The sequence below is a fragment of the Schistosoma haematobium genome, chromosome ZW (genome assembly GCF_000699445.3).
Source record: "Schistosoma haematobium chromosome ZW, whole genome shotgun sequence".
Lineage (NCBI taxonomy): Eukaryota > Metazoa > Platyhelminthes > Trematoda > Strigeidida > Schistosomatidae > Schistosoma > Schistosoma haematobium.
The window spans coordinates 63,539,734-63,597,078 of NC_067195.1; the positions used below are offsets into that span (position 1 = coordinate 63,539,734).

Consider the following 57,345-nt stretch of genomic DNA (forward strand, 5'->3'; position numbering starts at 1 on the left):
GCATCGATAGTGTGTCCCAGAAAGTCTAACGAGTCGGTTCCGAATTGGCATTTCTGAACGTTTACAGTAATGCCATGTTTTTGAAGTCGTTCGAAAACAAGATCCAGATGCTTGAGATGTGTTTCTCTGTCCGGACTTGCGATTAGACAGTCATCAACATACGCGTGTACGAAGTTGAGACCTCGAAAAACGTCGTCTATGAATCTTTGGAATGTTTGAGCAGCATTACTTAGACCGAAAGGCATTCGCAAAAATTCATAGAGTCCGAAAGGAGTTATGATAGCTGTTTTCGGTATGTCGTCAGTAGCCATAGGGATTTGGTTATACGCTTTAACCAAGTCGATTTTCGAAAAGACAGTTGTACCTTTCAAGGTAGCTGTCAAATCGTGAATATGAGGCAACGGGTAACGATCGGGAATGGTTTTCGCGTTCAATCACCGATAGTCACCAGTTGGACGCCAATCGTTGCTGTCCTTTTTAGGGACCATGTGCAACGGAGATGCATATGGGCTACTTGACGGTCGTATGATTCCTAAGTCCATCATGTGATCGAATTCGTTTTTCGCTAACCTTAGCTTTTCAGGAGCTAGTCGTCGTGCTTTAGAGAATACAGGTGGTCCTGTAGTCGTGATGTGATGTGTAACGTTGCTGGTTACACACGGTAGTTTCGGTTGAGTTTGTTGTATCCCAGGGTACTTATCGAGTAGTGGTTGATAGAGTGGGTCTATCATATGTTTAACTGTGACTGGGGATACTCTACAACCAGTAAAAGAAGTTACGCAAACGGACAAATTAGTGTTCCCGTCTACTAGCCTCCGTTTGCGCGTATCGATGATCAGATTGTGGTGTTGTAGAAGGTCCATACCAATGATTGGTATAGAAACATCTGCGACAACGAAAATCCAGTGTATGGGTTTGCGTAAACCCACGTTAAGGTAAACGTACCTTTTGCCATATGTAGCGATCGGTTTTCCGTTTGCCGCCTGTAAGTTTAGGGTCGATTCGTGTAGTCGGTCGTTAGGATTTGCTGGGAGAACGCTAACTTCTGCGCCAGTGTCGACGAGGTAGCGAACTCTCGTTGTCACATCTGTGACGAATAACAGACGGCTTTGTTCGCCGGCTACGGTTGCCGTTAACGCGTGCCGGCTTGGAAGTTTCCCGAATTGTTTTTCGAATCAGTCGGTTTCGTGTTGGGAAAATTGCAGGGTTTTCTGCAATTTCTGGAAAGCTTTCCATACTGGTTATGATACCAGCACCAGTCGGGGTTATCTGTCTCTCGTGGTCTAGGGACAGATCGCTTACGAGAAATGCTTCTACGTGGTGTGCGCGATCTCTTACGGTCGGTACGAAGACTAAGATAACGCGTGAGTGTGTGACATAAGTCGGTTATATCATTCTGAGTCGTGTGAGGCTTTTCTTTGACTGAAAACACCTCGGTAGTAGAAGGTTTCGTAATTTCTAGAATGCGGTCGGCAGATGCAGCTAGCTCGTCTAAGCCGTTGTTCTGGAACGAGACCAGAACTGCTTGCACCTGTTGGGGAAGTTTTGACGAGAAGAGTTGTTTGAATAGACCTTCGTCGAAAGTTCTTGGGCCTATAACCTCTCTCATCCGTTGCAACATGTCCGTCGCAGAACCGTGTTGCAGGTCGATGTTATTGAAGAGTTGATCTAACCTTTGTCGATCGGTTAGATCTCCTCGTTTAAGAATCGAGCGTTTTAAGATTTCGTAAGGATCGGAAACATCACTAGTAAACATACTAGGTGTTACGTACCTGTTGAATTCGCGCGGTAGTGCCTTGACTACTGCGAGGAATTGTGCACGTGTGTCGATCACGCCGTGCTCGGAGAAGTCGGCTTCTGCGTAGCAAAACCAGGCTTCGATGTTGTCGGGCCAGAAAGGCATCAGTTGAAACGAAGGTGGGGACAAAGTCTTAAGCTTGAGTACTTTAGGTGTCTGTTCAGTCATGATGAAGTATGAAGTACGATAATGAACGAGGGGAAAATATATATATATCCAAGAAAAAACACGAAAAAAAAATCACAATGTTAAAAAAAGTAAAAAATAAGGCAATGATATATAAAAATCCCAAAAAAGAACAGACTCACAGTTGCAATTAGGTGTACCAGATCACGATGGGTTCACCAATGATGATGTCACAGGTATTCAGTGTTTGACAACGCTTCTACCAGTAACACCTTCTAATATATTTCGTTCCCACCCAGAGAAATCAAAAGACAGAGTCGAGGAGACCGGAAGAGTATATTTGGCGATGACCAATATATCGGAATTCTCTGATCTAATCTGGCTAGCGATTGCGGTTGATGTTGAGCACGGCGTTACCACACGTGATCTGGTACGGATGCCTGACCGAGCGCCTTCAGCTAGATGAGTCCACTAAAACATATGGTCAGCATCCAATGTCGAAAACTTAGTGCTATTTATTTTGGGGATTTATTTACCGCTACAACATTAACTTTCAAATCAGTAATTGCGGACGATATGTTGTTCATCGTTTTAGTCAAGTCAGTGATAGCTGACGACATGTTCAGCACCAGTGTATACAACCTATCACAGCTGAAAAAGGTCACTAGATGACGCAGGTATCTTACTGGTCCACTATAGCGCGACCAACATGCTTACATTCCGATGTGGATAGTGATGTCTGTAATTGTGTCGAACTAATTCGTGAATATCTAAATAGTAATTAAACCTACTTGGCGATTGGCGATATGAATTTGTCGAAAACACGGAATTTGGGATATTGTACGCGGCTATTCCCAGCCTGCATCTCAGCCACATCCATGTCGACTGAATTGCAAAGAAAATCTCCTTTACGCTTCACTACACCTCTAGGAAATGTAAGTAAGATTATTGTACAGACCTCTTTGGCTTCTCAGTGTTAAGTGGCAAAGTGTTTTCATCCGTTGAGGTGTTTTTCCGTTGAGATTCCAGTATCTGTAGGGCAACTAACAGATCTTTTGCCGACTGCAGAGAATCTACAGTGAATTATACTTTCTGTGTATGTAACCTACCTAATTCGTGAATAACTTTACATTTAATAAGTGACCAATTTTCATTCAGTTGGTCGCACTTCTGCAGGTGTATATCGACCAGCTCGTTCGGAAGAAGGCAAAGGTCATTGCCAACTATTCAGTCCTTCGATGCTACCATAAGTTGTTTTTTTTAGGACGTCAACAATAACGTATTTCTTGTTAGTGGGCTGAAAATAACATAAGACGTAAGTAAATGGTTTATCATCATTAATTAAACACTAATGAAACAAAATGCATTTACAATAAAGTATGCAACAATGGGATTACAACTATATAATTGATACAATTGATGGCTATACATTTACAATCAATGTCCTGAACCGATACCCAGGTGTATTCGTGGCTAACTACGGAGCACATAAAGATTCCAATATCACTAGATGGGAAAGGATCTTCAAAGTAATTGCGTGGGTCGGTGAAAGTCCTAAATTTTAGTAGTCCATCCTCCTTTGTATCAGTAATTAAACCTGGCTGGCCGTTTACTACTAAAACATTATCAGGCTTACATGAAGTTATTTTACTGTTGTTAAACGTAATTACTTGTTTAGTGGAGACATCAACTGCGCCTATTGGGGTAGTATTTGTTAAACCACTAATTTGAAGCCTATAGTTGAAGGGCATTCTCTCAGCATAACGCTGTGCTGCTTACTTAGCTACTGCAAACCCACCACGCACGGAATTCTTAATTTGTCTCATATAAGACTCGAATGGAAAGACTGAAAAACTATCCAAAGGTCCATGTGCACGAACGTCGTCAGGGATGTGCTGTAACGAATGCTTATTGTAAACTAAGTTTTCACACACATAACACCATTCGTATTCATTCAGGAAGTTTAGTAAGTCTATTTTGGCGGTTTCTACAACAGTTTTATGTAATTTGGGATGTGCAAGCAGATACATGGATAACGCTAAACGCCGGAAATTAAGATAAAAAAGTTGTGGCAATGTTTTTTCAAGAATCACCGGGCCTAAATACAGAAGGAACAACCTACGTTCAGAAGCTTTCCATGCCCATACAAAGTCTAGTGTACGGCATTTACGGGGAAAATCAGGAATACTTGCCACACAACCGGATATTAAATTATTTATGTCTCTAATTGCACTGAGTTAAAGTTCCGCAGTCTTCGGCGTGCTAAATCTATCCATAAATTGGCTATTTTTTTTGGTAACACCAAGGTACACCATGTGCATGGGATCTAGAGGAAATGTTATAATCATATTAATAGAAAGCGTTTCCATTATAGAATGTCCTTGATGGTGAATTGATTGAGTCTGACGACGGAAGGTGTCGTCTGTTCTTAAAGTATATACTCCATTCGGAAAAGTCGTTTTCCCGTCCAGCCGTCTCCCAACTACAATACACCTATCGCAACCTGCCTTGCCGTTGTGGTTTACCGTGTACCTAACAGAAGAACGAGCAGGTGCGTCACATATAACAGCCGCCAACCTAATAGCTATACATTTATTAAACTTAACACTAAAAAGACCCACGTCAGTCATTTCTTTTATTTCAGAAATTGTGTCCGCAGAAAATTCGTTGAATTCTGCCGGTTTACTATTCCCTCCGTAGATCCCTATCACGAACACGTCACTTAACCTAGGGGCGATGATCTGTCCTAGTATAGGCCATAACTGTTGATTGGAGCTTCTAGACATAGAAAGTCCATCTATATTGAGATATAAATTTAAAGAGTCAAAATCAGTAGTACACAACCAAAGCTCAACGTATATTAGCAGATTGGTTTTCAATCCTAGATAGTAGTAAACCCCATTGCCGATAAACTTTGGTTGAACACTTGGACACGTCTTTAGGACAACTCTTATGCTTTTCGGTATGTCTGGGATAAGAAATCGTAAACCATACAAAACCCGATCAGCATCTCTTATGCTGAGAGTTGTATTTGACATTATATACATCATAAAGTCGTTCATCAGTTCTTTGCGATTTACAAACTTGTGAGAGCATGGAAGTGTCATGATACTTCCATGGTCGAAAATAATGGCCAGTTGCCATACGTTCATGCTGTAAGCGGAAAGAAAGATTCTTGCTCAAGAAAGGTATCGCACACAGATAATCAGCCTTCATCTCAATGTTGGTCTTGTGGTGGTTGGCATATAAAGAACATTGTTGTAGCAGGTGTCATCGCAAGGGACATAAACAAAACTGCTTCAGAAAAAGAACCTATAAACGACATTCCTTGAAACCCTACTCGAAGAAATACAGATTTAGTGCTCGAACTAACAAAATATTGGTATCACATAATCGAGCACGAAGTTGCCGCCAAAGAAAGTATGTAAACTTAGATATAAATAAAAAGCGTGCCCGCCTGCAGCTCGACACCGCTTCGGACATCACACTTTATTAGTCGAAGAACTTGGAATCTTATCGGAAAACCACAGGTGCTTCCAACAACCCAGTTAGCTCACAGCGCTTCTGGAGGAAAACTAAATATTGTTGGAGAGGTTTGTTGTATAGTTTCGAAAGGAAACGCGAAAACGAATGCAACTTTATATCTCACAGAGAACCCAGGACTAGATTTGCCAAGTCTAGACTTGAAAGAAACACTACAATTAGCAAATCACCCCATTAACCACATATGCAGCGCAGTGAGAACCAGTAAACCGGTGGAAAAGGATCTGAAGAGTGTTGTATTGGAAAGACATAGTCAAGTGTTTACGGAAGAGTTGGGGGAATGCAAAAAGGTAAAAGCACTATTGATTCTTAAACCGGGAGTCACCCCCGTCTTCAGACCAAAACGTCCGGTACCCTATGCAGCGCTATCTATTGTTGAACAAGAATTAAAGCGTCTGCAAAGAAGTGGAATAATAGAGCCAGTAAACTCTTCTGATTGTGCAGCTCCAATAGTGATTGTCAAAAAGCCAAATGGGAGTATCCGGCTATGTGCAGATTATTCGACTGGATTAAATGAAGTGCTTGAAGCCCATCAATACTCATTACCGGTACCAGAGGATTTATTTGCGAAACTGAATGGGGGTAAGTATTTTGCGAAATTAGACCTACCAGACGCTTATCTACAGATTCCGGTAGCGGATGAGTGTAAGCATTACTTGACAGTAAACACTCACAAGGGATTGTTCCGCTATAGCAGACTTCCTTTCGGAGTAAAGACCGCTCCTTCAATCTTCCAACAAGTTATGGACACTATGTTACAAGACATTCCTGGTACCGCGGCCTATCTTGATGATATATTGATCATGGGCACAGACTATGCTGATTTAGAGAATAAGGTGGATACGGTTCTCAGACGCATAGCAGATTATGGGTTCAGACTGCGTGCCGAAAAATGTGATTTTTCCATGAAGCAAGTCCGCTACTTGGGATTTATAATCGATAAAAACGGAAGAAAACCTGACCCTGAAAACGTCGAAGCTATCAACTCCATGCCCCCACCGACGGATGTACCAACTTTACGTTCTTTCTTGGGAATGATTAGTAATTATGGCGTTTTTCTTCCAGAGTTGCATCGTCATCGTTTCAGGACTCCCGGTCACATTCGAAGTCATAAAAGCGGCTAGCAAGAAGGATAATGTATTGAAGATTGTTCGTCATTACATACTCAACAAATGGCCTTCATCTAGACTACACGGAGAACTCTTACAATATTTTCGTCGACGAGAGTCATTAACAGTTGTCGATTCATGTATAATGTTTGGCCATCGTATCGTTATCCCCAGAAATCTTCGACACCAAGTCATTAAACAGTACCACAGCGGGCATCCGGGGATAAGTAAAATGAAGTCACTAGCTCGCAGCTATGCATACTGGCCGTCAATGGACCATGATATAGAGCAAAAATGTCGCAGTTGTTGGTCCTGTCTAGAGGCTGCGAAGAATCCAACGAAAGCTGAACCACAACCATGGCCTAAACCGGACGGGCCCTGGCAAAGAATACATGCTGATTTCGCCGGACCAATACAAGGCAGGAATTACTTAGTTGTTGTCGATGCTTTCACAAAATGGCCAGAAGTATATGACATGCCGAATACGACTTCAGAGAGTACAATAAGAAGATTGTCAGGATTGTTTGCTTGTTTTGGGGTTCCAGAGATCTTAGTGACCGACAATGGTACTCAGTTTATGTCATCCGCCTTCAAACTCTTTTGCAGTGAAAATGGCATATTGCATCTACAATCTCCTCTGTACCATCCTCAGTCGAATGGCCAGGCAGAAAGATTCGTGGATACGATTAAAAGAGCTCTGGTCAAAGGGGGAGGTGAGGGTATCCCGGAACAAGTGATTAATGAGTTCTTGATGTCTTACAGAGTTACCCCTAATCCGGCAGTGCCAGAAGGAAAGTCTTCGGCCGAGTGTATGTTCGGAAGGAAAATCCGGACAGTCTTTAACAGTATGTTGCCGCCCAGAAAGACAAATAAACCCACGAATGAAAATCGTAAGGCCAATCGTAGCTTCCAGGTGGGTGAAAAGGTACTTGTCAGATCGTACCAAGGTAATAGGAAGTGGGAATCAGGTGTCATAGAACGTCGAATCGGAAATGTACTGTACCTAGTCCGGAAAGGTGTCGGAAAATGCATAAGACACATAAATCAAATGAAAAGAAATGATAACACAGTGGTCCCAGACAACCGGCTCCCATTTCAATTGCTCGTAGATTCATCTCAGAAGAACCATCATGAGCGCAAACATCGAAAAGACAAACGACGCAGAGAGAAAGTTGTACAACCCTCGAGAGTAATGGACCACAAGAGGAATGAGACACCCAAGCTTCAGGTGGATCCAAGAAAAAATCCTACACAACGGACTTTAAAGGGGGGAGGTGTGACGACGGACCACCGGTGAACTCGAGGAAGCTGTAAGAGGCTCAGAAGGAGCCGAAGACGGTTCATCCAATCACCTTTCGAAAGAATATTCTAGAATTCCAACGTGTAACTTCCCGACTGGATAATGCTAATAACCCCCTGTATGCGGATTGGAAGACTGTAATGATGATTTCGTTCTCACTAAAAACTATAAATACCTGACAATTTTGTACTATGATTGACACTGTTTGGAATAATATTCCTTTCGTTAGTCTTCTGTCTTCTTGCTGCGACTTGGTAGGGTTTTGGTGTTCTAGTGCTCTGCTATACGCGGTATATCGAGAAAATCAGCTTTTTCAAGATATAACACTACGATTCTAGTAAAGGTCAACATAATAAATAGAAACATCTGATTATACAAAATGCCTTCACTATTTAATTCACAGAAATGTGAATGAATCAATAACAATAACGGAATAGTTAAAATAGTTTGTTAAAAAAAACATAAACACAGTTCAAGAGAAACGTTAACATCAAAATTTTAATTTTATTGGAGTTGGATGTTGGATTTCTGAGTAAGAATTTATTACCATCAATTGGTTATGTTCATCTTATCATATTAATCGTTCAGTCTTGTACTTTACGATTGGTTTCGACGATTCGTTAACAATAAAGGCATTTATAAACCACATCTTTACAATCGTTTATAAAAAGTTGTATTAGACAACAACCACAAACACCACTATTCAAAACGTGAAATAAATAGAATTAGATGAAATAATGATGAGGGGTTGAATATACGAGGAAGTTATTATCGAGAATAAATTGGAGATAAAGTATAAATGACAATATCGAATAATGCTTATTTGACTTTACATATCTGACTCCGAACACTGCTGAATATTGCCAGTTCAATGAGCAAACAAGATATTGACTAATTGTGTTATTGCATACATTAGTTCATTTTGTTTTATTTATACAAAGTTTTAAGATGGTTTCGTAAAACGAAAGTAATATATTTACTGTCAATTTTTTTGTTTGTATATTCAGATATTTTGCAGGACATAGGTCAAAATAAACTTATCTTCATTTTGATTATTATTTGAAACATTAACTCCCCTATTATAGATCATGATTTCTTGACATAAAATACAATCTTCACTGTTCTCAGTTACTTATTTTGTTTCACGCTCCATTTATTTTGATCTTTCATTCTCTTTTAACCATTCTTCTCAGCCTCATTAACTTCTGTATGCTGAACCTTTTGCAATTATATCACTTCTTGTAGTTGATAGCTACTCACAACTGATAACAAGTTCTGAAATATGATAACCATAGAGTATAATGCGAATCTTGTTTCGTTTGCTCTGCTTGAGTCAATCAATTAACTTCTTTTCTGTAAATTTTGACATGACAATTACAATTTAATTTTTTGTCGATAATTACAAATCAATCGGTCACTTAAAATATTAACTTACCGAGAATGTAATATACCGCCACAAGATAAGTAAGTAATTGAACCGTAGCCATACTCCGATGGTTTTGGAACGTCTTTAATACATGACATACAATTTAAGAATATCGGTGTATCTCTGAAGGACTCGCGTGTCATCGGTTGATTAGTGAAGGCATGACGTAAATAAGAACATGTGATAATTCGTTTATAAAATATAAATCAAAATGATCCTATTGTATTTTTCAAAATATCCACGTATATTGAAATAAAGATATTAAGCAACGTTTCTATTTGCATTTTGATAAGTTGCAATTAGAAACTGATAAATCCAATTATTTACTAATTTACTGAGTAGCATCAAGTTTAGCACTTTTGAGGTCTGATAACAATCAAGCATGAAATAATCACCAATGGAAAAACGAATCAACGAACATCTTATTGAGATTAACGAATTGCAAAACACCTATAATGAAATCAAACTTTCACAGATTAAGCTGTTTGATCGGTAGGCACAAGGGAATAGATATCTCAGGAATAAAACACCAATTAATAATCACACTTTTTATCATTTAACTTGTTTATTTCTATTAAGGCGAGCCAATGAATTGTGAAACTGTTCATTGTGTATGAAATCAGTATAATAATACTGATCTGGAGACATGACACATTTTGATGGAAGTCGAAACTGAATAAAAGCTCAGTTCTTGATCCCATTGTCAACTGTGATCACTCCCACCATGAGAACCATCGTTCAATACATCTACAAAGCAAAAAGTACTGTCTCAGAAGAAGTTCGAATGAAGAATTTGAGCACAGCTTAAGCTATAAAAGTTCACCATTTTGAACCTGACTTCTAAGTACAAACGAGCTGCGTTCAGTCTTTTATTCTTCCATGATCATAGAACCACTCCATATTTTCTCAACCACGGATTGGCAAAGCAAGGACAATGTTACCTCAATTAAATAACATGTGGAACTCAAAACAGATATCAACTAATATCAAAGTCACAATCTTCAATACGAACGTCAAGACAGTTCTATTGTACGGAGCTGAAAATTGGAGAACCACCACAACCATCATCCTGCATTCCTGCATTTTCTATATAATTTTATTATTAAATTATATTATTTTATAAACTGCATCTCTTGCTGAAAGGAATCGGGTTCCAACACCAAGGGAATAGCAACTGCAAACTACTGGAAAAGAGAGCCCAAGACAGGGTTGATTGGAGAATCGTGGCTGGTGGACTTCGCTTCTCCACGAGTGGTAATAGGATTAAGTAGTGAGCGAGTGATACTCCAAGAACGTGTAAAAAAAATGCGTGGACAGCATCAAAAAACATCTATACAAGGTATTTGAGTTACATGGTGTTTTTTAGAATAGTGCGTGTTCATGGTTCAAAATATTTGTTTTAACAATTATGATAAAAATATAATCCCAAGGAATCCCAATTATTGATCCACAGTGTTAGTGTGTGACAGGCAGATTCAATAGGACTATGAAAATTACAAATAATAAAAACTATTATTTACAAATTATGTTTATTTCAACTATATCTACATTCATCTGACTGAATCGTTAATCTACCATATGGTGTGCTAGTTTACTACAAAAAAGGTTAAAATGAACACTTCAGTTGTAAAAACTAAAGTTTGGATGTGTGCAATAACTCTACTGTTCATTTATAACTGTTTTAATGACTACCGTGATGATACAAAAAAACCACGGAAACACTCGGGGATGACTTATGAGGTATGTTGTCTTTCCCTTTCCTATTATTTAGTCTCCATAATGTGTGTTGCCTTCTGAAACTGTTTATTCTCAACGGCTTAACTATTTGAAATCAGTTGCAATTGATTTAATTAGCTAATTCCTGTTAACTGTTTGACACAGATGTGTGTTGTCTTCTAACATAGTATGTTTTATGTTTTAATTCTTACTCAATTATTTGAAGGATGCACTTGGCTGTACCTTTGTTGGTGTTATCAACTCCTAAATGTCTCACGACAAGAAGAAAAATCCACCTCATGGAATTCGAGGTTTCACTTTTTATCCGGTCGTTCGGATTCTGATTGGAATAATATGTTACTTATGTTTTATAACCGGTAAACTTAGTAATTTGAACTGCAATTTTGGAAACCACCGGTGAGACTATAATTCACGAACAACTTTTGAGAAACGCTTAAGTGATCTTGATAATGTACACCTACTTATTAAGGTTAAATGGGGTTATAATTGAGTGCGAGGAATCAGGGTCGAGATTTACAATCAAACGTTAGGGTTAGGAATTAGATTTACGGTTTTTAGTACAAACTGACACCAACACTTATGCAAAATGCCATTAAGCCATATGGATATATGACTTTCGAGCCGAAATCTAAGACATGCGATATTAAACTTGATTGGTTTGTCCATAAATTATAGTCTCGCCACTGTTGTACAGTATTTAATTGTAAATTATTATTTACCCATCCGGAGTGCTACTGTGTCGTTGAAATGTAATGGGATTTAATTATTTACGTTCCACGTCTAACACCGTACATGTACCTCACAAAAATAACAGATAATTAGTTTATGCTTAAAAGATTAGCTCAATAATAAAATTTAGAGGAAATAAAATGAAATGAACTCACTTTGTTCCGCTATATTTGTTGTTTCTGCTTCATAGTAATAGCAGGAGTTTCTACCATGTAAACAATATTATCCCAGTACTTTGGATACTGTATCAACATAACGTTTACTGAACCTAAAAGGATCGTATTCAAATGAAATGACTATCAAAGGTAACATGAAATTTAATTCAGTACATAAGTCACTTAGGAAGAAACGCATTGAAATTTAATTTGGTTTAATGCTAGTTGGATGGGTAACAAATGTTAGTGTTGTTGTGTTGAGTACAATGTATTCAAGTTTTGGGTGGATTCCCTTGCTTAGTCGTGGATGTGTACAGTTGAATTGTTTCAAATGATGAATCGTGTCAGTCGCGGAAACCACCTCGAAATGTAATCAATCTCCCAAATCTACATAACTGGTTAGTTGGTCATCTCAGTATATGGCTAAAGTAGAAAGTTACTGAACATTAACATAACACCATATGTAATAAAATAGGAATATTCGGATTACATTTACTTCATACCAATCATGATTTTAATTTGTATTTTGACCTTATTAAGAGTCCCTTAGCATGTCGAATCCAGATTCAGATCCAAATTTGTGTAGTAAGGATAGAAGGCCTATGTTATTCCTTTTCTAGTATCCTTCTGTGAGTGTCCAGTCTTCTCTTGAATGAGTCAATTGAATGTGCGGACACTGCTTCGAGTAACAGGTTCCAAGTATTGATGAATCGGTGTGGAAACCTGTATGCCACGAGTATTTTATTCATTCTAGGCTTTTCTACTTGCCTGCTATGTCCTCTGAGATGTCTCGATCTAGTGGGAAGAAAAAGAGAGAATATGTTAGGTCCAAAATCATTTCTCAGTATTCTGTAAATCAAAATTAGAACTCTCCCCAGTCTGCGATAGGACAGAGTAAAAAGGTTCATTTTTTCAAGCCGCCCTTTGTATAGTAAAACCTCGGAGTTCTGGAATTGCATGGGTAGCTGCCCTCTGTATCTTTTCTAGGATATCCGAGTCACCTTTTAAATAGGGGCTTGCAGTCTGAACGCAGTTCTCAAGCTTAGTTCTCCCTAAGGTTGTGTATACCGTAGTGCACACGGTGGTATTTAACTTAGTGAATGTCCGTCTTAAAGCTCGTAGGGTTCTAAACCCCTTAACTGCGACCTCCCGGAAATGAGCCGTGATCTTAAGATTATGACTCACTGTCACCCCAAGATCCTTGTGAGACAGATGCAGGCACTTCCCCTCTGCTGTAGCTATTTACATTTGTATTCCCAAAGTGAATGTAGACACACCTTGCCGCATTGATAAGGATCAGCCACTCCTTAGACCAGTTAATCACAATATGTACGTCTGCCTGAAATGCGCATGCATCTGCAACTCCCGTTATTTCTCGCCAGAGTTTTACATCATCAGTGTATAACAACATTAGGGACTCCACTATACTTGGGAGATCATTTACATACAGTGTAAAAAAAGGACCTAGGACAGAACCTTGTAGTACTCTACTAAGTACTGGTCTCCAGGTGGAGGACTTTGAATTTAATATTACTTTCCGTCTTCGACCTACTAGGAAATCCTTAAGCCATTTTAATAGAGGTCCGACAATGCCAACATTTTCCACCTTCAATAGCATTCTACTTATTGGCACTTTGTCAAATGCTTTACTGAAGTCTGTGTAGACAACATCCACCGAATTTCCATTATCTAGAGCCTTTATCCATTTCTCCCTTACTATAAGGAGATTTGTTGTGCATGATAAACCTTTTCTGAAACCATGTTGTTAACTGTTTAACACGTTGTTAGTTTCCACAAATGTCATTATGGTCTGTTTGACCATTCTTTCCAGTATTTTAACTACGACACTGACGAGGCTGACAGGTGGAAGTTGTCTTGGTCCTGTTTTATGTATTGGAGTGACGATCACATCCTTCCAGTCCATAGGTAACCCAACTTGGCTAAGTGACACATTGAATATCACAGTCAGTAGGGCTGCAATATATTGTGCAGTTTGTATCAGGATTTTAGGGTGTGGTTCTTCCGGTCTTGTTGACGTTTCCGTCACAAGTGCTAAGTAAATTAATAAATCGTCTCGATCAAAGACTATGGTGGGCAGACGATTTTCTGACTTTGTATTTACGTCTAGTTTTTCGTTTAGAAGAGGCTCCTGATTGAAAACTGTCCCAAGATAGTTTACCATAGCCTCTGTTTTTTCCTGATCACCTTCTATCATTTCAGATCAACTCCCTTCATTAATTAGGTCGGGAATCTAATGCTGCACCCATGTTCTATAATTTATGTACGAGAATAGTCTCTTAGGCTGCTTGATTGCAGATTGTGCCAACTGAATTACATATTTTCTCTGAGCTTCCCGGAGTTTAATTATACACTTATTTCTTACCGACCAGCAGCATTCAATAGTACTTACTGTGCCAAGGCTGATGGCAACGTTCCAACATTTCTTCTTCTTTGGAACTGTCCACGGTATAAATGTTTGAGTTAATTGGTTGTATAACTGCCAGAAATGAGTCCATGCCTTTTCTACCAATGCGCCTGAGTCAATTATCCAGTTTATCGCCTCCATTTCTGCCTTCCATATGTTAGGACGGGCCGTCGCAACTGTTTGACAGGCCACTTCAGCCATAAACTTGAATAAGATGACTGCATAATCACTTCTCCCTAGAGGTGGGGGGAAAGTCATTCGACCGACATCATCACCCTGTGTGTTGGCTAAGTCCAAGAGAGAAGAGGAGCTTCGTAAGTTATATCTGATGGAATTTCTAATGTGCTGTAATAAAGCTAGTGCAATTGTGGCTTTTAACAATTTGCAGTCAAGTGACGTTGTCGATGACTCTACTTAACACGATGTGGAATTTTAATTCCAGAGATCTTCTCTTCCCTGCAATCCGATTACAATTTATCGTCTAACACAGAGGTCACATTCTGTTTTCTTACTTTTCTTTTCCTGGGTCTGTCTGTGAGCCAATCATTTTTCTCGAAAACTGAATTTTACTCATCTACTGCTGCCTGTTTATCTGAGGGAAATTTTCTAGCTATGTTCAGCGGCTCGATAGCCTCAGAAATCAGCAGAGACTTTGTAGAACAGCATGCTTTGAACAGCCGTGACATTGGCTTGCAGCATTTTTTATATGCAGCCACTGAGTTTGGTGCACACATTGTGATATCACATATTGCAGTTGTCACATGGGAAATAGCATGCAGGTCTGTCACAACGATGTTTTACTTGCGCCACAAATTTGTTTTGTGATCTCTTAGAAAGGACAACGGCGAAAGCTGATATCTAGAAAAAGTGTTTTTTAAGGCTAGATTGATGATAGACACTGAACACAAACAAAAACAGAGGTTTATGCATTACTGTACCTAACAACAATAAGAAAAATCCGACTTCAGTAGTTATAGGAGGACCTTAACACATTTGGATACAAATATTACTAAAAGATATACTCCACGAGGGAAGAAAATACCAGTGCCCATTTTCGCATCTGTACTCAAAAATTACAGATGATAGACTTCTCTAGAAGAAAACGATATTCTTGGAGATTACTTTGACTGAAATAAATCTAATTAAATCAAAGACAGTAATCTTGATGCGTAATTAAACGATCAATGCTACAAAAAATTACTCAGAGGAAAAATACCACTGTCCTTCTTAAAAAGCGCGATTTCGTTAATGATCGAAGATATTTAATTGTCATGGGCTGACCGTCTATGTTTTGTCTCTTTCCAGTAACCCCTACACGATTAACTAATGCAACCCAGAGTTCGCAATACCACCAAATCATCTTCTTAAGCTATAAGTCTTCTCCGCTATCTCAAGTTGGAATAAACAATTTAGTGAAAAAGTCATTCAATTATTGAAAAATATAGCAGGAACAGTAGGATATTTGATTACTTATTGAGAATCTAGATTTAAAAAGATATGCTAAACAGCTTCAGCAAACCATACATTACACATAATGTGGTAACAAGGTTAGTAGGTAAATTGTATTCCAACATATATCTCCGAATTACTTAAACACTCAGTAGATTTTAAAACATGCTCCGATGCTAGTTGAGATATCCAGGTAAAATAAACTGAAAATATAAACGGAAATGTTTACTTTTGATTTTCCATAAGGACATCATGTTGATCTTTCTCTCAAAAAAATCTCAGAATATATTCCATTATTGTTATTACTATGTCTTAATCGGTGTGAGCAGTTGAATATTGCTTTTTACTCTGCCCCATCCAAAAACATATTTACGTAGGTAAATAATGTGCGATTTAGCATAGAATTGTCTTATTTGATTTTTATATGAGACATGTGTCAAATATATAGCTTTAACAGAATAGCATTCAGTTGTATATTTTTTCTCTGATTTCTCACTAATTTAGCCATGGTCACTTGGACAATGATTAGAAAACAAAATAAAAATGAGTAAATTGGTTACCGAAATTTTATCATTCTTAACAGTCTAGTTATTTTTGGTGTCATTCATTAACGTGATATTATAATACTAATTCATTTGATAGGTTCCAATCAGAATTACACAACTAGATATTCTATCTCAAATAGACCCATGAAATATAGATATAATGAAACAGCATTACAGTATACTGAATGTAAGAATTACTAGTGAGTACTGAAAGTAGATGGTGGTTGGAGGTAGTCGACAGGAAACCTTGGACCCGGGTTTCGTGCTACTTGCTCTCGTCAGCAAGGTGTACCTGTAATTTTGAGGGGACTGCTGCTCCTTGGCGGATTCGATCTCGTGTCACCCAGCTTCACAGTCAGAGACGTTACCACTGAGCTATCCGAGCCGCGACCGACCTCCTGTAGGACCGAGATGTAATCATAATTGGTTGGTCAGTGGGTGACGATCAATGTCATGCGTGTCTAGTTCTTATTAGTGCAGATCGAATGCTATCGATCAAGATTACAGGTACACCTTGCTGACGCGTGCCAAGTGGCACGAAACTCTGGTCCAGGGTTTCATGTTGACTACCTCCAACCACCATCTAATCACAATACATAGTGCCCGCAGTGTCGAGTCACCTAGACTGGTGGCCACATTGCAACATGATCGATAACATTCGATCTGCACTAATAAGTACTAGACACGCATGACATTAACTCCGCCTGTAGCTCTTCTAGAGTTACTGCCGGTCCCAAGCCCGGGTGAAGGAGGAGGGTTGGGCATGGGGTTAGCGTCCCCATCCCGTAGAAAACTAACTCGCTAAAAAACGCTTACCAGAAAAAATAATTCAAACCATTTTAACTCTGCCCTGAGAGTTAGGTCTTCATGTAGAAGAATTATGACGACTCATGGTGAAAGCCGAGTTCTTTCGAAAGTCACGAAGTCGACGCCCATTCTAACAACCAGAGCAAAAATTTTTATAGGTACATAGAACGTTCAAACAATATGGGAAACCGGGAAGACCAGTCAAATAGCAACGGAAATGAGAAGATACAATTTGGCAGTACTAGGAATCAGCGAAACCCACTGGACCCAAGCTGGACAGAAAAGGCTAGCTACGGGAGAGATGCTGCTATACTCCGGCCACGAAGAGGACAATGCTCCACACACTCAGGGAGTTGCTCTAATGCTTGTTCAAACTAGCACGGAAGGCACTTGTAAGATGGCAATCTCACGAACCCAGAATCACCAAAGCATCATTCAAAACAAAGAAGGAGGGAATTACAGTGAATGTTATCCAGTGTTATGCACCCACCAATGATAGCAACGACGACATTAAAGATCAATTCTATGAGTGGCTGCAATCAATCATAGAGAAGTGCCCAAGACGGGACCTCACCATTCTGATGGGAGATCTAAATGCCAAATTCGGAATAGATAACACTGGATATGAAGATATTAAGGGACGACATGGACTGGGACAGATAAATGAAAATGGAGAAAGATTTGCAAATCTGTGTGCATTCAACAAATTGGTCATAGGTGGCACAATATTTCCACACAAGCGTATACACAAGGCTACATGGATCTCACCGGACCACACCACAGAGAACCAGATAGATAATATTTGCATCAACAAAAAAATTCCGAAGGACAATGGGAGATGTGAGAACCAGGAGAGGTGCTGACATAGGTTCAGATCACCACCTTATTATAGCCAATTTAAAACTGAAGCTAAAAAAGAACTGGACAAACAGCAATACAAAGGTTCAATACAGCCTTCCTTCGAAATACTAACAAACTCAACCAATTCAAAAAAACTCTCAACAACAGGTTCCAAGCCTTACAAGATCTACTGAAGGAAGAAGAAACTACTATGGAGGACAACTGGAAAGGCATCAAAGAAGCATTAACTTCAACGTGTCAAGAGGTTCTGGGCCTAAGGCAACACCATCATAAGGAGTGGATCTCTATAGAAACTCTGGACAAGATCAAAGAAAGGAAGAACAAGAAGACAGCAATTAACAACAGCCGAACACGAGCAGAGAATATTCAAGCACAAACTGAGTACATAGAAGTAAAGAAGCAAGTGAAGAAGAGCAATAAAGCCGACAAGCGGAAATACGTGGAAGAACTAGCAACGACGGCGGAAAACGCTGCAAGAGAAGGAAATATGAAACAGCTTAACGATATAACGAAGAAACTATCAGGGAAATATAGTAAACCAGAGAAACCGGTCAAAGACAAAGAAGGCAAGCTAATCACTGAAATTCAACAATAGAGGAACAGATGGGTAGAATAATTCGAGGAACTCCTGAATAGGCCGGCTCCAATGAATCCACCGAACATCGAAGCAGCACACACAGATCTTCCTATTGATGTCAACCCACCAACGACGGAAGAAATTAGAACGGGAAAGCAGCAGGACCCGACAATATATCAGCTGAAGCACTGAAATCATACGTCGAAGTAACCACAAGCATGCTTTACCCTCTATTCAAAAAGATTTGGGAGGAGGAACAAGTGCCAAAGGACTGGAAAGAAGGACACCTCATCAAGATTCCAAAGAAAGGAGATCTGAGCAAATGTGAAAACTACAGAGGCATTACACTACTGTCAATACCAGGGAAAGTCTTCAACAGAGTGTTGCTGAACCGGATGAAGGATGCAGTAGATGCCCAACTTCGAGATCAACAAGCTGGATTCCGAAAGGATCGGTCGTGCACAGACCAAATTGCAACACTACGGATCATCGTCGAACAATCAGTTGAGTGGAACTCGTCACCATACATCAACTTCATTGATTATGAAAAGGCATTCGACAGTGTGGATAGGAGGACGTTATGGAAACTTCTTCGACACTACGGAGTTCCTGAGAAGATTGTCAATATTATCCGGAACTCATACGACGAACTACAGTGCAAAGTAGTGCATGGAGGACAGCTGACAGATGCATTACAAGTAAGGACCGGAGTCAGACAAGGCTGTTTACTCTCTCCCTTCCTCTTTCTTCTGGTGGTCGACTGGATTATGAAGACCTCGACATCTGAAGGAAAACACGGAATACAATGGACAGCTCAGAACCAATTAGACGATCTGGACTTCGCAGATGACCTAGCCCTCCTATCACGTACACGTGAACAGATTCAGATAAAGACAGCCAATGTAGCAGCAGTCTCTGCATCAGTAGGCCTCAGTATACACAAAGGGAAAACCAAGGTCCTCAAATTCAAAGCGGAGAACGGCAATCCAATCACCCTTGATGGCGAAACTCTGGAAGATGTAGAATCCTTCACATATCTGGGAAGCATCGTCGATAGACATGGAGGTTCAGATGCAGACGTAAAGGCGAGGATTGGCAAAGCAAGGGCCGCATTCCTACAATTTAAGAACATTTGGAACTCAAAACAACTTTCAACCAATATCAAAGTCACAATCTTCAATACGAACGTCAAGGCAGTTCTACTGTATGGAGCTGAAACTTGGAGAACTACAACAACCACAATCAAGAAAGTACAAGTATTTATAAATAGCTGTCTACGCAAGATACTCAACATCCATTGGCCGGATACCATCAGCAATAGCCTTCTGTGGGAGAGAACAAACCAACTTCCAGCTGAAGAGGAAATTAGGAAAAGACGATGGAAATGGATAGGACATACATTACGCAAATCGTCAAACTGCATCACGAGGCAAGCTCTAACTTGGAATCCTGAAGGGAAGCGGAAAAGAGGAAGGCCTAGTAACACATTACGTCGGATAATAGAAGCAGATATGAAAAGGATGAATAACAACTGGAAGGAGCTGGAAAGGATTGCCCAGGACAGGGTTGGATGGAGAGTGCTGGTGAGCGACCTATGCTCCTTCACGAGGAGTAACAGGTGTAAGTAAGTAAGTAACTAATAACCCAGTCAATCAATATGTTCGGGGTAATATATAGTTGGTTCAATAAAGAGTAATATTAAAGTATATTTGGACTTATTGAGTATTCGTTTTTTGCTAAAATCCCATTCGTTCCTACAAGTCAGTGTGTGTGTAATTGGTCACTGTAATATTTCTGATCAAAATGTAAACTAATGAGTATTTATATCCAAATAGTATGATCCAAGATCTATTGATTGAAAGAAATGTGGTAAAGCTAAAGAGATTTATTTCGAAAAATAGAGGAATAGATAAAACCAGGAGATCCCTTTTTTAAGAAAAACCAAAACACTTGGGAATAATATATAAGAATCACTTATATTAGTCACTTATATATATTTTCCTAAAACCAGTCCAGAGAAGAATTCATTTCGAGTACCTAAAGTGTATCCATAACCCTTACTTATGAAATATAGTTGAAAGTCAGATACACCCATCTGTACATGATGATTTCTGAGTTAAATTGGTTCAATCAAAATTTAAAAGAAGTTCTAATCATCACTAAAAAAGAGTATTAACAAAATGAATCACGTAAAACTGCTCTCCACGTTTTCTAATATAATGCAATCACAAATCCGTCACGTTACTGTCAAATCTCCAGATTTCTAATTAAAAGTCGTAACCAGTGGAGCTAATCCTTATCGGGTATGAGGCAACTGACCACGCAACACAATAGAACTAGCTGATGTAATAGTTTTACTATTAGCCATAGGTAGGAAACACTAAAACAATTCAGAAATTTTATTCAGCTACAAAAAGCAAAGCAACAAACAATAATTGAAATGATCCATTAATAAGAGTGTTTTAAGAATTATCCAGCGGTTACAAATGCACGTGTATCACAAAATCAAGGGAGTAAACAATCTAGTAGACCACTTTGTGCTATTCAAATACAGAATGCTCCCGTCACTTCAACTCTCTAAGGTCGTGTAAACTAAAGTGAGGTAATTTTAAACAGAAAGTGACTTTTAACTTAGGCCTAGTAACCGTTTATAAATTGACAGTAATATTTATAAAAGCCATTTCTTGGTCAATCATCTGAATTTGTCATTTGGCCGGTTTCTGATCGACCTAATGAGTCACTTTTCATTCTATTGAAGAGAACAATATCAAAAATGAATTACATCCCACAAAAGTTCACTGTAACCAGGATAATCATTTTAATGAAAAAAGAAGGATCTTAATTAAGTTATACGATGGAAAACTATGCAGAAAAAAATTCAATAGATCTAGCTTGAACAAAGTACAGAATATATGAATAAAAAGGTATTATTATAAAACAGCAAGTTTTTGTATACAACATTTATTTCATGTTTATCAATAATCAATCATTCAGGTACGTAAATATAACATAAACTATAATGAACTTATGAAATAAACTTGCGTTGGTGGCTAATTCATAAGACATATATATTAAATCGATACTAGGAACCGTAACCAATGACCTTAACTGAGTTAAGAGCAATATGAATCATTGCAGATACTACTGAATGACGAAATCTAGACAGTATCGATCGCCTAGTCATAACTGAGTACAACGCATTCCAAGATTCATTCTATCTTGTTGCAATTAGGATTTTTTGTACTGTTCTGTGGTGGTTTAATTACCTATTGTTTTTTTGTACTTGTTAAATGCTTGATTTCGAATTCTAAATACAATACATTCGTTTGTGCTCATCTAGTACTTCTTGATTCAATTGCGTTATTTCTGGGATTTCTAGTTCATACTACAATTCAAATAATTCAAAACATAAAATTGGCGTCGCGATGGAGCCTGTGATGGAATTGTTGGATATACACTCAGATTTTGGTGCTTTCGAGGATTATTTTGAAATGTTCGAAATCTGCGCTATGACCAAGGAAGATGATGAGGATGTTAATATTGTGGCACATTTCCTCACATTCATCGAAAAAGAAGCATACAGCTTATTAAGAACTCTGGCTATGCCGGAAAAGCCTATCGCGCTTCCTTATACAACTCTCAAGGAACTGCTGCTAGATTATTTTAAGTATACAAATTTCGAATGCGGTAAAGGAGGGAGATCTCGTAAAATGATTCATGAGGATATAAAAAATTCCACTACATTGCTACGTCATCCCAACCCAGTGCATACTCAAGGTTATGCAGATAGTTCATTGAGTTTGGATGCAGTTCACGAGGATGGGGACAAGTTTGGTTAGTGTTTGTCCTGTGGCAAGTTCCACTCTTTTAATTCATGTCAATTTCGTAATTCTAAGTGCTTTAAATGTGGTGATATTGGACATATTCAGTCAGTCTGTAATACTAATGTTCATCTTACTGCAACTAATATTAAGTCTTGTGATTCTGATTCTACTGAGTCGAGTATTCATAATGATCATTTATCTTTATCAACGATTTTAAAAGACAGTGTAGAGTCATATAGCAGTTCGGAGTTAAATGAAACTCAGAATCCTTGTAAGACAACGGTTTTTAATCAATCAATCTGTCAGAATTCTCATGTTATTGTACCAGATATGACTTTTCCTAATGATTCACATATTTCTGATGAAATTCCTGGCAAATCTGAAGAAAATATGTTGAGTGAACATAATTATGACCGAAAACGTGATGTAGTTTTGATGGATGCTAATTTTTCTAATGATCCATTACTCTGCAATGACATTCTTAATGAATTTCATGAGAATATTTCAGAAAAATCAAATCTTGATGTCATATCAAATATTATTTGTCCTCATAATGCATTTGATCCTTGTGAAAAACCTGTTCAATGCGAAGCACGAGTATTAAATGAGCTCAATTCTGATTACAATTCGGATGATTTCATATCAACTGCTGTTTATCCTTATCACAAATCCACTTCCAATGTATACTCTAATCAATGTGAGAAATATGTTTTAAATGAAGCCACATTATTCATAACTTGGGGATATAAAGATCCTACATTATTTCGTGGTGGAGGATAGTGTTGAAAAATCTATGGTTCGAATTCTAGATATTAATGATTTCATTACAAAATCGACATGCTGATTGTATACAATTTCAGGACCCAGGTGAGTCTGTTCCGATTTCAGTTGTTAATTCTAATACTAATGAGTGTATTCTAGATAATACAGAGTTTTTATCCAATACAATGTCGGACAGACTCAGCATGAACTTAAGAAGACATACAACCTACTACGGACAATTATATTCTAATTTAACCTGTGACAGATGTGATGTTTGAATTAACTAGTGTTTTTTTGTACTTGTTAAATGCTTGATTTCGAATTCTAAATACAATACATTCGTTTGTGCTCATCTAGTACTTCTTGATTCAATTGCGTTATTTCTGGGATTTCTAGTTCATACTACAATTCAAATAATTCAAAACATAAAATGTTCTCCACAGACAAACTCAAAAAATATAATAATTTCATCAGTAGCACCAATTCCTTTTGGCTTTTTGAGAGTTGAATGGTAGATTCTACAGACCAATATATACTCAAACATTTTTATGATCACCAGACATAAGGCCACAGTTGTTGTTTGTGACCTACATTCTAAGTCATGAGTAAATGTTTTCTCTGATAACTGACTCATCTCTTAATAATCTTGGTTAAATATTTTGCATTTAGGCGGAAGTTATATTTCCCTAAAACATATAACTCAATCAGACGATCAGTGGTTTCACTGTATGATATATAATCAACTGGGTTTTAAGGCCCAGTTTTGTGAGAAAAATGATCATTTGACTTTTTCAATCATTTGATTATTCTCTTAGAATCCATCCCAATTGTTAAGTCATAACATATTGCATTATGTACGTGATATAATAAAATAAAATGTTTAGGTTTATTTATATTGACTAATATTTGTTTCGCCTTTCAGAATTTGTTATTTCTGAGTTTTACTGATATATTTTGTGTTTTTCTCTGATACTCTATCACTAGGTAACCTTAGTAAATTATTATAGTATAAACTATTTGGTCTGACTATCTTGTGTGATATTGGTTACCAAACCTTGCGACATTAGCGCTTAGTGTTATTTTTAAACAAAAATTATACAACGACTTGATTATATCTTCAAAAGTGAGGTTAAGTCTAATGTTTTTAAAATATTGTTTTTATTATGTCGTAGAATCTATGTCGCAAATGATCGTGTGACTTAATTAATACCTAATTGTTATAGTGGAACTAGTGATTTAAGAAATTTTAGAACTTGTTCAAATCAATTAAATACCAAACTGAGTTTTGTATTTAAATGATCTTACCGGACTTTAAGTAATGATAACTTTGTTTTGTTTTCTATTTTGAAGACTGATCGCTTCTGATCACAAGACCACTTACTTTAGCTACTGATTAAATCAAACAATCCCTGACACCTTATAAAGTACTGTAGTGAAGAATTTTCGACCGATCACTTGACTCATTTGGTAGAATAGATAACCCAGTCACGAAACTAAACCTCTGCATTCCAGCCAAAACAAACCATTAGGAAGTCGACTATATAGCTTTTCAGAAAATATATAGTAAATATTTAAGCAAGATATTTTGCGTTCTTGACTAGTGAGGTCACCAATAAAAAATGTGACAAGATCATATGATCACAGAAGAATTACTACATCCACACAATAAGGATGACTATAAGTCACAAACACGGAAAATATGTTTAAACTGCACAACTTCGTGGATCTTATTCATCACTAACTTTAGAATTTGTTAGAGCATAAGATATTTTGTAATATCAGAAATAACTTACTAATTAAATGATTATTCATTATAGATATGCTACATATTCTTGTGGAGTTAACTATGATAAATTCATCCAGAGAGTTGATCAAACCTTAACGATACAACACAAAAAAGGATATCAGATTAATTTTCAGTTACATATTTCTATTACGATTCTATCAAAGTAATTATGAAGCACTAACTTATAATGTTATTATTTTCTCTTTCATTACAAATTATTCCTTTTTAAAGTAACTAAGCTTAAGTTTAAAATATCATTAATAATACAAGGAGGTTGGAGATTATGTAACAGAATAGTATGAACAGATCAATATTATTACTTGAGGTGAAACATTTAAATAATAAGTAACAGTAACTGGTCTGTGTGTAGCAGTATTGAAGTGAAAGATAAATTTTTCTGTAAGATAGAAAGTCCATATCTATACAACAAAGTCAAGAAATTAATGTCGATGTTAATTTTATCAACAAAAATCAACGACCCTATGTAGCATGTCATTTCGAATTAGCTGCAAAACAAATTCCCTACAACTTTCAAACTAACAGATGAAAATTATTCAAGAAAGAACGTATTTCCAAGAACTCTATTTACAGGAAGCAAATTCTGTGTAAATGAAAGCCATGGACGCCATTCGAAATGACAACTCATCAAATGGAATCAATAAGAAAAATGAACGTAATCCAAAGTCAAAGGCCAATTATGTTCAATCATCAATTATTCAAAAATGAATTTTATATAACTTGAATATAAATGATAACTATGTTGGATTTATAAGCGAAATCTGAAGAATTGAAAGGACTTGTCAGATGTTCAAGTATACATAAATCCGATAGTCCAATAAGTTATTATTGTTCTACTGATTATCCAGCAAATCAGCATATCTGAAGCAGCAAATAGCTCTCCAAATGAATAGCTTTAGAGGCATTCCACAATGATGCCGAACATGATAGTCCTAGTAGACAAAACTACTTGAAAGCGTTCAGTCAAGCCTAGAAGAGTCCTCTATAAAGTTAGATTAACAGTATCCCGTCTATCAATCTCTGTATTCGGTCAAATACTTTGTTAATACCAACTATTACCATCTTCTTTCATGCTTGCCTTATGGAGACCATACTTTAAGCTTATGGATTACATGACCATCCTACTATATTGTATCAACATAATCTTTATCGTCCTCAGAAACTTGTAAATCACATGGATGCTTTCCAAAATACATAATCCCACGCTTTTTGAGGTTAAATGGTAATTATCATTTTTCACTCCAGATAGTTAGGTTATTGAGGTCACTTTGAATCTAGGATACACTTTCGCTTAGAGCTTCAGGCTTAAAGCTATATATTATTTTGAGATCATCAGCATATAAGTATGGTCTCCCAAATTTTATGGTGTTCTTGTTTATATATACATATATATAAGAAACAAGAGTGAACCTAACACACTTCCCTGGATAACTCCACTAGTTATTGGTCTAGGTGACGAGAGTCATTGTACTTTACCATTTGTTTACGATCTGTTAAACCATAGTCAAAGCAAATCTAAAATACATAACATTGATAGGGAAGCTCTCGGTGTTTTTTACACTACATGCTCAATTATAAAACTTACTACATATCAATGCATGTTCGATTTCAAACAAAATTTCAACGTTAAGAACCTTGTCCTATTATTAATGCATTTATACATGTATATGCTCTAAACTACAATGCTAAGATTATTACGGATTTTAATTACACTCGAATAAACTGAAATACCGATAGTTGTCAGTCATGTAATGATGAAGTCTCGGCAACCATTAATATTCACTGCTAATCACGTTGGGTTCGTATCCTAACAAGGGGTGGTATTATACTTAACCTAGCATCCTGTACAGATATCATCCTACTATCTATCTAAGTATACGATGAATTTGAAAGCAGTGAAGATAAAATTGTAGTTGGTGCTCCCTCTATCTGTCCTTCTTAAAACCAACCAAAAAATCCGTCAATTTAGGAATTATAGACGTGTTAACTGGGACCTCCTGCACTCTCTGGTAAGATTCTCAGACTGGGATGCCTTCTCGTGTAATGGTCTTGTGGATGCCACCGCCACATTCTATCTGATCACTGACCCTTGTTTAGATTCCTGCGCATTTCTTAAAACATACAGAATTAGTAAACCAAACGAATTATTCATGCCAGCTAAATATCGTAATAAACTAAGACGCCTTCAGAAACATTATTTTACGTCAAACAATTTCACGGCAGTTGTACAAATAACTGTAATTTTTAAACAACTTAAAGAAAAGCACAGGTTGAAAGCCATTAATGAGGAGGTTTTTGGCACTTAATAACAGGTCAAAAGTAAAAAACCTTTACTCAACTTTTCAATAATAAACATGGTAAAGCCGAAGGGAGATATCCCAACGTTCACTAACTACGTTGTCGCTGTGACATCTATTAAGTGTAAATCACCATATGCACTAATCATTATAAAATGTTCAAAAAGAAACACTTAATTTACTACAAGCATGATAGAAAGTAACTTAAGTGGTTGTCAATAAGCATAGGCGTTTTTATAATCTAGACACTGAATCTTATTAATGTACAGGTTGAAAGATCCATTTTGATACTTTGCCTTATTGCTATTGATTATAAATGTATAGAACGATCAGCATTTTTATCAGATAATTTTCAAAGTCCTAGTGTAGTAGACGCTATTCACGAGATTGCTTGTAAGTAGTATGTTGCAGAACGTGACCTCTAAGCTGTCGGAACACTTAGAACCCAGATGAGAAGACTGTTCGGATTCCAGAGTGCATCAAAGGTTCCAAATGGACGGTTGAAGATTGTTGACGTATTATGTAAATGCTTTGTAACTTCTCACAACAAACATACATCCCTTCTGCATATTGCCTTCTTTTACAGAACCCCATGTTATTTCCAGATGATCCTGTGTTTTAGTGATACATAGGTTACTGGGGAAAGGATTTCGTCCATTTGTACAACTTGTTCGTTATCGATGTAATAATGTACTTGGTGCCTGATCGTAACTTCACCTACAACCTAATCTGATGAGTAAAAGACCTCACAAAGATCCATCAGCTTTGTATAATGAGGGGGTCAAACTTCAAATCAAAAATCATTTTAACTATTTTCCTCACAATTAGACAAGTTTAAGGGTGAATTTCATAACGACAAATGTTTACAGTCCATTATCAGCTGAAAAGTGGGATGGATTCCACGTTCCATCTAGTGTAAGAACAGTGTATGTCTGAGAACCTGGAAATACGTCAACCTTAATCCTATATGTTGAGTTATATCATATGCTGCTAGGCTATGAAATTGTATTAAGACTGTAAATTCTAGCTGTAATTCGATGGATTGATAACAGGCGGGATATCATTAGCCACTTATTACTTGTTTATCGTATGCGCTTCATCATATTTTATATTTGATTTGATTAGAGAACAGTAAAATTACCAGAATGAAGACTTCTCTTTTAATTAGAATAAGCACCTTTTTATTAAATGAACATTATCCTTAGAACACTTTCATGGTGAATTAATGTTTCTAATTGATAATAAATATATGTTAGTTAACAACACTGAGTTTTGCATCAAAACTAGTGATGACCATTTTCCAACAAAGAAATTAATAGACCTATGTTCTAGTATGTTTTCTGTCATTATTTTATTTCAAATACTTATATTAAATAAATAGAACTTGTGAGAAAGTAAAAACAGAACAACAGCTATATATATATATATATATATATATATATATATATATATATATATATATATATATATATATATTGGATTTCTTAATTCACAGAACATAATGAAATAACCTATTAGATTAATCCACCGAATAAGCAGAAGCAGAATATTGAAAATTTCGAAATAATAAGTATGAATTAGACAGTTTATACGAATCTATCCATAATGATAATACACGCCAATTTGTTGTTTTTAAAATTATCTTGTTTTATTCCTATGTGTAGGATGAATTGTAAATATCAAGCAAATAAAAAATCTTTAAATCGTGTTTCACTTAAAATTAAACAAAATAACTGATTGTTGGATGGGTCAGTAGATTAACAAAAGCAACAACAATGGTAGTAGTGACTTTAAAAAATGATTGTCAAGAATCTTCTCACATTTTAACAAACAATTTTAGGATATTTAAAAAAAAACAGTGGGAAAAGGGTTTGAAAACAGAAATTCACAAGGGGCTGTAATATCCAACTTGACGATTACATGATGGACAAAAATGTCGAGCACTTTTTGTGGAATCCAGACAGAATGGAATCAAGCAGCAACCAAAGAAAAACCTGCAATGGAAATAAACGTTAAAAATCAATATTTCGTAGTGGCTGCAAGCTCTTTATTGACAAGTACACGGACTAGATCGACATATATTTGCTGACAACATACTGCCCCGAAAGCACATGGGGTCAGCATACCAATCCCATAGAAAACAACCTTGCTACAAAAAATTCTAACCATAACAAACAAATTAAACCACTTAAACGCTGCCCTCCAAGCTCAAGAAAGAATTATGACGTCTCGAGGTGAAAGCTGAGATTCTTTCGAAGTCATGACGTATATGCCCCGTCTAACAACCAGAGCAACAATTAATATAGGTACATGGAACGTTCGGACAATGTGGGATACTGAGAGGAATAAACAAATAGCGACGTAGATGAGGAGATACAACCTGGTGGTGCACGGAACACGTGAAACGCATTGGACCGAAGCTGGACAGAAAAGGTTAGATATGGAAGAGATGCTGCTTTACACTGGGCACGCAAAAGAAAATGCTCCTCACACACAAGGAGTTGCACTGATGCTATCCAAAGAAGCACGAAAATCACTTATAAGATGGGAATCTCATGGACCCAGAATCATTAGAGAATCCTTCAAAACAAGGAGGGAGGGATTACAATGAATGTTATGCACCCACCAATGGTAGTAATGAAGACGATAAAGATCAGTTTTACTAGAGGCTGCAGTCGGTTGTAGAGAAGTGCACCACAAGGATCGATGTTGAACCACTTCACCTTAGGTCTGTTCTACAAGATCCAAGTCAACAGTTGGAAACTACATAAATTTATCCTGTTTTTGGTCGGACCACCACTAGTTTTAACCTTCACTTATACTGTCCAGCATAGTGCATCAGAGTAGCCAATGACTGAAGAGGCGCAATTACCCCGGTTAATGAATGATGATAGTATGATTGACGGACTTGACATTTCTAACTAGCGCTCAAGGTCTAAACCACAGCATTTTTAGCTCAATGGTTCCGTCATACACGAATAATACCTTGAAGATGCATATGATTGGATGCAAACTACCACATGATACAATTGTCAAGGATTTGGATTCCATGTCATTAGGAATTTTCCCATACTCCGCCAGATTAGGCTAAAGATGGCGGAATGTGATCCTCACCTTTGTTTTAGATTTTTGAAGTAAACCACAATCCTCACAAGTTTGCTTTTAAGGTTAAATATCCAGTTTTATCTTCGCATTTTTATGTAAAAAGATAGTAAGTTTCCAGTAGTCAAAGAACATTTGAGCTGGGAGTTTTACAATGTTGGTATTGATGGAGTATTCGACAACCTATTTGATTATTCAGATATCATGTGCTTCTGAAGTCAATAAAATGGCTATAAAATGGTTACAAGATTCAATAAATACAGTGAAAAAAAGGTTGATATAAGTAAAAATTTCACTTGTCTGTCTGATTTTATCCGAATAAAATAGGTTATATGAACCCACCCGAAGAAGCAGAGGATTCCACATAACAACCACGGCAAGCATCCGGATTCTAACCTAACCCTTGTAATACCAGAGTTATGGCAAAAGGGACAGGTAATACCAACAGGATATCGGTGGTATGCAGTTGTGGTCACCGTCGGTTGATGAACAATCACTGTGGCTAAGGTAGATAAGATAACAATTAGTTTATTGTAGTATGAAAAAACAATACAGAATCACTGGTAGCACTCATTTATGTTACCTTAATTTTCAAAGTAAATTCCATGCAAAATATAAGACATAACTTAAATATTAATCATAATCAATTGAACTGCATTTTTTTAATTTTTTGTCTACTTTGGATGGCATTCTGTATCAGCTATAAATATACAGTTGATTCACCTCTCTGGTAAGTGATTTACTTGCACTCCTTGGATAAAACATTATAGAATACACTTTGTGTGCCTTAAGACAGCATTTAAAAAAATCAAAGAAACTCTATCAATTTACGAAAAACTAAGTGTATTAGCATTTCTGTGACAAATTTTAAGCCACGTTATATATGATCTTTAACCATTAATTCAACCATTGTCAGAAGCATTGTTGGGGAGTTTTACAGATCTTCGATGCTGATCAGATCAGTGGGTAAATGTGAAACAAAGAATGTGTCATATTTTCACCAGGACATTTAAAGACATAATTTGTTTTACTTCAATTTCAACCGTGATATTTTACATGTTAGTTCACAATCTTATCAATTAATTTACCACTGACACCACATAAGACTTATCAAATATGGTTTCAACGGTTTGAGTGTATTGATTCGGATGACATTTTGCACTATGCGACGTTTTGTGCAACTTCGCAGTTTAGTTTAAATGTTTCAGGAAAACACAGTGCTTGGAACATTAAAATACATCTGAAGTATAACAATAAAAACTGAGTGATTGAATTGCCACTTCCATTTAGAACAAAAAGTTTTAGGGAATAAAGACTGGAGGATTACTTTTTTACTCGGAATTTCAACGAATACAGTTGTTTAAAAAGAATTACAAATGAAATGAAGAAAAGCTAGACACTCCGTAAATGTGTACGGTAATCAGTCTTTCTATTCTTAAAAAAGTTTTAACTTCAGGATGACTTGCACTAGTGATATGAAAAGCAGTGGGGAGTATTTTTGTTTTGATTGCGGTAATTGCAGTAGATAATTGTACTCATGATAAAACGAATGACCATGTGCAGGGAACTTAGATACAGATGATTGGTTAATAATAAATAAGAAACCTAAAGACTAGATCAACATTATCTGTACAATGACTGAGTTTGTGGAGGTAACAGAAGTCAAGGAAATATGAAGACGATTTGTAGTAAATAGTAGCCACATGGTATCCAGACCATAGGAATCAATACGAAAACACTAGTGAAAAGTCAGTCAGTCAGTAACAACATAGTGTAAAGTGGAAAATAGTAGAATATGACAAGTGAATTTTGTGTCTTTAAGGATTATTAGTCATACTAAGATGTTTGTTGGGTATAAAGGTTGGAATTAATTCTACTTTAACGCTCTCCATTCTAGAAGGAGCAGAGATGAATGATAAATGACAACAAAGGAGTAATATTGGATATCGTTTTTTTAAATCTTGATATCCATAATCACGGTGCTCACCTGGAGCATAGTACAAACAAAACTAATAGAAATAGGTTTAGTTACCGATAAATTCTACGTACTATTATCGTCTCTTAAATTTTAGAAAATAATATCACTTAGGATCATTTTGTTGTCAGAAATCTTGAGCGATACTGTTGTGTTAGTAAATTATGTGAAAACAAAACCATAACGTTGGACAAAGGTATAATTTAAGGAAGGAAACTGATCATCTCAATACATTAATTTACTATCTGATTGTTGAATGATAGAATTTACTTTTCCCCATCGCCAAAGCTGGGATGCAGTAATACAAATAATTTATTCTCAATTACATACGATCATTATAAATAGTAGCTCAGTATGTATATTTATTTGTGGTTAAGAAATTTTCTAATTCATGCTGTATTCGCAATACTGTTGAAAAATAATGATGTTCATTACCAATAAACAGCTTCGAGGTTATGGAAATCAGCATGTGGTTTCTTATGGAAGAATCAACTTCAAAACCCAAGTGACCCACGAAATAATAAACTTGATAAAACTGGACAGTTAACTGGTGATAACTCAGTAGTAGATAGATCGAAAGTATTTACATAATCCATATCTAACTGAAATTCAGTCATTTGAAGTAAAATAAGTTCTATATGCAAACCTATCCTGCATTTTTACTTTGCATCAATTATCTACAAATGCGTGTAAAGTACGATCAAACTGAAAGCAGCTGTTAAAACGAATCATTAATCATTTATCAGTTTAGCATGTAACAGTTTCTGTACAGAACTAGATGCTTCCGACTATTAAAAAAGAATTGCCCTTTTCACTTTGAAATTCTCAGTTTATAAAATATCATATAACTAACGATAATTATGCTTGGGTTCATGACTAAGTTTCATATTAATATTTGTTAGAAAAAATCGGATACATTCTTTTTTATCCGATTTTCCCCATCCATTTATACTTTGAAAATATGAAAACTAATCTATTCAAAAGAGAAAAAATATTTGAATATTTGAAAACATCAAACATTTCCTTTAGAATTTTCGTTTATTATATTCAATACTCTACAGAAAGTGAAATAAAACGTACAAACGAGAAAAATTTATATTCTACAGGGAAATAGTTAGGAAAAAATTCCTTTCCTGTTTAAAATAAACACTTTTCTAGTAAATGTTTCAATAAATATAGCCATGTTAAATGGTGAAAATCAAAGGATACACTGGTATACAAATAGTGAAATACATAAAATTTTGTAAAAACATGTTTGTTTAAAACGACATATAATATAAACCAATTGTATAAATCGCTTTCCAGATACTTACTTACTTACTCCTAATACCCTTCGTCAAAAGAAATAAGCAGTCCACCGGCATTCTTCATCGAACTCTGTCCTAAACAATCCTTTCCAGTTGCTATCCACGCTTTTGATTTCTGCTTGCAATTTTCGACACATGATTAGCGCTTGCTTCGTTATGCAGTTCGATGATTTCTGCAATGTATGTCCTATCCACCTCCGTCTTTTCCTAATTTCCTCTACAGCTGGAAGTTGGGTTGTTCTCTCCCACAGTAGGTTTTTGCTGATGGCACCCGTTCAACGGACACTGAGTGTCTTGCGTTTCTCTATCAAATGTGACTGGGTTGGTGTTCTCCGTGTTATAGTTGAGGATGTTGCTTTTTCCCTTGTGTATGGTGAGGCTTATTGATGCAGAGGCTCCTGCTACACTGGCTGTCGTGACCTGCATTTGTTGGTGTGGATGGGATAGAAGGGCTAAGTCATCTGCAAAGTCCAAATCGTCTGGCTACATCGACTCCCCACTGTGTTCCGTGCCTTCCTGAAATTTGAAGGTCTTCAGAATCCAATTAATTATCGTATGAAAGAGAAAGGGTGAAATTAGGCAACCTTACCTATGTATAATTTTAGTGCTTCAAGTGGTATACTGCCAGGTCCTGTTGCTTTCCCATTCCTGATCTGTCTGATGACCACCCTGGTTTCTTCCATCGTTGGCGAAGTAACAGTCATAGGAAGGTCTGTGTCGCTTTTCCGATGTCTGGTGAATTAAATGGAGTTCCTCAAAGTGTTCTATCCATCTGTTTCTTTGTTCTTGAATCTCAGTGGTTGGCTTGCGTTCTTTATTCTTCACCGGTCTCTCTGGTTTATCGTATTTCCTTACTAGTTTTTTTTTTCGTTGAGCCATATAGTCGTCTCATAATTCCCTCTGCTGCAGTTTTTCCCGCTGTCGTTGCTAGGTCACGATTTTCAGAGGTAATAGATGGACTACTTTTAGATTCTAGGTACCCGTGACAGACACCCTATTGTCACTAAAACACAAGACAGTTGGTAACAGGAATTCGTCCTTGGTGTGTGTGGTCTTACCACATCTCAGACGACATGGTTGGTAAGTTAGGACCTTACTGAAAAAATAATCCAGCCCCGTTGGGTCATCATTATTCTCAGGACCAACTACCGCATTAAGAAAACAAATGTGATTATAGATATGACTGTCTGTCCAAGAGTTCTTTATTCAAAACACGTTGCTAAACAGGAGATTCATAACATCCACCAATCTACGAAACTAACAATAATGTCTGGGTATTCCAACATCGTAACAACAAATAGACAAATTAATAAATAATAATGCTTGCCTGGTGGTGCAGGTTGGTAGCCAGATCCCATAAATACATTACTAGTTGGTTGGTTAATTTGTGGGTACAAGGGATAAGGACATGGATCCTGAGTTGGATAAGGCGCAGTTGGAGGAGAGTAAGGAGGAGGAGCTGAAAGATGAAAATAAAAATATATCTAGCTGAATATCACCAGAAACGAGCGTCCGTACCTTTCGTTTTTATTTACTGCCTAGAAGACTAATGCTTTCTAAGTGAAACATGCTTTAGATACTTTGTCTTTACAACCGACTGATATAGGCAATCCCTTTTAGATGTAATTCTTAATTACTCTAGCAAAATTGAACGAATTTTCGTAAATGGATGTCTATCAAGAATTTCGAGTCATCTTTCTCTTACAATTGAATACACTGTCAACGATATTTTCGGCATGTTAGCAAAAAATGGAGTTGATGTAGACGATAACAATACGGATAAGGATGTGATCTATGCTAATCTAGTAGCCGGTAAAAACCAATCAGATCAACTTCTTTTGACATACCACATATGCAAGCGACAGATGAGGAACATAAACTTTGATAAAACTCACCAAACTTGCACCAAGAGGGCGAAGACGAAGTTTAAACAGTTAATGAGTCACATAAAGTAGGAGAGCATGGTGAATTAGAAAAGAATTCCCGATATTTATAGTTCCGGTCAAACGATTCCAGATTGATCATTCTCTATTGTACTTCGACAATCATATGTTACACTATAGCACCCACCTGTAACCTAAAGCTAGTTTGAAAAGGTTGAGGTGAATCAGTAGCTACGCCACTTGCCTGTCGAACATCTGTATGCTCGAGCTTACTGACTTTACTCCGGTTCGTTGGGCTACTTAGCATTAATGACACCAACGAAAACTGAGGCTCAAAGCAAGGTACATAAACATGCAACTGGCTATGATTGATGTCAGACATAGGGACGATTTACGTGAAATCAGTAGGGCTTTTACATTACCCTACCAATTACGTCTAAACTACGTGTCTTAGAAAGTGACCGATAAGATTCCCTACCAAGAAATGACTGTCATTTTAGCAATTAACCCAAATGTAAAAATAATGAACATAGCAGACACATGTCAGTCACAGCAAATATTAATTGTTTGTTGACGGAATTCCCTTATTTTTAGATGGGTTTTCATAAAAATTCAAGCTGATCAACACCAATATTTTCAGGGACATTTCCTGATATATTTTTTGCACTCCGTAAGCCAAGCATTAGTTTATTCGTGGTACTTTAGAAGAAATATATCTATAATATTATCGATACGTGGATTATAATTAACTCAATGTAGTCGACTTGACTGATAAGCAAGAAAATACTGAAACTACGACATAGCTTGGTAAAATAAGGGCTCATTCAAAGATACAAAGAAAAATGCAGGGGATTTACAACTACAGAGTAACTCACGTTTATCCATAACGATCTGAGCCAGTGTGAATTATGTCGCCAACATTATTTCAAGATTCAATATTTGGTGCCTCAGTAGTCTTCAGTCTTCAGTAATAAGAATAGTAGGTTGGTGAACCTGTATTAATCCTGACAAATTGCTTTCCAGTGAAGGTCCAGCTTCTCCTTGAAAATATTCACTGATGGGACTGATACCACTTGTTCGGGTAAGGCGTTCCAATCATTGACTACTCGATGAGAAAAACGGCACCCCATTCTATGTTCATTAAATCGCGGTTTATAGACCTTCTTGCTATGACCTCGGAGATTATTAGTGCTGAAGGGGGCAAAAAGATAAGACATATTAACACCCAAATCATAATTAAAGATACGAAATGCCAGTATAAGGTCACCTCGTGTCCTACGATACGACAAGGCGAAAAGGTATAGGCGTCTTAAACGCTCATCGTAAGGGAGTTTAGAAAGACCCTTCACTAATTTCGTTCCCACACCTTGGACACGCTAAAGTGAGTTGGTATCCTTTACCAGACATGGGATAGCTGCTTGGATACAGTACTCTAAGTGTGGTCTTACATAGGTGGGATATAAAATTCGAAACATTTCCTCGTCAAAGCATTTGAATGCTCGGCGAAGTGACCATAACGCATGAAAACCTTTGACAGCGGCTGCGCTGCAATGCACAGTTGTTTTCAAGTCATGACTTATTACTACTTCTAAGTCTTTATGCTACTGAACTTGTAGCAGTAAATAAATCCCCAAAATAAATAGCTCTAAGTTTTCGACATTGGATGCTGCCCATATGTTTTAGTGGACTCATCTAGCTGAAGGCGCTCGGTCAGGCATCCGTACCAGATCACGTGTGGTAACGCCGTGCTCAACATCAACCGCAATCGCTAGCCAGATTAGATCAGAGAATTCCGATATATTGGTAATCGCCAAATACACTCTTCCGATCTCCTCGACTCTGTCTTTTGATTTCTCTGGGTGGGAACGAAATATATTAGAAGGTGTTACTGGTAGAAGCGTTGTCAAACACTGAATACCTGTGACATCATCATTGGTGAGACCGTCGTGATCTGGTACACCTAATTGCAACTGTGAGTCTGTTCCTTTTTGGGATTTTTATATATCATTGCCTTATTCTTTATTTTTTTTAACATTGTGATTTTTTTCGTATTTTTTCTTGGATATATATATTTTTTCCCCTCGTTCAGTATCGTACTTCATATTTCATCATGACCGAACAGACACCTAAAGTACTCAAGCTTAGGACCTTGTCCCCACCTTCGTTTCAACTGATGCCTTTCTGGCCCGACAACATCGAAGCCTGGTTTTGCTACGCAGAAGCCGACTTCTCCGAGCACGGCGTGATCGACACACGTGCACAATTCCTCGCAGTAGTCAAGGCACTACCGCGCGAATTCAACAGGTACGTAACACCTAGTATGTTTACTAGTGATGTTTCCGATCCTTACGAAATCTTAAAACGCTCGATTCTCAAACTAGGAGACCTAACCGATCGACAAAGGTTAGATCAACTCTTCAATAACATCGACCTGCAACACGGTTCTGCGACGGACATGTTGCAACGGATGAGAGAGGTTATAGGCCCAAGAACTTTCGACGAAGGTCTATTCAAACAACTCTTCTCGTCAAAACTTCCCCAACAGGTGCAAGCAGTTCTGGTCTCGTTCCAGAACAACGGCTTAGACGAGCTAGCTGCATCTGCCGACCGCATTCTAGAAATTACGAAACCTTCTACTACCGAGGTATTTTCAGTCAAAGAAAAGCCTCAAACGACTCAGAATGATATAACCGACTTATGTCACACACTCACGCGTTATCTTAGTCTTCGTACCGACCGTAAGAGATCGCGCACACCACGTAGAAGCATTTCTCGTAAGCGATCTGTCCCTAGACCACGAGAGACAGATAACCCCGACTGGTGCTGGTATCATAACCAGTATGAAAAGTTTTCCAGAAATTGCAGAAAACCCTGCAATTTCCCCAACACGAAACCGAGTGACTCGAAAAACAATTCGGGAAACTTCCAAGCCGGCACGCGTTAACGGCAACCGTAGCCGGCGAACAAAGCCGTCTGTTATTCGTCACAGATGTGACAACGAGAGTTCGCTACCTCGTCGAAACTGGCGCAGAAGTTAGCGTTCTCCCAGCAAATCCTAAGGACCGGCTTAACGAATCGGCTCTAAACTTACAGGCGGCAAACGGAAAACCTATCGCTACATATGGCAAAAGGTACGTTTACCTTAACGTGCGTTTACGCAAACCCATACACTGGATCTTCGTTGTTGCAGATGTTTCTATACCAATCATTGGTATGGATCTTCTACAACACCATAATCTTATCATCGACACGCGCAAACGGAGGCTAGTAGACGGAAACACTAATTTATCCGTTTGCGTAACTTATTTTACTGGTTGCAGATTATCCCCAGTCACAGTTAAACATATGATAGACCCACTCTATCAACCACTACTCGATAAGTATCCTGAGATACAACAAACGCAACCGAGGTTACCGTGTGTAACCAGCAACGTTACACATCACATCATGACTACAGGACCACCTGTATTTTCTAAAGCACGCCGACTAGCTCCTGAAAAGCTGAGGTTGGCGAAAAACGAGTTCGACCATATGATAGACTTAGGGATCATACGACCGTCAAATAACCCATATGCATCTCCGTTGCACATGGTCCCTAAAAAGGACAGCAACGATTGGCGTCCAACTGGCGACTATCGGTGATTGAACGCGAAAACCATTCCCGATCGTTACCCGTTGCCTCATATTCACGATTTGACAGCTACCTTGAAAGGTACAACTGTCTTTTCGAAAATCGACTTGGTTAAAGCGTATAACCAAATTCCTATGGCTACTGACGACATACCGAAAACAGCTATCATTACTCCCTTCGGACTCTATGAATTTTTGCGAATGCCTTTCGGTCTAAGTAATGCTGCTCAAACATTCCAAAGATTCATAGACGACGTTTTTCGAGGTCTCAACTTCGTACATGCGTATGTTGATGACTGCCTAATCGCAAGTCCGGACAGAGAAACACATCTCAAGCATCTGGATCTTGTTTTCGAACGATTACAAAAACATGGAATAACTGTAAACGTTCAGAAATGCCAATTCGGAACCGACTCATTAGACTTTCTGGGACACACTATCGATGCTCAAGGTATCCGACCCCTTAGAACCAAAGTGGCGGCCATTCTGGATTACCCAGAACCGACCACCGTCAAGCAATTACGCACGTTTAACGGCCTCGTAGGTTTCTATAGACGTTTCATACCCAAATGCGCATTACTTATGAAACCGCTAACCGACCAACTTCGTGGAAATGCGAAATCCATCAATTTGGACGACACCGCACGAAAAAGCATTCTCCACAGTTAAGGAACTGATCGCTAAAGCAACAATGCTCGCACATCAGGACACCGAAGCACCAATTAGTATCGAAGTAGACGCATCGGACTCGGCAATCGGAGGAGTCTTACAACAATGGGTTTGTAGTGGCATTAGACCATAACCACACAATCTTCAAAGCTGAACACAAGACTACTCAGAAAGTAGATATTCAATATTCAACACGGAGAAATACCTAACAATGGAGAAGGCGCGAAGAAAGAATTGAATGGACTGGAGTTGATCGAGTGGCATGGCTCGGCCATGCAGGCGTGGTCTCTGCTGAATGTTACCTTCTATCTTCTATTCATATTAAATATATTGTTCTTTCTCTAGCCTAACCTTGTTCTACATCATGTATTGGTAATTGATACGATACAGTGAGTTGGTGTAGTCGATGGTGTGACTTCCACGTAAGATCTTATAGATTAGGCAGCTATATCATGACAAATATACAAATTTAGGATTAGGTCTATTATTAGAGCAGTACTAATATTATAGTAGACAATAATTCTACATCGGTAAGCCTGTCTAGAGAAACGCAACCTATTGTTGTTAACCTTATTTCCATTCTAAACTTCTTGATCTATTTTGTATTTATGTTAACCCAATATTCTAACAGTCCTGATTAATGCTCACATGTATTATCGTAATGTTATATTGATTAGTTTTCATGACACACTAGCTCAATCGATAATTAAAAATTGTCGTCTATATAAACTAATTAGCTTTGATGGTTCGTTAACAAGCTTTATTAGCATTTACATGCTTCAGCGACATAGACTTGTTTAAACATCAAGCTCTAGCAAATATGACCTGTAAATAACGTAAATATACATTGACTAACAATGCAGCAAGGACTAAATAGTTATCTGGATCTAATTCTTAGTGTTCCTTCGCTTAACACCTCATCCTGTTTTAAACTATGCACTATCCTGTAATATCTTTTCTTCCGACCACTGCCTGCCTAATTTCAAATTCTCGAGTTCCATTGCCAAACAACAAGGATGACACTTCTTTAAAAACATACGGTGAGTTTCAGCCATAAGTTTTCTGCAATCATAAGGTCATTTTAGATGGCTCGTTCAATGGTGACCGCACAATTATCTGGATTCGTTCGGTTGTTCTGATCCGAGTGAGTGGCAAAAACGTCAACAGCATCAAGCACCTTGGAATTAATTGCCATACTGCATGTTTTACTCTGGATACTTTTGGATCATTACTACTCCTCACGAATGGCGTTATATATGTCGTCCACTGAATAATCTAATTTTCAAAAATAATCCAGGCGAGTTCAACTATTTTACTTAATGATTTTTTCACTTAACGCGTATATGTTTTCCGGTTCCTTTTGCTATATATTTGTAAGTGTCCCTAGGCTAAATGCAGTAAGTTCTTATGGAATGTTTATAACGCATCATATTCCTGCCTGAAGTTTTACAAGCAGTCTAAACTTTAAAATTATTTTCTGGTCATGTTCATTATTTTTAAATCGTCATATACGTCAACAACTTGCATGTTAACCTGGCCCATACATACGTTTTACTATATCTTCATATCATTTGAATTTAGAAATCATCTGAATCGCCTTTAACATTTATCAATAAACCCATCATAGTCGTTGTTGCTAATCGTATTTGGGGTTTATGGATTGGTTTATCATATTAGCAGCCTAAAATGCGAACATAGTTTAGATAATAAGATTAAAAATTTAGATACTATCAACTGCACTAGTAAAATAACTAAATCCCTAGGTAGCTGTTGGCTAAACAAACGTTTAAAATCAAAACTCCGTAGCCTACTAGAATTAACACTAAACGAATATTTCTGAATTGAAATTTATAATTAAATTAGGCGTCTCGGATTCTTTAACGTTATAAATTTCTGATAATTTCGAATCACCTAAAGCAACAATACCTATTTTTCCACTGACTAATCCTCATCCAACACTATAACTAGTTAAACGTAATAGTTTCAGGATATCGTCATAAAGCATTGTCATAACTTGACAATCACGTAATATGACTGATAAAATTAATGAAACTATTAACAAAATCGGTCAACAAATTGACTTATAATTACCATTAAATGGTGTTGTTTTCTTGGTATCTTCATCCATCACAGATGATTACAGTATGTTTCTCTATCAGTTGCTCATTCAGTAAAGATCTCAAAACCTTGTCAGTCTAATTGATGGTTTAGCGACACAATCCTGCATGCAAATAATCAGTATAAGCAGTCGAGCAAATCTCCTGCAAACTGAAAACATCAATGTCGAATTTACCTCAACACTGACTAAGGTCCAAGCCATTATCATAGACATGAGTTGGGAGTGTACTCCCCTGGTTACAACTTATGTACTCCCTGTTAATCACATGAGCATCACTCACTATTAATCATCTTGTAAAAACTTATTTAGCTAAATACATCTTGCAACACCACATCACTTAGTAATATGACACATAGGCTTAACTGATTTCAATAACTTATAACCACTATATCTCAATTAAATCGTATTCCGCCTTATTATAAACTGCATACTTGCAACTGACTTGTATGCCCAATCAGCCAGCAAGTATAAATGTAAATAAATAGTCTGCCACAGATCAGAACATTGAGTCCAGAGCATGTCTCTTACGAATACACTCATGTTTAACGATTTGTTCCTAGCTATCTGTCCAAAATTCATATGATCATCACTCATGTATTTAAATTTTGTTTTGATGAACATTCATGTGTATTAGTAGTATTACTAAATTCTATCACGGCCAAGTAAAAATGAGGTTGAGAAAATCTCCCTTAACTAAATAAACCGTATCAAACTAACTGGAACACTAGTTGAAATTCTTTTCCACGTTACTACTTTTGTTCCTTCAGTTAGCCTACTAATACAGATGCAATTGGAATTCAACTCATTAGGACAACTTACCGGCATAATCGTTATTTGATTTCATAATTTAAACCAAAACTAATACCAATATTAACATTTCCACAATATTCATTACTTTAATATTTCTAAACACAAAATACTTACTACCTATACGTCAAGTTATTAACCAACGGCTATTAACACGCATTGTTTTATTATTATTACTGTAATCTCATTTTTTATAGCTCAAATAATCTTCACCCAAATTGTCATTTTAAGTGTGTTAAGCATGAAGGCATATTTTTTAAAAAATTATTACATGTATTTCCCGACCAGATGCTGCCGCCTTCTTTTGATTTATCTTTCAGCTTACCAATACCCGGAGGATTCTTATTAACCTTGGTAACCTCCGGCGTGCGACGATCCCATCCAATTTGGTATCGAACCAACATCACGTTGATTCTGGTGGGAGAGTAGTGTAGTGGCATTAGACCATAACCACACAATCTTCAAAGCTGAACACAAGACTACTCAGAAAGTAGATATTCAATATTCAACACGGAGAAATACCTAACAATGGAGAAGGCGCGAAGAAAGAATTGAATGGACTGGAGTTGATCGAGTGGCATGGCTCGGCCATGCAGGCGTGGTCTCTGCTGAATGTTACCTTATATCTTCTATTCATATTAAATATATTGTTCTTTCTCTAGCCTAACCTTGTTCTACATCATGTATTGGTAATTGATACGATACAGTGAGTTGGTGTAGTCGATGGTGTGACTTCCACGTAAGATCTTATAGATTAGGCAGTTATATCATGACAAATATACAAATTTAGGATTAGGTCTATTATTAGAGCAGTACTAATATTATAGTAGACAATAATTCTACATCGGTAAGCCTGTCTAGAGAAACGCAACCTATTGTTGTTAACCTTATTTCCATTCTAAACTTCTTGATCTATTTTGTATTTATGTTAACCCAATATTCTAACAGTCCTGATTAATGCTCACATGTATTATCGTAATGTTATATTGATTAGTTTTCATGACACACTAGCTCAATCGATAATTAAAAATTGTCGTCTATATAAACTAATTAGCTTTGATGGTTCGTTAACAAGCTTTATTAGCATTTACATGCTTCAGCGACATAGACTTGTTTAAACATCAAGCTCTAGCAAATATGACCTGTAAATAACGTAAATATACATTGACTAACAATGCAGCAAGGACTAAATAGTTATCTGGATCTAATTCTTAGTGTTCCTTCGCTTAACACCTCATCCTGTTTTAAACTATGCACTATCCTGTAATATCTTTTCTTCCGACCACTGCCTGCCTAATTTCAAATTCTCGAGTTCCATTGCCAAACAACAAGGATGACACTTCTTTAAAAACATACGGTGAGTTTCAGCCATAAGTTTTCTGCAATCATAAGGTCATTTTAGATGGCTCGTTCAATGGTGACCGCACAATTATCTGGATTCATTCGGTTGTTCTGATCCGAGTGAGTGGCAAAAACGTCAACAGCATCAAGCACCTTGGAATTAATTGCCATACTGCATGTTTTATTCTGGATACTTTTGGATCATTACTACTCCTCACGAATGGCGTTATATATGTCGTCCACTGAATAATCTAATTTTCAAAAATAATCCAGGCGAGTTCAACTATTTTACTTAATGATTTTTCACTTAACATGTATATGTTTTCCGGTTCCTTTTGCTATATATTTGTAAGTGTCCCTAGGCTAAATGCAGTAAGTTCTTATGGAATGTTTATAACGCATCATATTCCTGCCTGAAGTTTTACAAGCAGTCTAAACTTTAAAATTATTTTCTGGTCATGTTCATTATTTTTAAATCGTCATATACGTCAACAACTTGCATGTTAACCTGGCCCATACATACGTTTTACTATATCTTCATATCATTTGAATTTAGAAATCATCTGAATCGCCTTTAACATTTATCAATAAACCCATCATAGTCGTTGTTGCTAATCGTATTTGGGTTTATGGATTGGTTTATCATATTAGCAGCCTAAAATGCGAACATAGTTTAGATAATAAGATTAAAAATTTAGATACTATCAACTGCACTAGTAAAATAACTAAATCCCTAGGTAGCTGTTGGCTAAACAAACGTTTAAAATCAAAACTCCGTAGCCTACTAGAATTAACACTAAACGAATATTTCTGAATTGAAATTTATAATTAAATTAGGCGTCTCGGATTCTTTAACGTTATAAATTTCTGATAATTTCGAATCACCTAAAGCAACAATACCTATTTTTCCACTGACTAATCCTCATCCAACACTATAACTAGTTAAACGTAATAGTTTCAGGATATCGTCATAAAGCATTGTCATAACTTGACAATCACGTAATATGACTGATAAAATTAATGAAACTATTAACAAAATCGGTCAACAAATTGACTTATAATTACCATTAAATGGTGTTGTTTTCTTGGTATCTTCATCCATCACAGATGATTACAGTATGTTTCTCTATCAGTTGCTCATTCAGTAAATATCTCAAAACCTTGTCAGTCTAATTGATGGTTTAGCGACACAATCATGCATGCAAATAATCAGTATAAGCAGTCGAGCAAATCTCCTGCAAACTGAAAACATCAATGTCGAATTTACCTCAACACTGACTAAGGTTCAAGCCATTATCATAGACATGAGTTGGGAGTGTACTCCCCTGGTTACAACTTATGTACTCCCTGTTAATCACATGAGCATCACTCACTATTAATCATCTTGTAAAAACTTATTTAGCTAAATACATCTTGCAACACCACATCACTTAGTAATATGACACATAGGCTTAACTGATTTCAATAACTTATAACCACTATATCTCAATTAAATCGTATTCCGCCTTATTATAAACTGCATACTTGCAACTGACTTGTATGCCCAATCAGCCAGCAAGTATAAATGTAAATAAATAGTCTGCCACAGATCAGAACATTGAGTCCAGAGCATGTCTCTTACGAATACACTCATGTTTAACGATTTGTTCCTAGCTATCTGTCCAAAATTCATATGATCATCACTCATGTATTTAAATTTTGTTTTGATGAACATTCATGTGTATTAGTAGTATTACTAAATTCTATCACGGTCAAGTAAAAATGAGGTTGAGAAAATCTCCCTTAACTAAATAAACCGTATCAAACTAACTGGAACACTAGTTGAAATTCTTTTCCACGTTACTACTTTTGTTCCTTCAGTTAGCCTACTAATACAGATGCAATTGGAATTCAACTCATTAGGACAACTTACCGGCATAATCGTTATTTGATTTCATAATTTAAACCAAAACTAATACCAATATTAACATTTCTACAATATTCATTACTTTAATATTTCTAAACACAAAATACTTACTACCTATACGTCAAGTTATTAACCAACGGCTATTAACACGCATTGTTTTATTATTATTACTGTAATCTCATTTTTTATAGCTCAAATAATCTTCACCCAAATTGTCATTTTAAGTGTGTTAAGCATGAAGGCATATTTTTTAAAAAATTATTACATGTATTTCCCGACCAGATGCTGCCGCCTTCTTTTTGATTTATCTTTCAGCTTACCAATACCCGGAGGATTCTTATTAACCTTGGTAACCTCCGGCGTGCGACGATCCCATCCAATTTGGTATCGAACCAACATCACGTTGATTCTGGTGGGAGAGTAGTGTAGTGGCATTAGACCATAACCACACAATCTTCAAAGCTGAACACAAGACTACTCAGAAAGTAGATATTCAATATTCAACACGGAGAAATACCTAACAATGGAGAAGGCGCGAAGAAAGAATTGAATGGACTGGAGTTGATCGAGTGGCATGGCTCGGCCATGCAGGCGTGGTCTCTGCTGAATGTTACCTTATATCTTCTATTCATATTAAATATATTGTTCTTTCTCTAGCCTAACCTTGTTCTACATCATGTATTGGTAATTGATACGATACAGTGAGTTGGTGTAGTCGATGGTGTGACTTCCACGTAAGATCTTATAGATTAGGCAGTTATATCATGACAAATATACAAATTTAGGATTAGGTCTATTATTAGAGCAGTACTAATATTATAGTAGACAATAATTCTACATCGGTAAGCCTGTCTAGAGAAACGCAACCTATTGTTGTTAACCTTATTTCCATTCTAAACTTCTTGATCTATTTTGTATTTATGTTAACCCAATATTCTAACAGTCCTGATTAATGCTCACATGTATTATCGTAATGTTATATTGATTAGTTTTCATGACACACTAGCTCAATCGATAATTAAAAATTGTCGTCTATATAAACTAATTAGCTTTGATGGTTCGTTAACAAGCTTTATTAGCATTTACATGCTTCAGCGACATAGACTTGTTTAAACATCAAGCTCTAGCAAATATGACCTGTAAATAACGTAAATATACATTGACTAACAATGCAGCAAGGACTAAATAGTTATCTGGATCTAATTCTTAGTGTTCCTTCGCTTAACACCTCATCCTGTTTTAAACTATGCACTATCCTGTAATATCTTTTCTTCCGACCACTGCCTGCCTAATTTCAAATTCTCGAGTTCCATTGCCAAACAACAAGGATGACACTTCTTTAAAAACATACGGTGAGTTTCAGCCATAAGTTTTCTGCAATCATAAGGTCATTTTAGATGGCTCGTTCAATGGTGACCGCACAATTATCTGGATTCGTTCGGTTGTTCTGATCCGAGTGAGTGGCAAAAACGTCAACAGCATCAAGCACCTTGGAATTAATTGCCATACTGCATGTTTTACTCTGGATACTTTTGGATCATTACTACTCCTCACGAATGGCGTTATATATGTCGTCCACTGAATAATCTAATTTTCAAAAATAATCCAGGCGAGTTCAACTATTTTACTTAATGATTTTTCACTTAACGCGTATATGTTTTCCGGTTCCTTTTGCTATATATTTGTAAGTGTCCCTAGGCTAAATGCAGTAAGTTCTTATGGAATGTTTATAACGCATCATATTCCTGCCTGAAGTTTTACAAGCAGTCTAAACTTTAAAATTATTTTCTGGTCATGTTCATTATTTTTAAATCGTCATATACGTCAACAACTTGCATGTTAACCTGGCCCATACATACGTTTTACTATATCTTCATATCATTTGAATTTAGAAATCATCTGAATCGCCTTTAACATTTATCAATAAACCCATCATAGTCGTTGTTGCTAATCGTATTTGGGGTTTATGGATTGGTTTATCATATTAGCAGCCTAAAATGCGAACATAGTTTAGATAATAAGATTAAAAATTTAGATACTATCAACTGCACTAGTAAAATAACTAAATCCCTAGGTAGCTGTTGGCTAAACAAACGTTTAAAATCAAAACTCCGTAGCCTACTAGAATTAACACTAAACGAATATTTCTGAATTGAAATTTATAATTAAATTAGGCGTCTCGGATTCTTTAACGTTATAAATTTCTGATAATTTCGAATCACCTAAAGCAACAATACCTATTTTTCCACTGACTAATCCTCATCCAACACTATAACTAGTTAAACGTAATAGTTTCAGGATATCGTCATAAAGCATTGTCATAACTTGACAATCACGTAATATGACTGATAAAATTAATGAAACTATTAACAAAATCGGTCAACAAATTGACTTATAATTACCATTAAATGGTGTTGTTTTCTTGGTATCTTCATCCATCACAGATGATTACAGTATGTTTCTCTATCAGTTGCTCATTCAGTAAATATCTCAAAACCTTGTCAGTCTAATTGATGGTTTAGCGACACAATCCTGCATGCAAATAATCAGTATAAGCAGTCGAGCAAATCTCCTGCAAACTGAAAACATCAATGTCGAATTTACCTCAACACTGACTAAGGTCCAAGCCATTATCATAGACATGAGTTGGGAGTGTACTCCCCTGGTTACAACTTATGTACTCCCTGTTAATCACATGAGCATCACTCACTATTAATCATCTTGTAAAAACTTATTTAGCTAAATACATCTTGCAACACCACATCACTTAGTAATATGACACATAGGCTTAACTGATTTCAATAACTTATAACCACTATATCTCAATTAAATCGTATTCCGCCTTATTATAAACTGCATACTTGCAACTGACTTGTATGCCCAATCAGCCAGCAAGTATAAATGTAAATAAATAGTCTGCCACAGATCAGAACATTGAGTCCAGAGCATGTCTCTTACGAATACACTCATGTTTAACGATTTGTTCCTAGCTATCTGTCCAAAATTCATATGATCATCACTCATGTATTTAAATTTTGTTTTGATGAACATTCATGTGTATTAGTAGTATTACTAAATTCTATCACGGCCAAGTAAAAATGAGGTTGAGAAAATCTCCCTTAACTAAATAAACCGTATCAAACTAACTGGAACACTAGTTGAAATTCTTTTCCACGTTACTACTTTTGTTCCTTCAGTTAGCCTACTAATACAGATGCAATTGGAATTCAACTCATTAGGACAACTTACCGGCATAATCGTTATTTGATTTCATAATTTAAACCAAAACTAATACCAATATTAACATTTCTACAATATTCATTACTTTAATATTTCTAAACACAAAATACTTACTACCTATACGTCAAGTTATTAACCAACGGCTATTAACACGCATTGTTTTATTATTATTACTGTAATCTCATTTTTTATAGCTCAAATAATCTTCACCCAAATTGTCATTTTAAGTGTGTTAAGCATGAAGGCATATTTTTTAAAAAATTATTACATGTATTTCCCGACCAGATGCTGCCGCCTTCTTTTTGATTTATCTTTCAGCTTACCAATACCCGGAGGATTCTTATTAACCTTGGTAACCTCCGGCGTGCGACGATCCCATCCAATTTGGTATCGAACCAACATCACGTTGATTCTGGTGGGAGAGTAGTGTAGTGGCATTAGACCATAACCACACAATCTTCAAAGCTGAACACAAGACTACTCAGAAAGTAGATATTCAATATTCAACACGGAGAAATACCTAACAATGGAGAAGGCGCGAAGAAAGAATTGAATGGACTGGAGTTGATCGAGTGGCATGGCTCCGCCATGCAGGCGTGGTCTCTGCTGAATGTTACCTTCTATCTTCTATTCATATTAAATATATTGTTCTTTCTCTAGCCTAACCTTGTTCTACATCATGTATTGGTAATTGATACGATACAGTGAGTTGGTGTAGTCGATGGTGTGACTTCCACGTAAGATCTTATAGATTAGGCAGCTATATCATGACAAATATACAAATTTAGGATTAGGTCTATTATTAGAGCAGTACTAATATCATAGTAGACCATAGTTCTACAGGTTAACAACTCCTGGCAACCCTTGGCATTTTTCTCTAGAAGGTTGCTAGACACCGAATCAAGGTACAGCACATTCGGCAGGGAACTCCTAGCCATGTATTGTGCTGTACGACATTTCCAACACTATATCGAAGGCCGTGAATTCACTCTTTTCACGGACCATAAACCGCTCACTTTCTCGTTAAGCTCTCCTTCTGACAAGTACTCTCCCCGTGAGTCTCGACAACTGGACTACATTTCGCAGTTTACTTCAGATATTCAACACATCTCTGGAGCAAACAATGTAGTCGCAGACGCCTTATCTCGCATAACTTCCTTGAACAGTTTCCAAGGAATCGACCTTCTTAAACTCGCCGAGCTTCAAAAAGAGGACACTGATCTTCAGCACGAGTTATCGTCCACAACACTTAAACTACGCATCAAACAGATGGGAACAGGTAAGGAAACCTCACTGTGTGACACATCTGCAGGTAGGGATCGCCCAATCGTGCCGAAACATTATCGATGCAATGTCTTCAATACATTGCACAAACTTTCTCATCCAGGTGTTCGTGCAACCATCAAACTTATAGCAGAACGGTTTTGCTGGCCTGGAATGAATAAAGACGTGAGGGAGTGGGCACGCTCCTGTGTAAGCTGCCAAAAATCTAAGGTTATCAGACACAATAAATGTCCCTTAGGCTCATTTAAAACTCCCGATGCTCGTTTCGACCATGTTCATCTGGATTTGGTAGGACCTTTACCAGATTCAAATGGATACGCTTACCTCTTAACCTGCGTAGACCGTTTCACTCGATGGCCAGAAGCAGTACCTATCAAGGACATCACTGCTGAAACAGTGGCCCGCACCTTCGTCGAACGATGGGTAGAAAACTTCGGTTGCCCTTCAACCATCACTACAGACCGCGGACGTCAGTTTGAATCTGACCTTTCCCGTCGTCTGACCACACTTTTAGGAAGCACTCGCTTCCGAACGACTGCCTACCACCCACAAGCAAACGGGTTGGTAGAACGTTTTCACCGACAACTAAAAGCTTCACTATCAGCTGCAAACGTTTCACAGTGGACGGACGCTCTTCCACTCGTCTTATTAGGTATCCGCAATGCAGTGAAAGCTGACATTGGATACACTGCGGCTCAACTCGTTTATGGAACGACACTTCGACTTCCAGGAGAATTCGTGGATCCTTCATCCTCTTCAATGAACATGGATCTAACCTCCTACACGAACAGGCTTACAAACGCAATGCGTTCAGTTAAACCTGCTTCCACTCGACCTCAATCAACTGATGTTTTCGTTCAACCTGACTTACGATATAGTACACACGTTTTCGTTCGTCGAGACTCGCATCGACGACCCTTCGAATCAGCATACGAAGGACATTTCAAAGTTTTTCAACGCGAACCGAAGTACTATATAGTCGATAAGAACGGAACCAACGATAGCATCAGCATCGATCGCTTAAAAGCAGCGTATTTAGAAGGAAATCCTATTCACGTCGACTTTCCTTCGTTACAATCGAACGACACTACTCCACTAATAATTCCTCAACCGACAACCAACACCAGCGATGATACTCCGAATGTTTCTGAAAATAAACCTAAAACGACGCGTTCTGGAAGAAGAGTAAGATTTCCAGAACATTTAAACGACTACTGCACGTAAGGCACTACTCGACATTTTATATTATCTCGATTTTTCTTTTGACAATATATAATATTTAAAAAAAAAACAATTTTAATATGCCTATATGTTTATATTTTTATTTTAAAACAAAAAAAACGAAATTATTTTTTAACGCTATTACGTGTGCTTGAGTTTATTTTCCATTTTTCGCCGACATTGTGTTTTTACGCACATACGAGTGTATTTCGACATGCACTTACATATTCTTTTTTCTTTTCCAGGACGGCTGGAAAAGAACGATGCAGCTTACGAGGAGTCGAAATTTTCGTTGTAACTTTTTCTTTTTTTTACTATGTTGTACCTCGGTCCCATCTAACAAGGAAAGACGACCAGACGCTGCTACACTTAGTAAGCTATCAGAAGAGTGTTTACCAACGACAGTGGTCTGTAGCGGTAAATAAATCCCCAAAATAAATAGCTCTAAGTTTTCGACATTGGATGCTGCCCATATGTTTTAGTGGACTCATCTAGCTGAAGGCGCTCGGTCAGGCATCCGCACCAGATCACGTGTGGTAACGCCGTGCTCAACATCAACCGCAATCGCTAGCTAGATTAGATCAGAGAATTCCGATATATTGGTTATCGCCAAATACACTCTTCCGATCTCCTCGACTCTGTCTTTTGATTTCTCTGGGTGGGAACGAAATATATTAGAAGGTGTTACTGGTAGTAGCGTTGTCAAACACTGAATACCTGTGACATCATCAAACTCATGGAAGAGGTTTACCATCAAAAGTATAATGGTAACTTACCGTGACCGATGTGCATTAGCACACACCTCCTAGCACTGATTTCTAAGCCCCACTCCCGAGCACATCTAACTAAATCGTCTAAGTCAGCTTGAAGATCCAGATGATCAGCCTCACTCTTTATTGTTCTCCAGATTTTTACGTCATCCGCAAACGATAATGTCGACGACCTAAGCAACAGCGGCAACTCATTAACGTAGAGAAGGAAGAGCAGAGGGCCTAAGATAGTGCCTTGGGGTACACCACTTTTGACCGGCTTCCAATCGGATAGCGTCCCATTGACTCTTACTCTCTGTCTGCGGTCACACAAGAAGTTGCCTATCCACTCCTGTACGGTACCTATTATTCCGAAGCTCGTAAGCTTCTGCATAAGACCTACGTGTGAAACCTTGTCAAATGCTTTGCTAAAATCTATGAATATCACATCGACAGACAGACCGTTATCTAGGGCTGCTGTCCAATCCTCTCTCGCAATAAGCAAGTTAGTCAAGCATGAACGCTTGTTATGAAATCCGTGTTGCTCAGGAGCTAACAGATTGTGTGAAACTATGTGGCTCAGCAACCTAACCCGAATTATCTTTTCAAGCAACTTAACGACCATGCTAGTTAGACTGACAGGCCGGTAGTTAGATACGATCTGTATCTGACCATCCTTAAATATAGGACTGACTATAGCGTCTTACCAATCTCTAGGGTGTTGGGCGAGTGAAAGGGGCATGTTGAAGAGTGTCGCAAGCGGTTTTGAAATAATGTCCGCAAGAGATGACAGCAGCCGTGGATGTAACCCGTCAGGGCCCGGTATCTTACAAGGTTTGAGGTTAGTTATCAACGGAAGGACAGTTTCCTCTGTCACCTGTACAGATTCAATAGCTGGTATCTCGGTGTGAGTGGGACAAGTATTTGCTACAATAAACGTAGAGTAGACCTCGCTAAAATAGGTTGGAAAAGTCTCAGCTTTTGCCCGATCTGATCCAGCTAGTAAATCTGAATTTTCGTGTAACAGTAACGAGGGAATACCATCACTACGTTTCATTCGCCGTTTAACATACGAAAACAATCGGTTCGGACAAGTACGGCTATCAAATACTAACTGTCGTTCGTACGTGATACGGGATTTAGCTACGGTTTTCTTACAAATATTCCGGAATTTTCGGTACTCACACTTAAATTACGCGTGACCTGTCAACAAGAATAAGTCCCAGAAGTGTTTCCTACGCTTTAACTGCTTCCCGGCATCCTTATTAATCCATGGAGGGCAATGTGATAGCTTACATGCTGACCACGGGATAAACGGCGACGTTACGGACTCGAATTTAGCCTTAAACTTGTTCCATTCGTCTTCGATCGATCCATCCGCGTCGACCGACCAACCAGTCAAGATAGCACAATTTCTGATTGCCGGAATATTATATATATATAATATATTGCACAACTAAGTATTAAGTTATATGTATTTTAATCTTCTATAACAACACAAAACATTTCCGTTCCACCTGTTTCAAATCGACTTCTCAGTAGTGTCGTGTCGCAGCTGTAACCCAATCAGGACCAACTGTGATTTGTAGGACTATTTCGATTCACATAAAACATTTTACGGTTCTGTGGGTAGATTTTGGGAGTAACCTGTCGAAACGCGTAAATGTAATATATTTTGTCATTCTATAACCTATCTGAAGAAACAAGTTATCATACACTAGACATTTGGTGTTCATTTTAAGGTCCTGAAGACGGACTATCACAGTTGAATGTTAGGTGGGACATGTGGCTGAAAAATCTACATCAGTTAACGTCACGTAGGTCTCGGAGTGGACTCAAATCTTTTTTCAGTGAGTAGACACAAGGAACCGCGATCGTATCCTGAGGTAAATATATCAGGTGTTGCTTATTCCTTGGAACATTAGATTATGTGTATTTTCGGGATGCACCGGCAAATGCTCTGTCGTTAAGGTCAAAAGAAATAGAGATGCGTCAAAATTAAGGTAATTTTGAAGTGATTCGAAGTCCACGTTTGAGTCACTTTTTAGTTTTTCGGTATGATGAGGACTGGTTTAGTTTACTTGTTCTCTTCACATGACAACATCAGAACTTCTGGAACCTAACATGCTGGGGTCTTTTAGATGATTAACGGCAACTATGTATCTGCTTTTATATTGTTTGTTTGTAACCTGTAATGGGGTCTCAGTCAAATTATCTCCATGTCCTCAATCTCTACTCTTTGGAAGCCTCTGGGTATTAGCCTTTTAGATTTGACCAATTATGACCCGGACGATCCTGTGTGATATTTTGTCATGCGTTTATTTTCGTATTTATCTACATGATTAAATAGGAACTTTTATTAGTGTAAACTCTCATATCTGAAACTGTTTGCATGTTTGCGAGATCGCCATATTTCATTATGCCTGTGGGCTATATAAATTAGTACAACCAATCATGATGAGTAAATCAACACACGTGAAACAATGTAACACGCATTTATTTATCGTTTCGAACATTATGTTTGGTTAGTTGGCAAAATTTGGTCAAAATATAATCACCACAAACATCTCATATTTCACATACTGTTTCTGCATTGGTTTCAACCATTGTAGTACTGGTGTTTAATTAATTTAGTAACTCGAAGTTATACGAAGTAATTGAGCATGAGAGATGGATCTAGTTGTAAAAGTGATAAGGGAGAGCAAACTACGGAAGACTCGGTAGCATTTGCCGTTTCCTTCCTGTTGCCTTGGTAATTATTCTGCTTCATAACGTGCGCGAATGAACTTATCTGCAGTTGCTAGATCGTTCCACTGGCTGTACTGAAATATATGTTTGCTTTTCTTTTATTCTGCTGCTGACATATCACAACTCCAGTGACTGCGGAAAACGACAAACATCATTCGTTTACATCAGAAATGGAGTGAGCCTTAAGATCATTCCTTGTTCATCATTGACGGATTGCTATCAAATGTTATAATAATATCTATTTCTGGTTGTTGTGGAACAATCAATTGAATGGAATTCATCACTCTACATCAACTTCATTGACTACGAAAAAGCATTTGACAGCGTGGACAGAACAACATTATGGAAACTTCTTCGACACTACGGCGTGCCTCAGAAGATAGTCAATATCATACGGAATTCCTATGATGGATTAAACTGCAAAATTGTGCATGGAGGACAGTTGACAAACTCGTTCGAGGTAAAGACCGGTGTCAGGCAAGGTTGCTTACTCTCACCCTTTCTCTTTCTCCTGGTGATCGACTGGATCATGAAGACGTCAACGTCTGAAGGGAAGCACGGGATACAATGGACATCTAGGATGCAGTTGGACGATCCAGACTTCGCAGATGATCTGGCCCTTCTATCCCAAACGCAACAACAAATGCAGGAGAAGACGACCAGTGTAGCAGAAGCCTCAGCAGCAGTAGGTCTCAATATACACAAAGGGAAAAGCAGGATTCTCCGATACAACACAGAATACACCAATCCAATCACAATTGACGGGGAAGATTTGGAAGATGTGAAAACCTTTACATATTTGGGCAGCATCATTGATGAACAGGGTGGATCTGATGCAGATGTGAAGGCGCGGATCGGCAAAGCAAGAGCAGCATATTTACAACTGAGGAACATCTGGAATTCAAAGCAACTGTCAACCAACACCAATGTCAGGATTCTCAATACAAATGTCAAGACAGTTCTACCGTATGGGGCAGAAACCTGGAGAACTACGAAAGTTATCATCCAGAAAATACAGGTGTCTATTAACAGTTGTCTACGCAAAATACTTCAGATCCATTGGCCGGACACTATTAGCAACAACGTACTGTGGGAGAGAACAAACCAGATCCCAGCGGAGGAAGAAATCAGGAAGAAGCGCTGAAAGTGGATGGGACACACATTGAGTAAAGCACCCAACTGCGTCACAAGACAAGCCCTCACATGGAATCCTGAAGGCTAAAGGAAAAGAGGAAGACCAAAGAACACATTACGCCGAGAAATGGAAATAGACATGAGAAAAATGAGCAAGAATTGGATGGAACTAGAAAAGAAGGCCCAGGACAGAGTGGGTTGGAGAATGCTGGTCAGCGGCCTATGCTCCATTGGGAGTAACAGGCGTAAGTAAGTAAGTAAATACATCAGGCATGCCAGTTTACTGACTGTGAATATAGACGTGACAAGCTTATTTGTAAATAGTTTTTAATATTATTTGTATTTATTTTGTCAATCTTTCACTGTACGTATATTTATCATCAAATGATTGTACCTGTTTTTTTAGTAAATGACCTTGATCACACCTCTCGTTGTGTTACTGACATAGCGCGACATACTGTTGCTTGCTACCAAATACATTGCTATACACACACACACACCTTGTTCTACTTTCGCTTGTGATTGAGCTAACTGCACTCTAAATCAAATATTATCTGCATTTATAGACTGTGAGTCGGAATATATCATACCGAACATTGGTTAACATTACTGGAGAGTCCAACAACCTGAACGGAATTACCGAACATTTATAATTGTGGATTCTCAGTACCAGACCCAATCCGAACACGCATCAACTTGGTGAACTTAAGTAAAGTCCCAATTCTTCTGTTGTATTTGTAACAATTAACACTATTATTTACTCTTAATAACTTGGTAAATACTTTTTCACGTTCATATTTGTCTGGTCCACCACAAGACAAAATCAAATTATTACAAACGATACTATTTTCACTTCAGTTAGTTACTCAGCTGGGTTGATAAATTATAAGGAACGAATTTAGATGCTTTTAGTCAGTATCACAGTTGGCGCGCTTTATGAAGGTTGCGTTGCGACG

The 57,345-nt window shown here is 37.4% G+C and overlaps 2 protein-coding genes across 3 annotated transcripts; one reads left to right on the forward strand and one right to left on the reverse strand.

The window, feature by feature from the left end:
- Positions 1–10,867: 10,867 nt before the first annotated feature.
- MS3_00004126 (uncharacterized protein) lies at positions 10,868–23,770 on the forward strand. Of its 2 annotated transcripts, none has more exons than XM_051212011.1 (3): positions 10,868–11,042; positions 21,967–23,278; positions 23,333–23,770. In XM_051212011.1, exons 1-2 carry the CDS (start codon positions 11,038–11,040, stop codon positions 22,424–22,426), a joined length of 465 nt encoding a protein of 154 aa, XP_051072146.1. In that variant the 5' UTR covers positions 10,868–11,037; the 3' UTR covers positions 22,427–23,278; positions 23,333–23,770. The 2 variants fall into 2 exon arrangements, with proteins under 2 accessions (XP_051072146.1, XP_051072147.1); XM_051212012.1 differs by lacking the exon at positions 10,868–11,042 and adding an exon at positions 21,468–21,511.
- A 5,126-nt stretch (positions 23,771–28,896) lies between these two features.
- On the reverse strand, positions 28,897–36,468 carry MS3_00010458 (uncharacterized protein). Its single transcript, XM_051218823.1, has 4 exons — positions 36,417–36,468; positions 34,986–35,117; positions 30,719–30,878; positions 28,897–29,268 (listed from the first exon to the last, which is right to left on the reverse strand). Exons 1-4 carry the CDS (start codon positions 36,424–36,426, stop codon positions 29,160–29,162), a joined length of 411 nt encoding a protein of 136 aa, XP_051072148.1. The 5' UTR covers positions 36,427–36,468; the 3' UTR covers positions 28,897–29,159.
- Positions 36,469–57,345: the final 20,877 nt, after the last annotated feature.

Bases quoted from the DNA above. Each gene is read 5' to 3' on its own strand.
- MS3_00010458 (XM_051218823.1), bottom strand. The intron at 30,879-34,985 runs GCAAGCATTATT...TATCTACCTTAG, and splicing joins CTACCAACCTGCACCACCAG to CCACAGTGATTGTTCATCAA. The intron at 29,269-30,718 runs GTGGGTTCATAT...TTTCCATTGCAG, and splicing joins GGAATCCTCTGCTTCTTCGG to GTTTTTCTTTGGTTGCTGCT.